This window comes from Rutidosis leptorrhynchoides, chromosome 4, assembly GCF_046630445.1.
Source record: "Rutidosis leptorrhynchoides isolate AG116_Rl617_1_P2 chromosome 4, CSIRO_AGI_Rlap_v1, whole genome shotgun sequence".
Lineage (NCBI taxonomy): Eukaryota > Viridiplantae > Streptophyta > Magnoliopsida > Asterales > Asteraceae > Rutidosis > Rutidosis leptorrhynchoides.
Genome location: NC_092336.1, coordinates 54138846 through 54210934, shown reverse-complemented (window position 1 = coordinate 54210934; position 72089 = coordinate 54138846). Strand labels below are relative to the sequence as shown.

At 35.0% G+C, this 72089-nt stretch overlaps 1 long non-coding RNA gene and 1 other non-coding gene across 3 annotated transcripts; both read left to right on the top strand.

The window, feature by feature from the left end:
- Positions 1-15151: 15151 nt before the first annotated feature.
- Positions 15152-17652, top strand: LOC139839381 (uncharacterized). 2 transcript variants are annotated; one of them, XR_011756938.1, is made up of 4 exons: positions 15152-15326; positions 15583-15620; positions 17219-17301; positions 17563-17652. It is a non-coding gene; the product is annotated as an uncharacterized lncRNA (long non-coding RNA). The 2 variants fall into 2 exon arrangements; XR_011756937.1 differs by lacking the exon at positions 17563-17652 and having other exon boundaries at positions 17219-17562.
- Positions 17653-47688: 30036 nt separating this feature from the next.
- LOC139845992 (small nucleolar RNA R71) lies at positions 47689-47795 on the top strand. Its single transcript, XR_011758741.1, has one exon. It is a non-coding gene; the product is annotated as a small nucleolar RNA R71 (small nucleolar RNA).
- Positions 47796-72089: the final 24294 nt, after the last annotated feature.

The following is a 72089-nucleotide window of genomic DNA, read 5'->3' as shown; positions in this document are numbered from 1 at the left end:
CTCAAAATCAAAATCAAAATCAAACAAACAATGTCTCATCCGAATGATTGGTCGTTGTATAACAACATTATAACGGGCACCGGTGAACCGACTACTCCGGGCTCATCATCTTCATCTCGACCTTCATCTCTTGGTTTTGCCAACTATACTACTAGCTCGTTTAATATGAGCGAACAACAACTTGAGCAACAAATCCAAAGATTACAGCAAATTCAAAAATTACAAGAGATTCAAAGAGAGCTCGGTCTTAGCCCGCAACAAATGTCACAACTTCAAGGTGAAACTCAACCACAAACTCAACCACAAACTCAACCCGAAGATGAGGCCGAACAACCTGGTGGCGTGAGGAGAAGAAAAAACCAACGAAAAGGAAAAGAAAAGGCACGTGAACCAATTCAAAAAAAAGTTTGGACATCGGCCGAAGAGGTTTGGTTGGCGAGATGTTGGCTTGATGCGTCCGAAAATCCGATCGTCGGAAACTCTCAAAAATATCAATCTTTGTGGCAAACTGTAATGAACAAATTCAACAATAACGAGCACGGATGGCATCGAAATGAAGATGCGTTATCAGGGAAATGGCGTTATGTAGACAGGGGGTGTAAAGCTTTTCAAGGTTATTATGAGGCGGAAAAACGCAATCCAACGCGTAGTGGGAAAACCGAACAGTGCTTTTACGAGGGTGCGGTAAAGGCGTATGGTGCAAACGAACAGAAGACGTGGGCGTTTAAAGAAGCTTGGGAATTTTTAAAGGACAAACCAAAGTGGCTTGTGCCTGCTGCGGTTGGTGGAACGGTTTATGGAGTTTTGCCTGATGAGGATGACGATAACGTGGTACAAACGATTGATATCGCGGATGATAACGTGAACGTGCTTTTAGGTGATGATCCGATTGAAAGGCCGATGGGAAGGAATCGAGCAAAGAAGGTGGCTAGGACTTCCGCATCTTCCGACGCAACGCAAAGCTCTCGTTCAACAAACTCTTCAAAGTTTGAAGAGTTATGTGAAAAAGTTAACGAGTATAGGTCCGAAGTTGCATAGAAAAAGCTTGAACAATTGGACGCAATCACCAAAGCGGAACGTATGAAAGCCGCACTCGAAGCCACAAAATTTCTGTCGAACATGGACATTAATAACATCGCGAACTCGAGAGAGAGAGAAAGCGTTGCATGAAGATGAAGAAGAACTTGCTCCAAGAGTATGGCGACTTGATTCAGTTGTCGGATGAAGACGACGAGTAGTAGTTTAAATTTTTAGGACTTTTAAAAAAAAAAATAAAGTAACTTTAGGTCGTCTTTTTCTTTATTGTAATTTTCTATTTTTAGGATTGTAATCGTATTTTTAATATTAATTTTAGTGTGTTTTATTAAATTAATTTGTTATTTATAATTACAAAATAATAATATAAACTAATTAAACAAAATAAATTAAATGCAAGTAAAATGAAAAAGAAATAAAAAATACCCCAACACCCCACTCAGCACGCCACCCATTACCCAGCAGTTTGGCATCACGCTCATCAAGCACCCCACCCCACACAGCAACACGCCCATCATCCCCTTCAGGGATAAAGATGGTCTAAGGGGGCGGTATCAAACATTTGAATTGTTAGTGTAATACTTGCAATGTGCAAGATAAAACTGAATGATTTAGTGCTGAATGATTCAGAATCTGAATGGTCCAGAGCCTCTGAATAAGATTGCCTCTGAATGAAAATAAGCTGTTTGATAATCATTTAGGTGCTGTTTGTTTTTTAAGATGTTTTTGTCTGAAGATCTGCGAGCCATGTCTGCAGAAAAGATGTGGTGTCTGAAGGTCTGTAAGCTGATCATTGAAGACTGTTTGTTTTTATGTCTACTAAATACAATGTGAAATTGTGAAATATGTAATTTTCAGTTTTTATCTAAAAAATATAAATATAATTTGTTAAATCAAAAAATAATAAGATAACTTTTAATAAAAAAATTACATTACATCTAACATCATTTATTCCGTATTATTTATATTGATACTTATTCATATTTAAATTTCATATTTTATATTTATAAATATAACTTAACATAAATATCAAGTCCAACTCATTAAGATCCCATCTTTCACTTTGTTTTTCTTTTCTTTCTGAACGGCACTCATCTTTTACTATCTACATTAGGTTTGACTATTGTTCTTCTTCCAATAATGTTCTCGCCTTTTAAATATCTTCATTTTGATACACACATCCATCACAACAGTCATAATTTATACATATTTCCACCATTTTTTAAAAGTGTACTAAGAATTAGGTGGGTGCTGGCGGAGATGGTACCGCCGGAGATGATGTCGCCGGAGATGGTGTCGCCGGAGATGGTGGTTAGGTGGCGATGGAGGCTGCTATGTGGGTGGAGAAGGGTGAGAAGAGAAAGGGATGCCAACAGAGAAATGTCTTCCAAACTCAGAAGCTATATATTATTGCTTCAAATTTGAAGATGTTTGAAGCTCTTATTTAGCTTATATCTTCCACAAAACAAACCGTCTTAACTAAGAATGTCTGTCCGCCTGCAGACATAAGACCTAATAAGGTCTTCACTGTAAAAAACAAACACCACCTTAGAATGAACGATATGAACTGGCTAAAACTACCTTATTAACGTGTGACATGAATAAATTCAATATACTTGTTAGTTAGGTGATCCGAATATGATTTGAGGAGAATATCATAGATAATTTAGACTCTTAATGGTTAAGAGAGTGTTTCATCTCTGAATGATTCAGAGCTGAATTCTGAACCATTCAGCACCATATGTCATTTAGAGGTCAGAAACATACGCACTGAATGCTGAATGGTTCAGCATTCAGTGCTGAACCATTCCATTAAGAGGCAAATAAACGCACCCTTACAGTTATAGTTAATGCTGTAGTTTTTACCTTTTTTTCCCATCGGAAAAACTTGAACTTACATTACTTCAACAAAATTGAAGCTCCAATCGAACGTACAACCAAAACGAAAACCAAGCTTAAAACAAGAGACGAACACAAATCAAGCTCGCACCGAACTAGAATATCTAGACAACATAAAGAATACACTAGAGATACAAACCCAAAAAATCAACAAAAAGACGGTGACCAATCAAACGAATGACGGGCGATTAGCAATCATCTTCTCTCGAACCTTACTAAGCATCCTTGATGAATTCACCGAATCCTTCCATCTAGACCCCTTGAACATGGCGTTGTTTTCTAGAGTTCTTCCCTTTAGTCAAATTAGAGGTGACCACACTGGATGAAGTATGGTGGTCATCACTATCGGACTCAGCCACCATACTATCCATCATAGACACAAAAGCGGTTATATTTTTATCCGAACACGAGGCACCATCACTTTTAACCAAATTCACGGATAACGACTCCAAGATATCACTAGGTTTATCAAATTTGGAAGCTACCGAGTCGAAACCAATCACAATGACCTTGGTACCACCTTCCTCCGTACCCGATATGGAAGGTGCCAAACCGTTAGAAGAAGAGGATGACCTCTTCACACTTAACGTTGACAACGTTATCCACATCCACAACCGGAGAACAAATTGGTAAGGAACCAATTAACATATCTTTAAGAGGTGAACCCGACCCCACAAGGTCGTTGGGAGAACACGACAAAGAAGAAGCATCAACAAGTTCGGACCCAAAAGCACGATTTTTACAGCAGCTAAGACAAAATTTAGCACAAGGGCAAACACGGTTGATGTGATGAACCAGATATATAATTTATATTAGGAAAAATACCGGTTATTAGAACTATTACACAACTACGGGCAGTGTACCCGATCGTGTAGTAGTATAGATAATGGTTTAGTCCGTGTATCGTTCCAAGGACAGTTGTATGAGTCAAACTATAATTAGAAACTATATTATGATTAACTAAGTAAATGAAACTAAAGGTACAAGATATTATGGTTTTGCCCTTTAACGATGGGCTAATCAAGACAAGTTCTAGTTTACAAGTAAAAGAAATGTTTTTGGTAATTTTGGTTTTAAACAATTGTAAATAAAGCAAATAAGATAGTTTGATTTAGATCAAAAAGACGAAATGTTCATCTAGATATTTTACCCTCGGTATTGGATGTAAGTTTTGATATTAAGGCCTGATTGAATGATTATGTGTGTAAGTTATCTAATAGGTTCACCAAGAGTTCTCTTTAGTAAACACGCAAACACAATTACAAGATCAAGGGTTCCCTTTTCACTATAGTTCTTGTATTTGTAATCGGATAACTTAACTAGTTCTAAGGCTTGAAACTTGACTTCTATGTTCATAGTTATCAATAATTGTACAAACGTTCGTTGCATACAATTCATCCCTATATCGTCTAATCAAATGAATCTAATTTACCCCCTTGGTCCGGTTTAGTAAACAATCAATCTAAGACAAGTTGATTGTAAATCAATATGATAAATCAACAAGAGTTCTCTTTATCAACAACATATTAATTAACTAGTTACAAATGATTTTTAACATCAATAAGCATATTCTTGAATCAAGCTTAAAACTATCACACAAAATACATTCAATCCATAAGATTACATCCAATACCTCAGTTATTAATATAGACAAACATTATAGAGTTTAGCCAACAATCATATTAACAAACAAAATATCAATCAATTGATAAGTAGAATTCATTGTTAAGAACAAGAAATCAACCTAATAGAGAATGAATCTTGAATGGAGAAGGTGTTGAATCTTGATTCTTGGGATGTTAGACCTCTTCAAAGAGCTTGAAGTTCTCCAAAATAGCTCCTAAAATTGTCTTCTAACTCTTCTGGTTCGTATCTGATCGTCTATGACAACTGGTCTCCTAATCATTCACTTTTAAAGTGGTTAAAGTGGGTCAAAAGTCAAAAGTAGGCTGAAACCTACTACTGGATGGCGTCCCAGATTCTGGACGGCGTCCAGTACTGAAGGGCTGGACGGCGTCCCATATACTGGACGGCGTCCAGTTGTAAAGGGCTGGACGGCGTCGCACTTCCTTGGACGGCGTCCAGTTGAACTGAAGTTCACTGTCTCATTTTTTCATAATCTCCCTTAATTTGGACGGAGTCCAACATATTTGATGCCTTTTTTTTTTATTTATCATTTTAGAGCGCTAATTTGACCCTAACTTGTATCGGGATCAACTATGATGATATCACAACTTATAGAACGGTCATAATTCACCTAAACTCTTTATAAACCACTTTCCGATACAATTTACATACCTTTGTATATTACTTGTAGAAACCGCCTTAACTATCCTTGATTCGAGAGCATTTATTATGATATTGCGATAGATATATATGATGAAATCGAGCAATATCAAACACCCCACACTTAAACCTTGCTTGTCCTTTAGCAAATCTTTCTTTCAAAGTAGAACAATATCGAACATACTAACACAATTTAAATTCCGCACATCACACAAATCACGCGAAGCACACGAAACACATACGTTTTTATGAAACGCAACTCACGCTATATGAAACACACGCTTTAAGTATAACACACCTTTATTGTTATCACACTCACGCTATATACACAATGAGAACACACGCACACATTTTTGGGAGATTAGAGCCAAGTATCCAAAAAATTTGATCCTACGGAAATCAGGGGACCTTATGAAAACGTTTTATGTTTTTGAAAATATAATGCTAGTTTTTACACTAGGCACGTTTTTCGATTTTGTCGGATTTTCTGAATTTTGAAAATTGAGTGTGGGTTTCCCGCTATTGGTCAAGCCAATGCCTCCCACAGTACCTAACATTGCTAGATGTTGGTAAGAAAATAATGTGCTTAGGAGGATACACATTACGTCCGAATATCATTGATAATTATGAGGTAATCATCTAATCCGTTAAATCAATCATATAAATTGAGGATCATCAGGCTTAAAAGCTGATTAATCTTTAAGGAGATTATCCGTCCGGGGATATGATAAATCACTAACATTTTGTGTATACATGGTGCCCCCCGTTTTACTAGTAAATCTCCCTCATTGAGACAAACTTTGACTACCAGTTTCCCTGCTTGACGTTGAGGCCTGGTAGATTTCCAGTCGATGTTAGTAATGACTTTTCAAGATTTTTCGTCACCCTACAACTAGTCTGGACTACATCTTCTGAATTAAATCAGCAAGTGTGTCATTCGGAAGACTTTACTTCCTTGAGGATGGAATGGATACATCCTATGGGTAATAATAAAGTGGTCGGACGCAACATTATCCTTGTTAGGAGAAACAACGAGGATCGTCCTGTTTAAGTTTTCGATCTGGCGCGAGATCCGGTTTCCGACCACGCTATGCAATCACCGCTCTCTCACGGTTTACACTCGTTTTGGTACAAGTGACCTACAAGTTAGCTTTACTAAACTAGTAGGATTTTCATCCAAATAATTGAATGATAGTGCAACTTCAAAGACTATTAATAATTTAAAACATAACTCAACATTTCTTTTTATAGTTTTTAGAACACAATGTATGTAACATGGTTTTTGGACAATTTTCGTTTCTAAGGCTACCTTAAAATTTTAAAATTTTAATCATAAACGCCTTAATTTTTGTAAAACGAATCCCGATAAATTTCTATTCTCCCACCCCACACTTGAAATCATGCAAGGCCCTCATTGCATGAAATCAGAAAAAGAATTAAATTTAGAGGGCAAAGTGATAGGGTGATTGTAGAAATTTTCAAATTTTTAACCTGTAAATCGTGGAACATGTTGACGGATGCCGCTGAACTTACTGCCAGCATAAGAGCATCGTCCACTCCGCGATTAGCATCAAACATACATCATAAAATGTTGCTGAACTTAATGCCAGTCTTTTGAAGTTCAATCACGCTGCACAAAATAACAAACCAAACAAATAATACTAAAAATAACGGTGTTTTTACAACCACAACCATTATCAAATTAGTTAATATTCCAAACCAAACATTGTTTTAATACACACCATAACAAATAAATAGATAGTCTCAAAGTAATGTAACAAAATGATAATAGGCACGCATGCCTTCAGTTGTTGTAAGGCCAAAAGTAATTTCCTGAACCATCTCTGCTTGGCCGTCCTTGCGGGTATTGTTGCTCAAACCTGTTCCTGGCATCCTGCAGCGCAGCGTTAGAATCATAAATTGGGTAATGAGGAGGTGGGTTTTGCGGATCAGTGTAGTATGTGGGTGTCAGACGTGTTGTCCCATAGTAATGATCGGGGTCGGAACAAAATAACTCAGTGTTATGGTTATTCCAATCAATACCATAACTGTTCCACCCCTGATCATGTACTTGAGCAATTTGGTGTTGCTCCATTCTCTGCTGACTCTCCCACATACGATCGTTATGAGTCCCCTGTTCATTCGGACTCAACCTCATGTTATTCACACTATTAACCAAATTATCCCAACTAGATTGGGACGGATTCCAAGGACCTTGATTATGAACATTAGTCTGAGCTTCTATTTCCGCTTCTTCTTTTGTTCTTGTTGAACATTTTCTCCACTACCACTTGCTCCACCTGCGACAAAAGGCACTAAACGCCTACTTCCGTCATACATAAGAATATCAGCGTTGACATAAGAAACTTTCTTTATAGCTCTCATGGCGTGATCACACTCCATCAATCGGCTGAAATCAATGTTAAAGTGACGAGCAATCCTCGTGATATAGTGGCCCCCAAGAAGCGGTTTATCTCTCTGTGTCTCAGTGGCGATGGCCAGAAAATAGTTTTCTATCAACCCCGGAATATCAGTATGGCAACCCCGTTTTATTTGATCCATTATCCATAGATCCATCGACTTAACCTTTTCGTTTCCCTCGACTCGCGCATTGAAAGTGCATGCGATAAGTCGATGAAGAAGTCTATCATCAGGGCTTGCAATTTCATTATACCGGTGTCTGCTTGATTTAAATGGCCTAGATGCATTCGGCCCACAAATTCTTTGCCAAAAAGCTAGCTCATTAAAGACAACTCTACCAGGGTAATCGGAACCTCTCAAGTAAGTTCCCAATTGGTTGTCGGTAAGCTCCTCGAAAATGCCCAACACTCTACATAACTCAAATCTGCTTATACCTCTATCTTCACCCCCTAACCGAAACGGAAGAAATTCATTCGACAAATGATCACGAACATTATTAAACTTTAAAGATGAGTAAAATTCCTTTAATAACACCGGATAATTTTTTTCGCGGATGCTAAAAACGTGCTCTCATGCGTAGGAAATGATCCTATCGTATGGAATGGCTAACAGACGAGAAACATGAAGGTGCATACCCGCCTCATCCAATGGAGCCCAAACAAAATACCACGTGACATTTATTGGCCTACTGTTTATCCTATTAAAGGTCTCTGCGTAATAGTCGTCGTTTCTAATTTGTCTCAACCAAACTTGTGGATCATTTCGATCATCCTCTTCTTCTTCGGAAGATGATGTATAATGTTGTTGTGGTGGTGGTGGATTGTTTCTTGTTGTTCTGCCTCTTTTTGGTTGTCCACCTCGGCTAGATTGTCCCCTAGAAGTCATGATTCAAGCTTGAATTTGAAGGAAGAAATCACGAAATTGAAAGAAGAAATTAGGGTTTTTAAGAGTTGGTTCGTTTGTAAGAGAGAAAAATAGAGAGGAGTGTGTTTTGTGGTTGAAAATTGGGTTAGATAAGGTATAAAACGCGTTTATTTTTTTCTGGGTCAGGCCGTCTGGACGGCGTCCAGAATTTGGACGGCGTCCAAATGTGAAGGACTGGACGGCGTCCCAATTTCTGGACGGCGTCCAGTTGTGAAGAAGAGGACGGCGTCCATTACATTCGGACGGCGTCCAAATGATCTGCAAACGGCTGATCAAATTTTCCGACACTTGCAAGTTTAAAATCCCATCGTATATCATTTTGCACAAAAAAAAAAATCGTACAAGTAATAAACACACAATTCAAAGTATTTACACTCGTGAACCTTTTTTAACGAGTCGTTCACCCAACTCGTCCCCATTTTGATTTAAACTTTTTTCTCAAAGTTGAGGCTAAGCTCGTCTTCGATTTCCAGGGGACCATCGACATAGTGTTTGACCCGGTGACCATTCACTTTAAAAATGTCGCCCTTCCAGTTCACAACCTCAATTGTACCATAAGGGTACACTCTTTTAACAACAAATGGTCCTGTCCATCGGGACTTAAGCTTTCCTGGCGAGAACTTAAAACGGGCATTGTAAACAAGGACACGATCTCCTTCCATGAATTCCTTTGGACTTTTCAATCGCTTATCGTGCCATTGTTTGGTCTTTTCCTTGTAAATTAGAGAGTTGTCATAGGCTTCACGCCTCAACTCGTCTAATTCATTTAGTTGGGTCAAACGTAACCGACCCGCCTCCTTGTAATCCAAATTACATGCCCTTAACGCCCAATGCGCTTTGTGTTCAATCTCCAAAGAGAGATGGCATGCTTTCCCGTATACCATCCAGAAAGGAGTTGTTCCAATAGGTGTTTTGTAAACCGTGCGAAAGGCCCACAATGCATCGTTTAGTTTAACAGACCACTCTTTTGGATTTGCACCAACGGTCTTTTCGAGTATGCCTTTTAGAGACCGATTGGTATTTTCCACCTGCTCACTTGTTTGCGGATGATATGATGTTGAAATTTTATGGATAACTCCATAACGTTTCAACACCGTTTCCATTTGCGCATTGCAAAAGTGGGTGCACCGATCACTAATAAGGGCTTTAGGTGTGCCAAATCTTGAGAAAAGTTCCATCAAAAAGGTAACTACAACTCGGCCATCATTTGTTGGGAGAGGTTTTGCCTCCGCCCATTTGGAAACATAGTCTATGGCAACAAGTATGTAGAGGTAAGAATGAGACTTTGGAAAGGGCCCCATAAAGTCAATTCCCCAAACATCGAACACCTCACATACTTGGATGCTTTATTGAGGCATTTCATCCCGTTTAGTGATTTGACCGGCCCGTTGGCATGCGTCACAAGCCTTACAAACAGTGTAGGCATCCTTGAATATTGTAGGCCAATAGAAACCGACCTCGTAAACTTTCCTCCCCTTGATTTGGGGACCAAAGTGTCCACCCGTTGGACCAAGGTGACAATCAAGCAGAATTTCGGTGCATTCCTTCCCCGAAACGCCTCTGCGAATAACTCCATCCACACATCGCCTAAATAGATAAGGGTCTTCCCAAAAATAGTATTTTAGGTCACTAAAGAATTTATTCCTTTTCTGATGTGACCAACCGGTTTCTAAGTACCCCCCCAACAATGTAATTGGCGAAATCAACATACCACGGGTCTTCCACCTTCTCTACTCGCATGAGGTATTCACCGGGAAAATCATCTTTAATACTCGATTCATGGAGTACTTCAAGATTGGGATTTTCAAGTCTAGAAAGATGGTCAGCCGCGAGATTTTCGGCACCTTTCTTGTCTCGGATCTCGATATCAAATTCTTGCAAGAGCAAGACCCATCTTAGCAATCGAGGTTTGGCATCCGGTTTAGAGAAAAGGTATTTCAATGTCGAATGATCTGTGAAGACAATTGTCTTTGACAGGACAAGATAAGATCAGAATTTGTCAAAAGAAAAGACGATAGCAAGGAGCTCCTTTTCTGTTGTTGTGTAGATTAATTGAGATCCTTGTAAATTCTTTCTTGCATAGTAAATGGGTTGAAAACGTTTTTCAACCCGTTGGCCCAAAACTGAACCAACTGCAAAATCCGATGCATCGCACATTAGCTCGAATGGTAGTGACCAATTTGGAGCTATAATTATTGGTGCGTTAACAAGTTTTTGTTTTAAGATGTTGAATGCCTTAGTGCATTCACTCGTAAAAACAAAGGGTGCATCTTTTTCGAGAAGTTTATTCAATGGCGTTGCAATTTTTGAAAAATCTTGAATGAATCGCCGGTAAAACCCGGCATGCCCGAGAAAACTTCTCACACCCTTCACATTTGAAGGAGGTGGAAGGTTGGCAATGACGTCAACCTTTGTTGGATCCACCTGAATACCAACACTTGAGATTTTGTGCCCCAAGACAATGCCTTCTTTAACCATAAAGTGGCATTTCTCCCAATTTAGCACTAAGTTTGATTTCTCACACCTAATTAGCATTTTCTACAAATTTAGAAGGCATGAATCGAAAGTGTCACCGAAGACTGAAAAGTCATCCATGAACACCTCCATGCAATCTTCAATCATATTGTGGAAAATAGCCATCATGCACCTTTGGAATGTTGCTGGTGCATTACATAGACCAAAGGGCATTCGACGGTATGAAAAGGTGCCATAGGGACACGTGAAGGTAGTCTTTTCTTGGTCTTCGGGGGAGATGGGAATTTGAAAGTACCCCGAAAAACCATCTAGAAAACAATAAAAGCTATTTCCTGCTAGTCTCTCTAACATTTGATCAATGAATGGTAGCGAAAAATGGTCTTTTCTAGTGGCATCGTTTAACTTACTATAATCAATACAAACTCGCCACCCCGTAACAGTTCGTGTAGTGATAAGCTCATCCTTATCATTTGTGGTAACAGTTATACCACCCTTTTTAGGAACACAATGGACCGGGCTTATCCACGGACTGTCTGAGATTGGGTAGATTAGACCTGCATCTAGCAATTTAATGATCTCCTTCTTGACAACATCTTGCATATGAGGATTTAGCCTCCTTTGACGTTGCACCACTGGTTTGGAATTTTCTTCCATTAAGATCTTGTGAGTGCAATAAGAAGGACTAATTCCTTTTATATCATGAATTTTCCATGCAATGGTCGGTTTGTGGGCCTGTAACAAGGAAACAAGGCGTTCTTTTTCATGTTTAGAAAGAAGTGAGGAAATAATTACCTGAAGCTTCGAATCCTCCTGAAGGTAAGCGTACTCAAAATGATCAGGGAGCAGCTTAAGCTCCAAAATTGGAGGTTCCTCAATTGAGGGCTTACTCCGGTACTCGCTATCCTTGTTCAGTTGTTCTAACTCTTCCTCAGTTGGTTCATACCCATTTGCCATCAATGTAGCCATCACATCCATTTCTTCTTCAGAAAATTCTTCATCTCCACTCGCCAAATCGTATGTACCTGTTTCATCCGATTCGGGAAATTCCTGCAAGAGCTCATAATGCGAATCTATGCTTTGCATAAAATAACAAGTATCATCTGAAGATTCAGGATATTTTAATGACTTGTCAATTGCAAAAGTCGCACTAGCTTCACCAATTCTAAGGGTCAACTGCTGATCATAAACATCAATGACGCATCTAGCAGTATTTAAAAATGGTCGACCCAAAATAATTGGTATTCTGTCATCAACTTCCTTGTCTAAAACCACAAAGTCTGCCGGAAAAATTAGATTTCCGGTCTTAACTAACAAGTTCTCTATTATTCCTCGAGGGAATTTTATAGAGCGATCAGCTAGTTGAATTTCGTGTGGTTTTGAGTTCCCCAGGGGCTAATTTAAGGTAAATCGAATAGGGCATCAAATTGATACTTGAAACAACCCGTCCATATTACTATAAACGCAGTACGTTACTCATTGGTCCCATAGCGAGATATTTGACCTCTATATGATACGTTTTAGAAAAATATTGCATTCGTTTCATAAAAAGCACACCATTATTATACATAATGCATGTTTTAAACAAGTGGGCGATTATTTAAGAAATAATCCCCATGATACATCGGTTACCCAATACTACACATATGACATAACTGTCGAATATAATACATGACAAAGGTTTTATTGAATGCAACACTTCATTTAAACAAAAGCATGAGACTCCATGCACAGCTTGCTCAGATAATGCAACAGCGGAAGACTTTCTTAAGGACCTGAGAATAAACATGCTTAAACAGTCAACACAAAGGTTGGTGAGATATATAGGTTTAGCATCGATATAAATATAGACCACAAGATTTCATAGTTATATATATATGTACACTCGCAAGTGTATAAAAGTATTCTATAAGTTGTTGAGCGCTTCGGTAACCATACTTAACCATAATTGTAGCATATTCCCTTTATTATGAAATCTCCCTACACTGTACCAAGTGTAGTAAAAACGAAGTACTATGCAACCATTTACGATACTAGAGCGACTAGCCCGGTTGGGGTTGTCAAACCCGATAGATCTATCAATAGGATTCGCGCTTACATGTTCTTACAACATGTAAATATTAGTTACCAAGCTATTAGGGAAGATATGCAAGGTGGTACAACTCAACGTAGAATATATTTTAAGTACTTGTGTCTATGGCGTAAAACATAAAATGCATGTATTCTCATCCCAAAATATTTGTAGAGTTTAAAAATGGGACTATATACTCACGGTAGTAAAAGTATATTAATAATAAGTTTTCAGCTTATTAAAAATATGGCCGTCGTCCTTGGATTCACGAACCTATAACAATAATAATGATTCAGATAATAATACGACATGTGAATAAAATAAAACAAGTTCATAGAATACTTATATATTAATTTTTAACATTTTTATGTTAGTAGTCCTTTGTTAGTAGTCCAAAATAGTCCGAAATGTCCAACAGTCCAATAATCGGTATATATATAATCTTAGATTTACCCCCACGACGTATTGTATACGTATTGTCTTTGCATCAACCCAGAGACGTATTGTATACGTATTGTCTTAGAATTTATCAAAACGTATTGTATACTTATTGTCTTAGGATTTATCAAAACGTATTGTATACTTATTGTCATGGAATGTACCAAAATTATTATATACATATACAATCTCAGAATTAACTAAGATTATAATATTTTGTTATACTAATGATAACATATCCAAATATATATAGGATATAGGAAAAGTTAGCAAGGATATGGTTAATATAGTTTTTACAATATAAATTTCGTCCATACAACGTTAATTTTAGCAGATTTTGTTTTGCTCGCCAAATATTCATTACAACTCCGTTTAAAGTGAATCAAATTGCTATGGATTCCTTAAGAAGTTAATTTTTCAAAAACAAATCGAAAAGTTCAGCCCATGTATTAATATTCAGAGTTTTACCCTCTTTTTGTGCCGGTGGACAGATTTGGAAGAATCCCGGCATCCACCCAATATATGATTTTTGATAAAATACTTTCACTTTGTCTAAAATCATGAAAAAAATACTGGAAGTCTTATTTACATATATTAACATATTTCCAAAGTCTTAGCCTCGAACTCAAAGTCTAAGATAGGTTTTTAATTCCCAACCCAAAACAGCCCGCTTTTTACCGAATGGAGATTAAACGATATATGTTAAGTTTCAAGGTGTTCTTCATATGTGCAAGTTATAAGTTCTTATATTAACTTAATATAACATCATAATACATATAAATAAGTGTTATTAGAGTTAAGTTAGAAAGATTAGATTAGTTCTTCAAACAAGTTTAGAATCAACTAAACTATGTTCTAGTTTTTTAAACTCTTATATAGATAGCTATAAACATATGAATTGAACAAGAGTTGAAGTAGAGTTTTTACCTCAAGTTTAGAATGTAAAGTTGCTGGAAAGAAGTAGTAGAACAAAACTTGAGAGAGTTCTTGCAAGTGTGTGTGAAAATTGGAAGTAAAATTTGGAAAATGAATATGTAAAAATGAGTTAGAAATGGTGCTTATTTATATGCTTGAAAATTTAGTTTTTAGTGAAAATATCTAAGATAAGTTAAAATGTATTAAGTCATGGATGACATATTAAATTGATTAGGTCATGGATGACGTAATACACAAATAATTGCAGATTTCTATTGGTATATACCAATAGTAAATACTTCTAGAAGCTGTGTATAATACGGGTAAAAATACCGTATGAATGCGAGTAGAATTCTTGAGGAAATTGAACGAAAATACGAGTATAGCTATCCTTTATATGTATCTCTCTTCTTATTAAAAGAAAAACTAAATTGTGAAATAATATTTTAATTTGAATCTTTAAATCAATTTCTAACCATTAGATCAAGATTAAACACACTAATCTATCCATTCATTCAAATCACGAAAACTAGTTACTAATAAATATTAGGAATGTTAATTGAAAGACCTATATACCCTTAAAACATATTAGTATTACACTATACATTAAAATGGTTCCATAGAATTCGGGCTGTGACACAATTGAAACGGAGGTGTTAAACAATCATTAATTATTATTCAAATCAATTTCAAACGATAATTAATTCAAACATTTAGGATCAATTCAAATTATTCAAATCAATCATCTATGCCAAACCTAATTTTGATTGCCCTTTCAAAATGATTGATCCATTTTTAGCTTCGTCGTCTTCTTATTTGGGAACATTCGATTCGTTATTTTGCGACTTTCGATTTCACGGTTGTGGTAATTATGTTGCTTTCTGAATTTTTAATTGGTTATTATGCTTTTCGATGTGTTTCTTTTTTGTTAAAATATCGCCGATTGTGCCTTAAAGCTGCATGTTTTTTTTTCCAGGATTTGGTAACGTTTTTGGCATGTTCATTGTCGTTTGTTTTGTTAGCTTAATTTAGTATCGATTGTTGTCTATGATTTTGGACATTAAAGTTCTTGGTTGTTCATAGTATCGACGATTTTTTGTTTCTTTTTTTTTTTGTTACAGGTTGTTACGCTTTTGTTTAAAGACGGTTGCCCATCCAGGTAAACGTTTCTTCTTAGTTATTTGTTAAGTTCTTAAGTTTAATGTTTTTTGGCTTTTCATATTTTTAAGGGCCGAATAGTCTGTATCTTTGGTTACGTGTCGTTGCAAATGTTAATGGATGTTGTTGTTGGCATTGGTAGTTGCGTTGTGAGTTACATGTTTAGAGTAAGTTTTATTTAGCGTTGGTTAATTGTTGTGCGACATGAGTGGTAGAAAGAGGTGCAGGAACTTTGAGGTTGGTGAGTTCTAATCCAGTGAAAAGTATCGATGGTTCTGGAGAGTATGTTTCCGGTTGTGCTTCACAAAGATAGTTTTTTTTTTTTTTCTTCTTTCTAATTCTAATTCTTTTTTTCCCATTTTCTAATTCCTTTTTTTCTAATTCTTTTTGGTTAGCATTGATAATTATAGTGTTGTTAATAAATAAGTTTGTTGCTGGGCGTGTGCTTCCTCGGATTATATCACAAATACAGATTGCAAGGCGTATTTTTTGTGAGATGATAGCAATTTGTGTCAGTTGCTTCATGGTATATTCTCTAATGTTGTATTTGAGGCTTCTTCTTCTTCTGGTTGTTTTGGGGATATACCACTTTCCTCTCTTAAAACCAGGTTTTTTCCCTTATGTGTCCTAATTATTTTAGTATTGGGAGTTTCATTCATTTAGGGTTGACGGAGTGATTGTTAAGCCGATCACAAAGACACGAAAAGGTAAAGCGGTTGTCGGGTAGATGTGACTGGTTTGTTGTTGAGTTGGTTGTTTTTAGAGTGTTTTTTTCCCTTATTTGTTTAGATAGTGTTAATTTGGACTTGTATTTGTTTGTGTTCCGGGTTCGTTTTGTGATCCAGTTGCTCAAGGCTCGGTTTTAGTTAGCTTTTGATTCTTGTTTAGTGTTAGGGTTCGTTTACTGCTTTCGAGCCTTGAGGTGGTTTTGGTTCTTTTGTTTCTGTGTTCGTCTTTTCATCTATTGATGAAAAGTCTTAATTTTAATGTTATCTATTTTTTGCCAAAAAAAAAAAAAAAAAAAAAAGAAAAAAAAGTCAGTTAATATATGTTACTGTTGTAAGTTAGTTTACTTTGCAGCTAATGTTGTTCATTATTGATATTGATGATGTTTGTTAGTGGTTGACAATGGGTTTAATCAGTTGGCTGGTCAAGATGGTTTGTGGTGTCATTTTAATAGATGGCAGAATCAGAAGTCATCAGGTTGTAAACTGATTAGCTAATTAGCAATATGCTCTCTCTTTATATTTTTGTTCCATTAATCATATACATGATACATATTTCACTAAATTGATTATTGCATTTTGCTATATTTGTGTAATTGAATTTCTTCACCCATAATTTTAATGTTCTTACTTATGTGATTTCAGTATAAGAGATTGTAAGAACTACCGACAACATTTTACAGCTAAATATCATAATCATTATAACTTTCATCATCATTTTATTCATATTGATTATTTAACTGAATAAAAATGACATATCGATTGAATCGTATTGTCCTTCGTAGGTGTTAGAGTTGGATCATAATGATTTGTATAGTTATGTTGTGGGGGTTTGAGAACAATGTGTTGGAAAATAATATAGTTTCAATTGCAGCGAAGCTTATTCAGCCAAATGGTTACCAAAGATGACGCATGAAATGGTTTTAGTAAACTATGAGAAGCCAAACTTTTGGATTTGTAAGTACTGTTTTGATGTAATCTTTTTACTAGCTGGAGGCGTCATTAGTTATTTTAAGTGTATGCTCATTTTCATGTAACACGCACATGAGTGGAAACTTTAACCCATTAATAAGAGATAAATGAGTTGATTTAGGCTATACTTTATCACTGATGAGTAAGTTGTATAAGTTATTTACAAAATGCTAAGAAGTGAGTCGGTTTAAAAGTTAGCCGTTATGTCACTTTCCATATTTACCTACCTTTGTTAATGAATTGAAGCCTGGTTCTATTACATCAAAGAGTGCCAACAGGGATTTCATATAATGCAGATGATGGAGTTGTTAATCGCAAAAGGTACTCAAAGTTGTGTGTAAACCAATATGGACTATGTTTTTCTGTATTTCAAATGTTATACTGATGTTACATGAAATTTAATTTAGTAATTTGATTGATTTATGTCGTGTAAAATGTTTTTTTTAACATTGTTGTTCATATAGTTGATCTATGGACTTTTTTTTAACATTGTTGTTTATGACTTATTTTACTTCGCTAATCTGTTTATAGCCCCCTAAGAATTTGACAAAAAATTATTTGATTGTTTGCTATAACAATCAAAAAGTAATTTATAAAAGCCTCATTTCTACTTTACTATAACATAAATTCTTTAAAGAATCCCGCGAATTCGCGGGTCTTTAACTAGTTGGTATATTATAAAGTGTATTTAATACTTGTAAGGATGTATTTACACTCGTAATACTTTATATGTAAATACATTTTAACATAAGTTAATTACGTCGTTTAAATAGTAACATATATATTGTTCAAAAACTCTTTAAATTAGTAGTATGAAAATATATATATATATATATATATATATATATATATATATATATATATATATATATATATATATATATATATATATATATAATACTTTGTTAATATACTTAATAAGATATTTAATTATCATATTTTCAAGTTTAATCTCTCTCTCTCTCTCTCTCTCTCTCTCTATATATATATATATATATATATATATATATATATATATATATATATATATATATATATATATATATATATAATTAATACAAGTTATGACGTTCGTGAATCGTAAGAATAAAATGGTGGTCAAACGTTTACATAAATTCCGTTTCAATTAATCAAGTCTTAACAAGTTTGATTGCTTAACATGTTGGAAACATTTAATTGTGTAAATATTAATCTCATATATATTAACGGAAAAATCCGGGTCGTTTTACACATAATTGTTCGTGAATCGTCAAGAGCAGTCGATGGGTAAATGAATACATGAACACAGTTCAAAGTTTTTTTGAGATTTCAACATTACAGACTTTGCTTATCGTGTCGAAAACATATAAAGATCAGGTTTAAATTTGGTCGGAAATTTTCGGGTTGTCACAGTACCTACCCGTTAAAGAAATTTCGTCCCGAAATTTGATTGGGATGGTCATGACTGACAATAAGTATGTTTTCATGACTCTTATGAGTTGGAAATTAGAGTTTTATTATCATTAAGTAATATGAATAAGACAATGTGTTTATGTGAAGAGTACGAGTGAAGCTACCACAAAAGAGTGAAATGAGTAGGTGTAGATTCGTCATATCTCTTGACGTAGATAGGATTGATTTCCAAGTTCACTAGATTTGGAGAAAATCTTCGTAATAAGATTTGATTATTCGGTAATCAAGGGAATTAGGATCCGCTTTAAATGCGATCATCTGTTTTGATTGCTCTGTCGGATATTTTACTATAAATTCACCCCCTTCGTTTCCTTACAACTCACACCTTCTATTCTTTCTCTCTCAACTCATACTTTAAAGTATTCGTCAATATGCTCCATCCGGTTCTAATCCTTGATATACTCCTAACTTTTATATCCGTCATTCTTCTTTTTTTATCTGCCGCCAGAAGAATCTATTCACTTCTACTATACTCTTGGTTTTATAGTGTTTTTAGTTCTCCCGTGTCTTTTCGTTGCAATACATATTGATATACACGGTTTGTAATTTATGTATTGTCGCCGGGCCTTATATCTTTCCTTATTTTTCGGAGTCCCTGCTCCGGTTTTTCCATAATCATTGACATCTACCGTTAATGGTCTTTTCTGTTTGCTGCGATTTATACCTCCATTCTATTTCGGAGCTTCATGCTTTTGTTTTCTTTTCGCAAGTAATGGTCCAGAATTCGTAGGTATGGAGTTTTGAATTATCATAATATACAAAGTAGAAAGGAAAGGTAGTAGCACGATTTGATTTGTCAAATTACCAGAATATCCGAAAAAGACCGAATCATCAAGAAAATATTTTCTTGATATTTTTTAGAGGTTAAATAGAATGCAAGAGTTGTGTAACATGGTACATGATGACGTTATGATATGTGAATCATCACATTCCATTTAGAAACTCAGCATGACTTACTGTGATATAATCACGTTGATCAAGTGTCATTATATTATACTAACTCATGCTTCAGTTCCCAACACTACTTCAAAAACATTCATATTTTAAACTCAAAGGTTTCAGAATTTAGAAACTAAAATAGTTTCTTTTATGACGTAAAACAGATAGCGCGAAGAGGTAAATGATTTCGGATAACAATAGTTATGAAGATATCTTCAGAAACATCAAAGATATTTATAATGAAAGATATGATGATATCTTAGAATATCTAAGATCAGAGGATGAGGAAGAATATTGTCCGCAAGAGTTGAGAGTAAGGAACAAGGTATTCGCTAAAGACTTCAGCAGACACTGAATCATTTGGATTCTTTGAAGGCATATTTAGTCTTTGTGATTTGTCCACAGCCTCCTTCATGGTTTACTCAATCCGTTTTCCAATTCCAAACCTTCTCTTTTTCGGAGCTTTGCCAACACACTATTCTTTATCATCAAACTTTTGACTGTTACGGTTGTCTACAGTTTCTGCTGCTTCATTCAGCTTTTTCAAAATTCAGGGTATTGATTCGTAGACTGGGCGCTTTTCAGAAATTCAGAATTGAAGATCAAAATTTCCAGGAGTTACACATTATATGTATACATATAATTGAAGTGAAAACGCTGCGAGATTCGAGATTGATGATTGATGATTCCCGGTAATTGGTATGGCAATTATTGTTACAGGATGTAGGTGAGTACATGATGGGGTTTCATGAATAATATAGATATTTTTCAGAGAGACTAAAGCCGAAGTTGCTGGTACATCTGCTGATAATATAGTGGAATATAAAAGGTGCTCCGGTAACGATAGCGAAAGGGCAACGTATATATTGAGGTTATAATACGGCTAATCCGACTGAAAATTCGAAGTTGACTTGCTGGAGCCGTGACAAAACTGGCTACTTTGAAAAGGAATTGCAAGGTTATTTTCGACAACAACAACGCTAATGGCTCACGAATTTGTGTTAAACCAGGAGTTTTCTAGATGCATGATTGTGGATAACTTGTGGTTGGATCATCATCTCGATTGTTTCTTAATTGAGGTGTTTTCAAGAATCATGAAGGGTTTGAATGTAGATTGCAATGAATTTTTGAATAACACAAAAATTGTTTTATGGGTTTAATGAATAGAAGTGATGTTTTAGCACAGTTTTGAAGTCAAAGTATAGCTTTGAAAGATGTGGAGATTTAAGAATGATCTTCCGCTGAGTCTTGACTTGGATTCTGATATGTCAAAATTAGAATATGAAATTGAATTTGGATGAGAACGGTTGTTTTGATTTCTATGAAAGAATGTATATCGTTGTGAAAGTAGTGAGTATAGTTGATGATTGCTGAATCAGATTCGAAGAATGCAATATATTAATTGTGAATTTATATATCTCTCGGGTATTGCCTACCCGTTAAAAGTTTCACAAGTAATATTTTGGTACAGGAGAATTTTTATTACAGTCTTTATGAAAATATATGTATATTTTCTTCAGATGTAATACAGATTTGATGAGTTAATATTAAATTAAGCTCATTTGATTTTCGGATGGAATTAGAAATGAATAATCTCGAAAACAATAGAGATTACATAATCTTCGCGGAGTATTTCACTAATGTAATCAATACTTTATTATTTATTCTTATTGACATTCCTTGGTGACGGATGTTGATGCTTGTGAATTCATGCGAACTTCATAAGATATGAATGATGTTTTCTAGAAAGCTTCAAGTATATCTAAGTGTAAAATCAAACATGTAATTGAATAATACACTTAGTTTATTCTGAAACGGAATTCATGGAGTCGAAACAGAGGTCGTAGTTAACGATGGTTAAGTTGTTAAGAAAGGATGTACATCATAGCATATTAGTAATATGAATTTAACCAAGTAGTATCTACCCTTATTTAATTCATACATAATAGCTTAGTACGGAAAGATATATTTTGATCTCAAAATTCATATATATATATATATATATATATATATATATATATATATATATATATATATATATATATATATATATACATATAATTTCTTCAGGAGGAATGAGTTAATACTTCATAACTCGTTGATACAATATACGCGTTGTTGATTTGTGATGATGTTGATGATTATGGAATTGGCGGAGCTCGTAGTGCTACAGGTTTTGCCGGTGTTGGTGATACTGATGGTGATGCTGGTGGTACTACCGGTGGTGCTTGTATAACAAGTCTATCTTGTAAACCATGCACCATTCTTGTTAGGGTTTCTACTCTTCCTTCTATCATTTTGGTCCACTCATCTGATTTATGGTTAAGGCTGGAATAGATAATCTCTAAGACTTTAGAGATTACATAATCTCCGCAGAATTTTTCTCCAATGAAGTTATGAATCAATACTTCATCGTTGATTTTTATTAGTACTCCTTGGTATCTATGGTGCGTATGACGTTGGTGCTCGAGGTACAGATTGTGACGTTGAGGTGTGGGATGCGGATGTTGTTGTTGATGGTGGTAATGGTACTGTTGATGTTGCTGATGGTGGTACTGTTGATGCTGGTGATGCTGCTGGTGTTTGTAACCTTTGCACCATATTCTCCAAAGTCACTATCCGAGTGCGAAGTTCGTTGACTTCTTCTATTACACCGGGATGATTGTCAGTTCGGACGAGCGGATGAATAAGATCTATAATGTGAGATAGTATATAATCGTAACGAGATACTCTGGAAATGAGAGAGAAAATGGTGTTTCAGACAGTTCGCCGGTAAGTGCTTCAGGTTCTTTGCCAAGAGGGAAATGTGGTGGATGGAAGGGATCACCTTCTTCTTATCTCCAATGATTAAATAGACTGCGAACCCATCCCCAATTCATCCAGAATAGATGATGGCTAATTGGTTGATCCATTCCAGTCACACTGGTTTCGGAGCTCGAGTGAAACTCCATATCGGAATCCGAGAGACTTGAACTAGTGGCGAGTTCCATTTTGTATGATTGAATAAAGGATTTTTCGATATGAAATGATTTCCGGCTATCGGATGGTATTCTAATTACATAGAATATCTATATATATATAGAACAAAAGATTTCGTAGATTACGGAGGAATTTACGGAATATGTCAGGCAAAGTTTACAGTAACAGATACGCTAAGATATGATTTAGCAGATATACTAAGATATGAATTTTGTCTATACACTATCTATGCAATAATTGCAGTAAGACACGTTAAGACTTAAGATGATAAACAGGTAATTTCCGACCAGAAATGATAAGCAAAACTTTTGACATGTAGACATGGCCGAAGTCCAGACTCACTAATGCATCCTAACAACTATCAGTTAGACACACTAATGCAAGACCTGGTTCGCTAAGACCACCGCTCTGATACCAATTGAAACAACCCGTCTATATTACTATAAACGCAGTACGTTACTCATTGGTCCCATAGCGAGGTATTTGGACTCTATATGATACGTTTTAGAAAGAATTTGCATTCGTTTCATAAAAAGCACACCATTATTATACATAATGCATGTTTTAAACAAGTGGGCGATTATTTAAGAAATAATCCCCATGATACATCGGTTACCCAATACTACACATGTAGTGACCCGAACTTTTCCATATTTATATATATTAATTGAGATTGATATTTACATGATTAAATGTTTCCAACATATTAAGCAATCAAACTTGTTAAGACTTGATTAATTGAAATATGTTTCATATAGACAATTGACCACCCAAGTTGACCGGTGATTCACGAACGTTAAAACTTGTAAAAACTATATGATGACATATATATGGATATATATATATATATATAGTTAACATGATATTATGATAAGTAAACATATCATTAAGTATATTAACAATGAACTACATATGTAAAAACAAGACTACTAACTTAATGATTTTTAAACGAGACATATATGTAACGATTATCGTTGTAAAGACATTTAATGTATATATATCATATTAAGAGATATTCATACATGATAATATCATGATAATATAATAATTTAAAATCTCATTTGATATTATAAACATTGGGTTAACAACATTTAACAAGATCGTTAACCTAAAGGTTTCAAAACAACACTTACATGTAACGACTAACGATGACTTAACGACTCAGTTAAAATGTATATACATGTAGTGTTTTAATATGTATTTATACACTTTTGAAAGACTTCAATACACTTATCAAAATACTTCTACTTAATAAAAATATTTACAATTACATCCTCGTTCAGTTTCATCAACAATTCTACTCGTATGCACCCGTATTCGTACTCGTACAATACACAGCTTTTAGATGTATGTACTATTGGTATATACACTCCTATGATTAGCTCTTATCAGCCCATGTGAGTCACCTAACACATGTGGGAACCATCATTTGGCAACTAGCATGAAATATCTCATAAAATTACAAAAATATGAGTAATCATTCATGACTTATTTACATGAAAACAAAATTACATATCCTTTATATCTAATCCATACACCAACGACCAAAAATACCTACAAACACTTTCATTCTTCAATTTTATTCATCTAATTGATCTCTCTCAAGTTCTATCTTCAAGTTCTAAGTGTTCTTCATATATTCTACAAGTTCTAGTTACATAAAATCAAGAATACTTTCAAGTTTGCTAGCTCACTTCCAATCTTGTAAGGTGATCATCCAACCTCAACAAATCTTTGTTTCTTACAGTAGGTTATCATTCTAATACAAGGTAATAATAATATTCAAACTTTGGTTCAATTTCTATAACTATAACAATCTTATTTCAAGTGATGATCTTACTTGAACTTGTTTTCGTGTCATGATTCTGCTTCAAGAACTTCGAGCCATCCAAGGATCCGTTGAAGCTAGATCCATTTTTTTCTTTTCCAGTAGGTTTATCCAAGGAACTTAAGGTAGTAATGATGTTCATAACATCATTCGATTCATACATATAAAGCTATCTTATTCGAAGGTTTAAATTTGTAATCACTAGAACATAGTTTAGTTAATTCTAAACTTGTTCACAAACAAAAGTTAATCCTTCTAACTTGACTTTTAAAATCAACTAAACACATGTTATATATCTATATGATATGCTAACTTAATGATTTAAAACCTGGAAACACGAAAAACACCGTAAAACCGGATTTACGCCGTCGTAGTAACACCGCGGGCTGTTTTGGGTTAGTTAATTAAAAACTATGATAAACTTTGATTTAAAAGTTGTTATTCTGAGAAAATGATTTTTATTATGAACATGAAACTATATCCAAAAATTATGGTTAAACTCAAAGTGGAAGTATGTTTTCTAAAATGGTCATCTAGACGTCGTTCTTTCAACTGAAATGACTACCTTTACAAAAACGACTTGTAACTTATTTTTCCGACTATAAACCTATACTTTTTCTGTTTAGATTCATAAAATAGAGTTCAATATGAAACCATAGCAATTTGATTCACTCAAAACGGATTTAAAATGAAGAAGTTATGGGTAAAACAAGATTGGATAATTTTTCTCATTTTAGCTACGTGAAAATTGGTAACAAATCTATTCCAACCATAACTTAATCAACTTGTATTGTATATTATGTAATCTTGAGATACCATAGACACGTATACAATGTTTCGACCTATCATGTCGACACATCTATATATATTTCGGAACAACCATAGACACTCTATATGTGAATGTTGGAGTTAGCTATACAGGGTTGAGGTTGATTCCAAAATATATATAGTTTGAGTTGTGATCAATACTGAGATACGTATACACTGGGTCGTGGATTGATTCAAGATAATATTTATCGATTTATTTCTGTACATCTAACTGTGGACAACTAGTTGTAGGTTACTAACGAGGACAGCTGACTTAATAAACTTAAAACATCAAAATATATTAAAAGTGTTGTAAATATATTTTGAACATACTTTGATATATATGTATATATTGTTATAGGTTCGTGAATCAACCAGTAGCCAAGTCTTACTTCCCGACGAAGTAAAAATCTGTGAAAGTGAGTTATAGTCCCACTTTTAAAATCTAATATTTTTGGGATGAGAATACATGCAGGTTTTATAAATGATTTACAAAATAGACACAAGTACGTGAAACTACATTCTATGGTTGAATTATCGAAATCGAATATGCCCCTTTTTATTAAGTCTGGTAATCTAAGAATTAGGGAACAGACACCCTAATTGACGCGAATCCTAAAGATAGATCTATTGGGCCTAACAAACCCCATCCAAAGTACCGGATGCTTTAGTACTTCGAAATTTATATCATATCCGAAGGGTGTCCCGGAGTGATGGGGGATATTCTTATATATGCATCTTGTTAATGTCGATTACCAGGTGTTCACCATATGAATGATTTTTATCTCTATGTATGGGATGTGTATTGAAATATGAAATCTTGTGGTCTATTATTATGATTTGATATATATAGGTTAAACCTATAACTCACCAACATTTTTGTTGACGTTTTAAGCATGTTTATTCTCAGGTGATTATTAAGAGCTTCCGCTGTCGCATAATTTAATAAGGACGAGATTTGGAGTCCATGCTTGTATGATATTGTGTAAAAACTGCATTCAAGAAACTTATTTTGTTGTAACATATTTGTATTGTAAACCATTATGTAATGGTCGTGTGTAAACAGGATATTTTAGATTATCATTATTTGATAATCTACGTAAAGCTTTTTAAACCTTTATTGATGAAATAAAGGTTATGGTTTGTTTTAAAATGAATGCAGTCTTTGAAAAACGTCTCATATAGAGGTCAAAACCTCGCAAAGAAATCAATTAATATGGAACGTTTTTAATCAATAAGAACGGGACATTTCAGTTGGTATCCGAGCGTTGGTCTTAGAGAACCAGAATTTTGCATTAGTGTGACTTATCGAGTTTGTTAGGATGCATTAGTAAGTATGGACTTCGACCGTGTTTACTTGAAAAATGATTGCTTAACAAATTTTGTTGGAAACTATATACTTTTAACATGTGAATATTATGTAATATATTAATCTCTTAACGCGTTTGATATTATGTGATAGATGTCTACCTCTAGAACAAGTCCCATTGACTCACCTAATAATAATGAAGAGTCAAATATAAATTGGAATGATTCGTGGACTGATTCACAAGTTCCCGAAGAGGAACCGGAAGAAGAGTCGGAACCGGAAGAAGAATCGGAACCGGAAGAAGAATCGGAACCGGATGAAGAAATAGAACCGGTAGGGGAAATAATAAAACAGTTAAGTAAAAGAAAATCCTCAACCAACCGACCAAGGTTAATTATGGTCAATGGTGTTTCCGCCAAGGAAGCAAAATATTGGGAGGATTACCAATTCTCCGATGAATCGGATTCCGACGAGAATTCCGATGATGTTATAGAAATTACCCCAACTGAATTTAAAAAGGCAAAAGAAAATAATAAGGGAAAGGGCATAAAAAAAGAGAAATCTAATTCCAACCCCGATGAACTTTATATGTATCGTCAACCCCCGAAGTCCTTAAGTTGTAACAATGACCCGGGAACCTCTAAACCACCAGGTTTTTCTAAACCAATGTGGAAAACGACGGCTCGTATTTGGGGAACATCATATATCCCTAAAAACTTGGCAAAACGAACCAAAACCGAAGAAGAAGAAACAAGCGAGTCGGAATAAGATAGTTGTATTCGTGTGGTGTAATATATGTAATATAGTGTGCTTATGCTTTATGATATATGTAAAAATTGCTTGTATTAATAAGTATTTTTTTTATGAATCTAACTCTTGTCTATTTTACAGTATAAAAACACAAAATGGATAGACAACCCAATATTTTAAGAGACCTACCCGGAGACATGATTGATGAAATCTTGTCTAGAGTCGGTCAGAATTCTTCGGCACAACTATTTAAGGCGAGATCAGTTTGTAAGACATTCGAAGAACGTTCCAAGAATGCCTTGGTTTACAAAAGGCTTTCGTTCGAAAGATGGGGGATATCACATTGGGAAATCCATAAGTTACGATGTGTTTACTTTGACGCATATATTGCGGGGAACCCAAATTTTATTTTACGTAATGGGTTAAGAAATTATTTTGACTCAATATATCAGAATATTGGACTTCGTAATTTAGAAAAAGCGGCTAACATGCAACATAAAGAAGCATGTTATGCTTACGGATTAGTAATGTTCGCTTCTCACCAAAGTGAGAACAAGAACATCGGGCTACAACTATTAAACAAAACGTTCCCACAAGTGACAGAGTCGGTAATTGGGGTAAGAAATGAGGTTTTTAGATTGTTACGGGACTGTTGGACATTACGTAACCCTCGTCCCTTTGACGACGTTACAACACGCTGTCTTATCAACGGCCATAACGGTTATGTTCCACAAGACCAAGGATGGGAAGTAATCCTAGTAAAACCAGAATGCATGACTTGTTTCTGGACGTATGAATTACGTGTCTTTATTGCCTTTGCTGAACGACTTGTGTACTAGCTAGAATTATCTTCACAACCATCTTGTATCAAATTTATTGTGTGCTATATTTCATGCTATATGTAAAATAAGCGGTATTGTAAGTTTGTAAAATATTGTGTAAAAGTTTGAACGCGAAATATTATTATAATCAGTTTTTCATATAGAATTGTAGTAGTTGAATTGTATATTAGCTACTAAGTATGAACTTAACGGGTAGGTACTACCCGAATTTAAACTTATAAAACGCTAATATGAAGAAAAAGCTTTTATTAATGAGTTCATATTATGCTACGAAATACTATTAACTACTCTTAATATTCTGTATGATTAACTTGTTCCATTTGACTATTTTGAAGGAAATGGCACCGACTACTCGACACACCGTGAATATGAATGAAGAGGAATTCCGTACTTTTCTAGCTTCAAACATAGCCGCAGTACATGCTGTGATACATACCAACAATAACCTTGGATCTAGCAGTACAGGAAATCGTGTAGGATGCACCTACAAAGAATTCACTGCCTGCAAACCTTTGGAATTTGATGGAACCGAAGGACCGATCGGATTGAAACGGTGGACCGAGAAGGTCGAATCGGTGTTTGCCATAAGTAAGTGTACTGAAGAGGACAAAGTGAAGTACGCTACGCATACCTTCACAGGTTCTGCGTTAACATGGTGGAATACCTATCTAGAGCAAGTGGGACAAGACGATGCGTACGCACTACCGTGGTCAGCATTTAAGCACTTGATGAACGAGAAGTACCGTCCCAGAACCGAGGTCAATAAGCTCAAGACAGAACTTAGAGGGTTACGAACCCAAGGATTTGATATTACCACGTACGAAAGACGATTCACAGAATTGTGCCTATTGTGTCCGGGAGCATTCGAAGCTGAGGAAGAGAAGATCGACGCGTTTGTGAAAGGATTACCGGAAAGAATCCAAGAAGATATAAGTTCACACGAGCCCGCCTCCATACAACAGGCATGTAGAATGGCTCACAAACTAGTGAACCAGATTGAAGAAAGAATTAAAGAACAGACTACTGAAGAGGCCAATGTGAAGCAAGTCAAAAGAAAGTGGGAGGAAAACGGTGATAAGAATCACCAATACAACAACAACAGCAATTACAACAATAATCGCAACAATTATCCCAACAATCGCAACATCAATCGCAACTACAACAAATGGCCCAACAACAACAACAACAACAACAATAACAGCAACTACAACAATCATCCCAACAACAATAATAACCGCAACAACAACAACAATCAGAAGCAGCTATGCCAAAGGTGTGAAAAGCATCACTCGGGGTTCTGCACCAAATTTTGCAACAAGTGTAAAAGAAATGGTCATAGCGCGGCGAAGTGTGAGGTCTACGGACCAGGGGTTAATAGAACGAAAGGAACAAATGGTGTCGGAACGAGTAATGGCAGAGCAAGTAGCGTCGGAGCAAGTTATGCCAATGTAGTTTGTTATAAATGTGGAAAACCGGGCCACATTATTAGAAATTGCCCGAACCAGGAGAACACGAATGGACAAGGCCGCGGAAGAGTTTTCAATATTAATGCGGCAGAGGCACAGGAAGACCCGGAGCTTGTTACGGGTACGTTTCTTATTGACAATAAATCTGCTTACGTTTTATTTGATTCGGGTGCGGATAGAAGCTATATGAGTAGAGATTTTTGTGCTAAATTAAGTTGTCCATTGATGCCTTTGGATAGTAAATTTTTACTCGAATTAGCAAATGGTAAATTAATTTCAGCAGATAATATATGTCGGAATCGAGAAATTAAACTGGTTAGCGAAACATTTAAGATTGATTTGTTACCAGTAGAGTTAGGGAGTTTTGATGTGATAATCGGTATGGACTGGTTGAAAGAAGTGAAAGCAGAGATCATTTGTTACAAAAATGCAATTCGCATTATACGAGAAAAAGGAAAACCCTTAATGGTGTACGGAGAAAAGGGCAACACGAAGCTACACCTTATTAGTAATTTGAAGGCACAAAAACTAATAAGAAAAGGTTGCTATGCTGTTCTAGCACACGTCGAGAATGTAGCGACCCGACAAAATTGTCATTTACGGTGCCGTCTACTTAGGTCCCTTTGCGTGGTCATAGTCTCTATATGAGACGCGTTTGACCAAAATCATGTCGCATTCATTTGAAATGTACAAAACTTGCAAAGTTTAGTTTACAAAACGGTTCGACAACAAGTTTAAGTTTACAAAAGTTATAAAGTGTAAATGAAATAACTTGCGACATAATTAGTTTAAAATCACGGTTTGCTATAAATAACAAAAGTATGTAAGCTTTAAGTTTGAATCAAAAAGCGCTATCCCTAGCGTATGCATGTATACTTGACTCCAAGCAAGTAATCAAAGTGCGCGGAAGCATAAATCAAGTAGCCAAGTATGAACCTGAGAAACATATAGAAAACTGTCAACGAAAAACGTTGGTGAAATCATAGATGTAGTAATAAACGTTATTTTTGAATCACAAGATTTAGTATTTCCATAAAATTGATCATCCAAAAGTTGCATTCGAAAAGTTTGTTCGCGAGCACCCAATTATCAAGACTTAACGTTTCCTTCCATAGAACCCCATCACAATAGTGTTAGAACATACACTGTTTCTCAAAAATATATTTCATCCGTAGACGGTAGCGAACCGTCCAAAATGAGGGTTTGTCAAACCCGTATGGCCACACAATATAAGTTCTCGCTTACACCCTGCAAGTGTAACTAATGATAATCGAATTGAGGATTTTTGTTCTAACTCGCTGTGGAATGTTTGTTTCATCGTACTTGTGTTTAAAGTATAAAAGTAAGTAGTACAAAATGTAACAAAGTATATGTTTCTCAACCCACAATTTAAAAGTATAAAAAGTTGTTGAAAAGGTGGGACTATGATCTCACCTCGAGTGCAAGAGTATAATAGTACTTCACAAGTAACGTATGCAAGAACGAATGCTAGTCTTGACCTAAACAAATAGGTTTGTATCAATATCGGTAAACACGGTCGGTCAAAGTGTTCAATTAGTCCTATGGCTCGTTACGACTCGATTAAGTAGCATGTGAATCACGTTGTCAAGTTTCATGCAAGAATCAAGTATAAAATAAGATTAGAACGATTGTATAAGTGTTTTGTTAAGTTTGACTAAAGGTCAAACTTGGTCAAAGTCAACGAAAAAGTCAACGGGGTCGGGTCGGGTCCCGAACTATTTTTCTGAGGTTTTTATTCATATATAAGCATGTTAGAACAAGTTACATGTGAATCGGAGGTGCGTAGCATAGCAAACATTTTTTGAAATTTGACAAAGTAGGTCAGAACCCAAACACGGCTATTGCCGCGCCGCGGCCAGAGGTGTCGCGCCGCGACATTAGGCGTGGCCTGGTACCTGGTCAGTTTCAAAAGTTCAAGTCTTGATCCAAAATTCAATTTAGCACAAAACGCAAACCGTAAACACTTAGAATACGCATCTTATATCATTGGAAAGCTCTTTTGACAAGGAATACAATTAACTACCTTTCACCAAGCAAAAACATCAATTACAATAACCGAAAACTCGTCAATTGATCAAGAAAGGTTTATTTTCAAAGTTTCAAGTTCGTAAAACGTATTTTATGATTCGGGAATCCAATTTACACATACGATATGCCGTTTCGAAGGTAATTAAGCATACATTGCATCTAAACACTTACTAACAACATTAACAAGCATTCAATGCATCAAAAGTTCATTTCAAAGTCTATCAAACCCTAACCAGAATTCACAAAAATCAATAATCATGTGTTTGAAGTTTTCTTAATCAACCTACGCATCAAAACGAAGCTAGTGATACTAGTAACACAATTAAAACATGAACTTTAACAATCAAACAACATTTAATCTTCCAAAATGCAAGATTAAGCAAACCCATTTCAAATGTTCAAACTAGTTACTCAAAACAATAAATCGAGCAAGTAAATCATATATTCATGCTAGAAACGAGCCATAGACACTAACTAACACCATTTCAAATCAAAAACACGAATTTAGAGAAATCTAGAGTTTTAGAAATGTTACCCAAACGAGATGAAGTTGGTATCAAATTGTAGAGGATGAAGAGAGGATTCCAAATACGTAATTTGTTTTGATGTTGGCCTCCTAGATCGAATTTAGATGATGAATGATTGAATTGGGTAAATGTGTGTGTGTTCTTGCTAGAGAGAAAGAGAGAGAGGTGAAGATGATTGAATGGTGGTGATTGGGGTGGACTAGTTGACCTAGTCAACTAGTTTGCCCCGTGTCAATTTTAGTCCCTCGAATTTAGAAGCGGGTGCGGGATTTTACCGAACGAATATTTTGAAAATGCTCGAGTAAACGAGTGATGTTATAATTAAATAACGGAAATATTATGAACGTTAGTCAACGAAAACTACGAATTTAGATAACGAAAGATATTATCTAAAAAAAAAAAAAGACGGTCGTTAAAATAATTTAACGGAAAAATGCGGGATGTTACATTACCTACACCTTAAAAGAAATTTCGTCCCGAAATTTAGTTGAAAGTAGTAGTCGTTGTTCCTTCATCGAGATCGTGCGTTGCCCATTCTACGGATAAGTGAAAGTACTTCATCGGGCATTTCAACGAACTTTGACAGTCGGGGTTTTACGTTGTTTCAGAGTTTGGTTTCATGATTCAAAATTTCAACCGGTTCTCCTAGGAAGGAAAGTTTGTCATCGATAGTAGGTTCATCGAAGAGGGTAACAAGTCCTGGTTTCGCAAGGCACGTCTTTAAGTTTGATACGTAGAATGTGGGATGTACGGAGACTCGAATGAGTTGAAAAATCTAAACGGCTAGTAACGGGTCCGAAACGCCCCAGGATTTTAAAAGGTTTTGTGTATCGCGGATTTAGCTTCCTACGTTTATCGAAACGGATTGCACCTTCCTAAGGTGCGAATTTTAACGTTACGCGGTTACCCACTTGGAATTCGAGAGGTCCACGTCTAACATCGGCATAGCTCTTTTGGCGACTACGGTCCGCCTTGAGCCTTTCTTGGATTTGAACGATCATAACGGTTATCTCATGAATGAGTCCGGGTCCGGTGGTTTCCATGTCAACTACTTCGGTTCAACAATTTAGAAAATGACAATTGTGGCTATATGAGTTCTCGAAAGGTGTGGCGTTAATACTCGAATGAAAATTATTGTAGTACTAGAATTCGACTAAAGGCAAATACTTTTCTCAAGTAAATTTGAAGTTGATAACGCAACTTCGTATTACGGCTTTCAAGGTTGAATTGTACATGTGCTTTGTTCGTCGGTTTGTGGATGATACGCGGTACTCATGTCTAAACGTGGTCCCGAGACTTTTGTAAGGCACTCCTCAATCTAGAAGTGAAACGAGGATCTCGATCCGAAACGAGGTACATTTCCTTAAGATAAATTTGAATAAGTTTGTTAGGACTTGAAAACTTTAGTTAGAACAAGTTTCTGTTTCTCAAGAATTTCGCGCCGCGTAAGATTTATCGGTTTTCGAAAACGTTTGTTAGGACTATTCACCCTCGTGGTGAATACTAGTATAACGTGAAGAGTCTCTCTCTCCATTGAGAGTTTAGAATAATGATTTCCTTAAACGGAAGTACGAGTGTAATGCGAGAGAAGTTTCCGCCTCGATGTGAGCATACCAAACAGTTTGTAGTTCGTCGATAAAACTATGCGAAAACGAGGTAGTATACACGTATAACATACGTCTGATGTTGAAAGAATTTGCCATTCATTCGGAAGCATAACTATGGTTCGACAATAATCGAAGATGTGTCCCGGGTATGGTTGTTATCAGTATTCTCGGGGTTTTCGGATATCCAATCAAGAAAGATGAAGTCATGTACATGGCACATGGTGGTGATTAGGTTGATCGAGTCCAACCACCATCACGTGTCATTAGAACTTTGGTATGACTTACCGTAATATAACCACGTTGATCGAGTGTCGTTATATTACGCTAACTCATACCTCCATTCCCACATCACTCCATAGATTCAAGTTCGTATAATCATAAAGTTTTAAAATGAACAAAGTGTAACGATGTCTCTAACGTGACTCGTATTGAATCGAAAGAATTAGTGCAACTCGGAAGGAGCGTTTCCCGAGGGAAGTGTATAAATGATTGTTCAAGTCAATGCGGTTCAAGTCAAACAATAATGTCCTTAGGCACGAAAAGAGTAACGAATTATGATAACGAGTAGTACGCAACCGTAGTGATAAGTAGTGACGACGATACTCACCTAGAGTAGTGATGGTAGTAACAAGAAGTGGTAGATAGTGAAGAACACTGGTGTGGCACCGATAGTAAGTTGAGACGGTGGCGAATAACAATCTGGGAGACAGAGTTCCCGAACAAGTGTGACTAACGAAGTCGTTGTCATCCTTTCGTGTATGAATCTTGAAATTAACGTGGTTTACCAGAAAGTGGCAGAATACCGATTCGTATGATGAAAGTTTGGTATCATTAAGAAGTTTGCCTAAGAATGATTTAAGTATAATGCACAAGTAGTCAAGTAAGTGCTATCTATAGCAAATGTATGTCAGAATGCAATGACTAACAATCCGGTTGTAGTCTAGATTCACTAATGCGTCCTAACGACTCTGTCAGACACACTAATACATATCCTAGTTCCCTACAACCAACGCTCTGATACCATCTGTAGCGACCCAACAAAATCGTCATTTACGGTGCCGTCTACTTAGGTCCCTTTGCGTGGTCATAGTCTCTATATGAGACGCGTTTGACCAAAATCATGTCGCATTCATTTGAAATGTACAAAACTTGCAAAGTTTAGTTTACAAAACGGTTCGACAACAAGTTTAAGTTTACAAAAGTTATAAAGTGTAAATGAAATAACTTGCGACATAATTAGTTTAAAATCACGGTTTGCTATAAATAGCAAAAGTATGTAAGCTTTAAGTTTGAATCCAAAAGCGTTATCCCTAGCGTATGCATGTATACTTGACTCCAAGCAAGTAATCAAAGTGCGCGGAAGCATAAATCAAGTAGCCAAGTATGAACCTGAGAAACATATAGAAAACTGTCAACGAAAAACGTTGGTGAAATCATAGATGTAGTAATAAACGTTATTTTTGAATCACAAGATTTAGTATTTCCATAAAATTGATCATCCAAAAGTTGCATTCCAAAAGTTTGTTCGCGAGCACCCAATTATCAAGACTTAACGTTTCCTTCCATAGAACCCCATCACAATAGTGTTAGAACATACACTGTTTCTCAAAAATATATTTCATCCGTAGACGGTAGCGAACCGTCCGAAATGAGGGTTTGTCAAACCCGTATGGCCACACAATATAAGTTCTCGCTTACACCCTGCAAGTGTAACTAATGATAATCGAATTGAGGATTTTTGTTCTAACTCGCTGTGGAATGTTTGTTTCATCGTACTTGTGTTCAAAGTATAAAAGTAAGTAGTACAAAATGTAACAAAGTATATGTTTCTCAACCCACAATTTAAAAGTATAAAAAGTTGTTGAAAAGGTGGGACTATGATCTCACCTCGAGTGCAAGAGTATAATAGTACTTCACAAGTAACGTATGCAAGAACGAATGCTAGTCTTGACCTAAACAAATAGGTTTGTATCAATATCGGTAAACACGGTCGGTCAAAGTGTTCAATTAGTCCTATGGCTCGTTACGACTCGATTAAGTAGCATGTGAATCACGTTGTCAAGTTTCATGCAAGAATCAAGTATAAAATAAGATTAGAACGATTGTATAAGTGTTTTGTTAAGTTTGACTAAAAGTCAAACTTGGTCAAAGTCAACGAAAAAGTCAACGGGGTCGGGTCGGGTCCCGAACTATTTTTCTGAGGTTTTTATTCATATATAAGCATGTTAGAAAAAGTTACATGTGAATCGGAGGTGCGTAGCATAGCAAACATTTTTCGAAATTTGACAAAGTAGGTCAGAACCCAAACACGGCTATTGCCGCGCCGCGGCCAGAGGTGTCGCGCCGCGACATTAGGCGTGGCCTGGTACCTGGTCAGTTTCAAAAGTTCAAGTCTTGATCCAAAATTCAATTTAGCACAAAACGCAAACCGTAAACACTTAGAATACGCATCTTATATCATTGGAAAGCTCTTTTGACAAGGAATACAATTAACTACCTTTCACCAAGCAAAAACATCAATTACAATAACCGAAAACTCGTCAATTGATCAAGAAAGGTTTATTTTCAAAGTTTCAAGTTCGTAAAACGTATTTTATGATTCGGGAATCCAATTTACACATACGGTATGCCGTTTCGAAGGTAATTAAGCATACATTGCATCTAAACACTTACTAACAACATTAACAAGCATTCAACGCATCAAAAGTTCATTTCAAAGTCTATCAAACCCTAACCAGAATTCACAAAAATCAATAATCATGTGTTTGAAGTTTTCTTAATCAACCTACGCATCAAAACGAAGCTAGTGATACTAGTAACACAATTAAAACATGAACTTTAACAATCAAACAACATTTAATCTTCCAAAATGCAAGATTAAGCAAACCCATTTCAAATGTTCAAACTAGTTACTCAAAACAACAAATCGAGCAAGTAAATCATATATTCATGCTAGAAACGAGCCATAGACACTAACTAACACCATTTCAAATCAAAAACACGAATTTAGAGAAATCTAGAGTTTTAGAAATGTTACCCAAATGAGATGAAGTTGGTATCAAATTGTAGAGGATGAAGAGAGGATTCCAAATACGTAATTTGTTTTGATGTTGGCCTCCTAGATCGAATTTAGATGATGAATGATTGAATTGGGTAAATGTGTGTGTGTTCTTGCTAGAGAGAAAGAGAGAGAGGTGGAGATGATTGAATGGTGGTGATTGGGGTGGACTAGTTGACCTAGTCAACTAGTTTGCCCCGTGTCAATTTTAGTCCCTCGAATTTAGAAGCGGGTGCGGGATTTTACCGAACGAATATTTTGAAAACGCTCGAGTAAACGAGTGATGTTATAATTAAATAACGGAAATATTATGAACGTTAGTCAACGGAAACTACGAATTTAGATAACGGAAGATATTATCTAAAAAAAAAAAGACGGTCGTTAAAATAATTTAACGGAAAAATGCGGGATGTTACAGAGAAAGTACAAACTGAAGAAGAGAGCATCAATGATGTTCCCATTGCAAAAGAATTTCCCGATGTATTTCCGAAAGAATTACCGGGATTACCCCCACATCGATCTGTTGAATTTCAAATAGATCTTGTACCAGGAGCTGCACCAATAGCTCGTGCTCCTTACAGACTCGCACCCAGTGAGATGAAAGAACTGCAAAGCCAATTACAAGAACTTTTAGAGCATGGTTTCATTCGACCAAGCACATCACCGTGGGGAGCTCCTGTTTTGTTTGTCAAGAAGAAAGATGGTACATTCAGGTTGTGTATCGACTACCGAGAGTTGAACAAACTTACCATCAAGAACCGTTACCCACTACCGAGAATCGACGACTTATTTGATCAACTATAAGGCTCGTCTGTTTATTCAAAGATTTACTTATGTTTCGGGTATCATCAAATGCGGGTGAAAGAAGATGATATTCCAAAGACTGCTTTCAGAACACGTTACGGTCATTACGAGTTTATGGTCGTGCCGTTTGGTTTAACTAATGCACCAGCTGTGTTCATGGACTTATGAACCGAGTGTGTGGACCATACCTTGACAAGTTTGTCATTGTTTTCATTGATGATATACTTATTTACTCAAAGAATGACCAAGAACACGGTGAACATTTGAGAAAGGTGTTAGAAGTATTGAGGAAGGAAGAATTGTACGCTAAGTTTTCAAAGTGTGCATTTTGGTTGGAAGAAGTTCAATTCCTCGGTCACATAGTGAACAAAGAAGGTATTAAGGTGGATCCGGCAAAGATAGAAACTGTTGAAAAGTGGGAAACCCCGAAAACTCCGAAACACATACGCCAGTTTTTAAGACTAGCTGGTTACTACAGAAGGTTCATCCAAGACTTTTCCAGAATAGCAAAACCCTTGACTGCATTAACGCATAAAGGGAAGAAATTTGAATGGAATGATGAACAAGAAAAGCGTTTCAGTTATTGAAGAAAAAGCTAACTACGGCACCTATATTGTCATTGCCTGAAGGGAATGATGATTTTGTGATTTATTGTGACGCATCAAAGCAAGGTCTCGGTTGTGTATTAATGCAACGAACGAAGGTGATTGCTTATGCGTCTAGACAATTGAAGATTCATGAACAAAATTATACGATGCATGATTTGGAATTAGGCGCGGTTGTTTTTGCATTAAAGACTTGGAGGCACTACTTATATGGGGTCAAAAGTATTATATATACCGACCACAAAAGTCTTCAACACATATTTAATCAGAAACAACTGAATATGAGGCAGCGTAGGTGGATTGAATTATTGAATGATTACGACTTCGAGATTCGTTACCACCCGGGGAAGGCAAATGTGGTAGCCGATGCCTTGAGCAGGAAGGACAGAGAACCCATTCGAGTAAAATCTATGAATATAATGATTCATAATAACCTTACTACTCAAATAAAGGAGGCGCAACAAGGAGTTTAAAAAGAGGGAAATTTAAAGGGTGAAATACCCAAAGGATCGGAGAAGCATCTTAATATTCGGGAAGACGGAACCCGGTATAGGGCTGAAAGGATTTGGGTACCAAAATTTGGAGATATGAGAGAAATGCTACTTAGAGAAGCTCATAAAACCAGATACTCAATACATCCTGGAATGGGGAAGATGTACAAGGATCTCAAGAAACATTTTTGGTGGCCGGGTATGAAAGCCGATGTTGCTAAATACGTAGGAGAATGTTTGACGTGTTCTAAGGTCAAAGCTAAGCATCAGAAATCATCAGGTCTACTTCAACAACCCGAAATCCCAGAATAGAAATGGGAAAACATTACCATGGATTTCATCACTAAATTGCCAAGGACTGCAAGTGGTTTTGATACTATTTGGGTAATAGTTGATCGTCTCACCAAATCAGCACACTTCCTGCCAATAAGAGAAGATGACAAGATGGAGAAGTTAGCACGACTGTATTTGAAGGAAGTCGTCTCCAGACATGGAATACCAATCTCTATTATCTCTGATAGAGATGGCAGATTTATTTCAAGATTCTGGCAGACATTACAGCAAGCATTAGGAACTCGTCTAGACATGAGTACTGCCTATCATCCACAAACTGATGGGCAGAGCGAAAGGACGATACAAACTCTTGAAGACATGCTACGAGCATGTGTTATTGATTTCAGAAACAGTTGGGATCGACATCTACCGTTAGCAGAATTTTCCTACAACAACAGCTACCATTCAAGCATTGAGATGGCGCCGTTTGAAGCACTTTATGGTAGAAAGTGCAGGTCTCCGATTTGTTGGAGTGAAGTGGGGGATAGACAGATTACGGGTCCAGAGATTATACAAGAAACTACCGAGAAGATCATCCAAATTCAACAACGGTTGAAAACCGCCCAAAGTCGACAAAAGAGCTACGCTGACATTAAAAGAAAAGATATAGAATTTGAAATTGGAGAGATGGTCATGCTTAAAGTTGCACCTTGGAAAGGCGTTGTTCGATTTGGTAAACGAGGGAAATTAAATCCAAGGTATATTGGACCATTCAAGATTATTGATCGTGTCGGACCAGTAGCTTACCGACTTGAGTTACCTCAACAACTCGCGGCTCTACATAACACTTTTCAGGTCTCGAATTTGAAGAAATGTTTTGCTAAAGAAGATCTCACTATTCCGTTAGATGAAATCCAAATCAACGAAAAACTTCAATTCATCGAAGAACCCGTCGAAATAATGGATCGTGAGGTTAAAAGACTTAAGCAAAACAAGATACCAATTGTTAAGGTTCGATGGAATGCTCGTAGAGGACCCGAGTTCACCTGGGAGCGTGAAGATCAGATGAAGAAGAAATACCCGCATCTATTTCCAGAAGATTCGTCAACACCTTCAACAGCTTAAAATTTCGGGACGAAATTTATTTAACGGGTAGGTACTGTAGTGACCCGAACTTTTCCATGTTTATATATATTAATTGAGATTGATATTTACATGATTAAATGTTTCCAACATATTAAGCAATCAAACTTGTTAAGACTTGATTAATTGAAATATGTTTCATATAGACAATTGACCACCCAAGTTGACCGGTGATTCACGAACGTTAAAACTTGTAAAAACTATATGATGACATATATATGGATATATATATATATATATATAGTTAACATGATACTATGATAAGTAAACATATCATTAAGTATATTAACAATGAACTACATATGTAAAAACAAGACTACTAACTTAATGATTTTTAAACGAGACATATATGTAACGATTATCGTTGTATAGACATTTAATGTATATATATCATATTAAGAGATATTCATACATGATAATATCATGATAATATAATAATTTAAAATCTCATTTGATATTATAAACATTGGGTTAACAACATTTAACAAGATCGTTAACCTAAAGGTTTCAAAACAACACTTACATGTAACGACTAACAATGACTTAACGACTCAGTTAAAATGTATATACATGTAGTGTTTTAATATGCATTTATACACTTTTGAAAGACTTCAATACACTTATCAAAATACTTCTACTTAACAAAAATATTTACAATTACATCCTCGTTCAGTTTCATCAACAATTCTACTCGTATGCACCCGTATTCGTACTTGTACAATACACAGCTTTTAGATGTATGTACTATTGGTATATACACTCTAATGATCAGCTCTTAGCAGCCCATGTGAGTCACCTAACACATGCAGGAACCATCATTTGGCAACTAGCATGAAATATCTCATAAAATTACAAAAATAAGAGTAATCATTCATGACTTATTTACATGAAAACAAAATTACATATCCTTTATATCTAATCCATACACCAACGACCAAAAACACCTACAAACACTTTCATTCTTCAATTTTCTTCATCTAATTGATCTCTCTCAAGTTCTATCTTCAAGTTCTAAGTGTTCTTCATATATTCTACAAGTTCTAGTTACATAAAATCAAGAATACTTTCAAGTTTGCTAGCTCACTTCCAATCTTGTAAGGTGATCATCCAACCTCAACAAATCTTTTTTTCTTACAGTAGGTTATCATTCTAATACAAGGTAATAATCATATTCAAACTTTGGTTCAATTTCTATAACTATAACAATCTTATTTCAAGTGATGATCTTACTTGAACTTGTTTTCGTGTCATGATTCTGCTTCAAGAACTTCGAGCCATCCAAGGATCCGTTGAAGCTAGATCCATTTTTATCTTTTCCAGTAGGTTTATCCAAGGAACTTAAGGTAGTAATTATGTTCATAACATCATTCGATTGATACATATAAAGCTATCTTATTCAAAGGTTTAAACTTGTAATCACTAGAACATAGTTTAGTTAATTCTAAACTTGTTCGCAAACAAAAGTTAATCCTTCTAACTTGACTTTTAAAATCAACTAAACACATGTTCTATATCTATATGATATGCTAAATTAATGATTAAAAACCTGGAAACACGAAAAACACCGTAAAACCGGATTTACGTCGTCGTAGTAACACCGCGGGCTGTTTTGGGTTAGTTAATTAAAAACTATGATAAACTTTGATTTAAAAGTTGTTATTCTGAGAAAATGATTTTTATTATGAACATGAAACTATATCCATAAATTATGGTTAAACTCAAAGTGGAAGTATGGTTTCTAAAATGGTTATCTAGACGTCGTTCTTTCGACTGAAATGACTACCTTTACAAAAACGACTTGTAACTTATTTTTCCGACTATAAACCTATAATTTTTCTGTTTAGATTCATAAAATAGAGTTCAATATGAAACCATAGGAATTTGATTCACTCAAAACGGATTTAAAATGAAGAAGTTATGGGTAAAACAAGATTGGATAATTTTTCTCATTTTAGCTACGTGAAAATTGGTAACAAATCTATTCCAACCATAACTTAATCAACTTGTATTGTATATTATGTAATCTTGAGATACCATAGACACGTATACAATGTTTTGACCTATCATGTTGACACATCTATATATATTTCGGAACAACCATAGACACTCTATATGTGAATGTTGGAGTTAGCTATACAGGGTTGAGGTTGATTCCAAAATATATATAGTTTGAGTTGTGATCAATACTGAGATACGTATACACTGGGTCGTGGATTGATTCAAGATAATATTTTTCGATTTATTTCTGTACATCTAACTGTGGACAACTAGTTGTAGGTTACTAACGAGGACAACTGACTTAATAAACTTAAAACATCAAAATATATTAAAAGTGTTGTAAATATATTTTGAACATACTTTGATATATATGTATATATTGTTATAGGTTCGTGAATCAACCAGTAGCCAAGTCTTACTTCCCGACGAAGTAAAAATCTGTGAAAGTGAGTTATAGTCCCACTTTTAAAATCTAATATTTTTGGGATGAGAATACATGCAGGTTTTATAAATGATTTACAAAATAGACACAAGTACGTGAAACTACATTCTATGGTTGAATTATCGAAATCGAATATGCTCCTTTTTATTAAGTCTGGTAATCTAAGAATTAGGGAACAGACACCCTAATTGACGCGAATCCTAAAGATAGATCTATTGGGCCTAACAAACCCCATCCAAAGTACCAGATGCTTTAGTACTTCGAAATTTATATCATATCCGAAGGGTGTCCCGGAGTGATGGGGATATTCTTATATATGCATCTTGTTAATGTCGGTTACCAGGTGTTCACCATATGAATGATTTTTATCTCTATGTATGGGATGTGTATTGAAATATGAAATCTTGTGGTCTATTATTATGATTTGATATATATAGGTTAAACCTATAACTCACCAACATTTTTGTTGACGTTTTAAGCATGTTTATTCTCAGGTGATTATTAAGAGCTTCCGCTGTCGCATACTTAAATAAGGACGAGATTTGGAGTCCAAGCTTGTATGATATTGTGTAAAAACTGCATTCAAGAAACTTATTTTGTTGTAACATATTTGTATTGTAAACCATTATGTAATGGTCGTGTGTAAACAGGATATTTTAGATTATCATTATTTGATAATCTACGTAAAGCTTTTTAAACCTTTATTGATGAAATAAAGGTTATGGTTTGTTTTAAAATGAATGTAGTCTTTGAAAAACGTCTCATATAGAGGTCAAAACCTCGCAACGAAATCAATTAATATGGAACGTTTTTAATCAATAAGAATGAGACATTTCAACACACATGACATAACTGTCAAATATAATACATGACAAAGATTTTATTGAATGCAACACTTCATTTAAACAAAAGCATGAGACTCTATGCACAGCTTGCTCAGATAATGCAACGGCGGAAGACTTTCTTAAGGACCTGAGAATAAACATGCTTAAACAGTCAACACAAAGGTTAGTGAGATATATAGGTTTAGCGTCGATATAAATATAGACCACAAGATTTCATAGTTATAAATATATGTACACTCGCAAGTGTATAAAAGTATTCTATAAGTTGTTGAGCGCTTCGGTAACCATACTTAACCATAAATGTAGCATATTCCCTTTATTATGAAATCTCCCTACACTGTACCAAGTGTAGTAAAAATGAAGTACTATGCAACCGTTTACGATACTAGAGCGACTAGCCCGGTTGGGGTTGTCAAACCCGATAGATCTATCAATAGGATTCGCGCTTACATGTTCTTACAACATGTAAATATTAGTTACCAAGCTATTAGGGAAGATATGCAAGGTGGTACAACTCAACGTAGAATATATTTTAAGTACTTGTGTCTATGGCGTAAAACATAAAATGCATGTATTCTCATCCCAAAATATTTGTAGAGTTTAAAAATGGGACTATATACTCACGGTAGTAAAAGTATATTAATAATAAGTTTTCAGCTTATTAAAAATATGGCCGTCGTCCTTGGATTGACGAACCTATAACAATAATAATGATTCAGATAATAATACGACATGTGAATAAAATAAAACAAGTTCATAGAATACTTATATATTAATTTTTAACATTTTTATGTTAGTAGTCCTTTGTTAGTAGTCCAAAATAGTCTGAAATGTCCAACAGTCCAATAATCGGTATATATATAATCTTAGATTTACCCCACGACGTATTGTATACATATTGTCTTTGCATCAACCCAGAGACTTATTGTATACGTATTGTCTTAGAATTTATCAAAACGTATTGTATACTTATTTTCTTAGGATTTATCAAAACGTATTGTATACTTATTGTCATGGAATGTACCAAAATTATTATATATATATATATATATATATATATATATATATATATATATATATATATATATATATATATATATATATATATATATATATATACAATCTCAGAATTAACTAAGATTATAATATTTTGTTATACTAATGATAACATATCCAAATATATATAGGATATAGGAAAAGTTAACAAGGATATGGTTAATATAGTTTTTACAATATAAATTTCGTCCATACAACGTTAATTTTAGCAGATTTTGTTTTGCTCGCCAAATATTCATTACAAATCCGTTTAAAGTAAATCAAATTGCTATGGATTCTTTAAGAAGTTAATTTTTCAAAAAAAAAAAAATGAAAAGTTCAGTCCATGTATTAATATTCAGAGTTTTACCCTCTTTTTACAGATTTGGAAGAATCCCGGCACCCACCCAATATATGATTTTTGATAAAATACTTCCACTTTGTCTAAAATCATGTAAAAAATACTGGAAGTCTTATTTACATATATTAACATATTTCCAAAGTCTTAGCCTCGAACTCAAAGTCTAAGATAGGTTTTTAATTCCCAACCCAAAACAGCCCGCTTTTTACCGAATGGAGATTAAACGATATATGTTAAGTTTCAAGGTGTTCTTCATATGTACTAGTTATAAGTTCTTATATTAACTTAATATAACATCATAATACATATAAATAAGTGTTATTAGAGTTAAGTTATAAAGATTAGATTAGTTCTTCAAACAAGTTTAGAATCAACTAAACTATGTTCTAGTTTATAAACTCTTATATAGATAGCTATAAACATATGAATTGAACAAGAGTTGAAGTAGAGTTTTTACCTCAAGTTTAGAATGTAAAGTTGCTGGAAAGAAGTAGTAGAACAAAACTTGAGAGAGTTCTTGCAAGTGTGTGTGAAAATTGGAAGTAAAATTTGGAAAATGAATATGTAAAAATGAGTTAGAAATGGTGCTTATTTATAGGCTTGAAAATTTGGTTTTTAGTGAAACATATAAGATAAGTTAAAATGTATTAAGTCATGGATGACATATTAAATTGATTAGGTCATGGATGACATAATACACAAATAATTGCAGATTTCTATTAGTATATACCAATAGTAAATACTTCTAGAAGCTGTGTATAATACGGGTAAAAATACCGTATGAATGCGAGTAGAATTCTTGAGGAAATTGAATGAAAATACGAGTATAGCTATCCTTTATATGTATTGGTATATTATAAAGTGTATTTAATACTTGTAAGGATGTATTTACACTTGTAATACTTTATATGTAAATACATTTTAACATAAGTTAATTACGTCGTTTAAATAGTAACATATATATTGTTCAAAAACTCTTTAAATTAGTAGTATAAAAATATATATATAATACTTTATTAATATACTTAATGAGATATTTAATTATCATATTTTCAAGTTAAATCTATATATATATACACATATATATATAATTAATACAAGTTATGACATTCGTGAATCGTAAGAATAAAAGTGTGGTCAAACGTTTACATAAATTCCGTTTCAATTAATCAAGTCTTAACAAGTTTGATTGCTTAACATGCTGGAAACATTTAATTGTGTAAATATTAATCTCATATATAAAAACGGAAAAATCCGGGTCGTTTTACACATAATTGTTCGTGAATCGTCAAGAGCAGTCGATGGGTAAATGAATACATGAACACAGTTCAAAGTGTTTTTGAGATTTCAACATTACAGACTTTGCTTATTGTGTCAGAAACATATAAAGATCAGGTTTAAATTTGGTCAGAAATTTCTGGGTTGTCACAGTACTAGCCCCCAAATCGGCTAATGCCCTCATACAATCAAGGTCACCCATTAGACATGGAATAGTGAAACAACCCGGATCTTGAAGCTTTTCGGGAAGGGTGTTGGACACCAGCGCTGAACATCTAGCATTTAAAGTGACTGATGAAACGCTTTCCATCTTCTTTCGGTTGGTGAGCATGTCCTTCAAGAATCGAGCATATTTAGGCATTCCTGCAATAACATCAATAAAAGGTAAATTTACGTTAACTTTCTTGATGAGCTCCATGAATCTTGACTTTTCTTCCTCGAGATTCTCCAATCTTTGTTTTCTTGGGAATGGGAGCGGTGGTTGATACGCTTTGACTCGGACCGTGTGTTTTTGACTTTCCATGTGTTCATTGTCAACACCTTCAACCCCATTTTCCGGCTCCTTTTCTTTCTCCGGTTCATTCACACTACTTTGTTTACTCTCTTTCGTTAATGGAACACGAAATTCAGAAACTTCTGGCATCCTTGGTGGATCATAGGTTACCCCACTTCGGGTAGTGATAGCCTTTGCTTGCTCGTTTTGGGGGTTAGATTGCGTGTTGCTTGGCAATTCTCCCGGTTTTCTTTCACTTAACAATTTAGCAAGATTACTCATTTGTTGTTCCAATACTTGAATGGAAGATTGTTGGTTTCTAAATTGCTGATCATTCTTCTCATTCGTTTGGCTTATATTGGTGACAAGTTTTGTTTGCGATGAAATTAACTTCTCCAACATATTCTCCACATTTGACTTTTTCTCTTCATGTTGGGGTTTTTGATAAAAACCCGGAGTTTGTTTTTGGAACCCACTACTTGACCCTTATTGGAAATTTGAATTTTGACCTTGAGGGTTGTAAGGGTTGTTGAAGTTTCGGTTGAATTGGGCTCTTCCTTGAAATTAGTTGTTATTCCTTTGGCTTATGAAAGCCACTTCTTCTTTCTGAGCCATTGTCAAACCTGCATCACAATCTTTTCCTAAATGGAGACCACCATAGTATTCACAACCTACCTTCATACTATGAATTTCCTTGGTGATCTTTTCCATGTTTCGAGCAACACCGTCTATTTTCACACTTAGTGAACTAAGGTCATCATAAGCACCAGCGCTTTGAACTTGAGAATGACGAGTAATTGGTCTTTCTTGATGCCACTCATGAGAATGACGAGTAATTGGTCTCCAACATTTTCACACTTATTTCTCGATTATCTCATAAGCTTCTTGCTCGGTTTTGTCCATGAGTGAACCTCCAGTCGCTTGATCAATAGAAATTCGAGTTGCAACATCACAACCCTTGTAAAAGATTTGAACTTTTTGGAAGGTATCTAAACCATGGTTTGGACAACCTCTTAGCATTTTGAAAAATCGATTCCATGCTTCATATAAGGTTTCCATCGGCTTTTGACATAATTGGGTAATTTCTTGTTGGAGTCTCGCGGACTTAGAAGCTGGAAAATATTTCTTAAGTAATTTTTCCAACATACCATCCAAGTTTCTATAGTAGCGTCGGGTAATGAATCTAACCAACTCCGTACTTCCCTGTGGAGTGTCCGTGGGAAAAGTATTAAAAATACATTTTGGTCGGTGTCCGCTTGAAGCTTGAATAGAACACATATCTCTTGAAAAAGACGAATATGTTCATTAGCATCTTCATTCGGACCTCCACCAAATTGACATCTATTGTTAATCATTTGGAGAATAGGTCCTTTTATTTCAAATTTCACCTCACCAGGTGGCTGAGTAATTGCACTTCCTTGTCCAGTTCGGGTTGCCTTCATCTTGGCCGCCATTGATTGTCTTGGTACCACCGGTCTTTGTGCCTCTCCTTCCATTTCAAAATTTGGAGGATGAACGGGTTCACCAAATTCAGAATATCGAGGCTTGGTTGTTCTTGATGATTCTGAATCAAAAGTTTCCTGCTTTGATGAAGACTCAAAAATTTCAAGTACTTCTTTTGGTATCATACCAAGCTTTCTGTCCGGTTCTGTAAGTGGTGTAAGTAGCGGAGAATCTGAATTTCGGGTATGTGGCATATGCAACCTAAAATCTGTCAAACACACAACTAACAAAACTATTAAACGCACCGATTCTATAAGTTTATAAATCAAAAAACTATTTAAAAGAATTAAGAAACTACTTAATCACAAATTAGTTAATAATTCTAATTTGACACAAAACTGTCCCCGGCAGCGGCGCCAAAAACTTGATGTGATGAACCAGGTATATAATTTATATTATGAAAAATACCGGTTATTAGAACTATTACACAACTACGGGCAGTGTACCCGATCGTGTAGTAGTATAGATAATGGTTTAGTCCGTGTATCGTTCCAAGGACAGTTGTATGAGTCAAACTATAATTAGAAACTATATTATGATTAACTAAGTAAATGAAACTAAAGGTACAAGATATTATGGTTTTGCCCTTTAACTATGGGCTAATCAAGACAAGTTCTAGTTTACAAGTAAAAGAAATGTTTTTGGTAATTTTGGTTTTAAACAATTATAAATAAAGCAAATAAGATAGTTTGATTTAGATCAAAAAGACGAAATGTTCATCTAGATATTTTACCCTCGGTATTTGATGTAAGTTTTGATATTAAGGCCTTATTGAATGATTATGTGCGTAAGTTATCTAATAGGTTCACCAAGAGTTCTCTTTAGTAAACACGCAAACACAATTACAAGATCAAGGGTTCCATTTTCACTATAGTTCTTGTATTTGTAATCGGATAACTTAACTAGTTCTAAGGCTTGAAACTTGACTTCTATGTTCATAGTTATCAATAATTGTACAAACGTTCGTTGCATACAATTCATCCCTATATCGTCTAATCAAATGAATCTAATTTACCCCCTTGGTCTGGTTTAGTAAACAATCAATCTAAGACAAGTTGATTGTAAATCAATATGATAAATCAACAAGAGTTCTCTTTATCAACAACATATTAATTAACTAGTTACAAATGATTTTTAACATCAATAAGCATGTTCTTGAATCAAGCTTAAAACTATTACACAAAATACATTCAATCCATAAGATTACATCCAATACCTCAGTTATTAATCTAGACAAACATTATAGAGTTTAGCCAACAATCATATTAACAAACAAAATAACAATCAATTGATAAGTAGAATTCATTGTTAAGAACAAGAAATCAACCTAATAGAGAATGAATCTTGAATGGAGAAGGTGTTGAATCTTGATTCTTGGGATGTTAGACCTCTTCAAAGAGCTTGGAGTTCTCCAAAATAACTCCTAAAATTGTCTTCTAACTCTTCTGGTTCGTATCTGATCGTCTATGACAACTGATCTCCCAATCATTCACTTTTAAAGTGGTTAAAGTGGGTCAAAAGTCAAAAGTAGGCTGAAACCTACTACTGGACGGCGTCCCAGATTCTGGACGACGTCCCATATACTGGACGGCGTCCAGTTGTAAAGGGCTGGACGGCGTCCCACTTCCTTGGACGGCGTCTAGTTGAACTGAAGTTCACTGTCTCATTTTTTCATAATCTCCCTTAATTTGGACGGAGTTCCAATCATTTTGGACGGAGTCCAACATATCTGAAGCCTTTTTTTTTATTTTTTTTTTTATCATTTTAAAGCGCTAATTTGACCCTAACTTGTATCGGGATCAACTATGATGATATCACAACTTATAGAACGGTCATAATTCACCAAAACTCTTTATAAACCACTTTTCGATACAATTTACATACCTTTGTGTATTACTTGTAGAAATCGCCTTAACTATCCTTGATTCGAAAGCATTTATTATGATATTGCGATAGATATATATGATGAAATCGAGCAATATCAACGGTTATCGTCCGAAACCGCTTTACCTTCATTTGACAAACAAACAAACTCGATCTTATGATCCAAAGTAAACCTACAAGCCCTAGAACATCTCTTCTCACATTCTTTACCTTTGCACGGAAACACCGCGTACTTGACAGATTGTGATTCCAAGCCATTATCAAATAGTTGGTCCTCTAATGGAACCAAAGGTTCTGTCACATTATTATCAGTAACCAAACCATTTTCAAGATGATCAACAATTTGGACCAAAATTTCCGATTCACAAACAGTATCTGGAGTTTCCACAAGTATAGCAGAGTTCGATACAGGCCCATTAACCGCACTCGTCGTTTGATTTGAGATGATCAATCTCCCTAAAATAAAAGACTAAGAAGGGACTTTGGAATAATTCAATTTTTCATTCATAATTCTATCAAATACCATACCATATATATTTATAGTAACAAATGCAAGACACGTATTAAACGTATAGAAGGTAAACATGAATAACTACTACTGCTTCAACTAGCCTAATATTTATTAAGGATTATAAAATGCATGTCTATCATGTGTGTGTGCACAAAACATGGGGTAACCAAGTAACCAACTGAATAACATCAAACGTGTTGCACATTTTATTTGTCACCATACGGACCCTCCACTGTCCACCTCGACCCCCTACTCCCACCTACTAACGGTAGATTAAATTGAATATTTTCATTTTAAAAAATTATAATAAAATAAACTGTTAAAACTAAAAATATGTTATATACTTTCACTTTTGTTTTATTATAGGTTATATATCTCAAAAAATATTCATAAACTTTCAAAGTGTGTATCTAAGTAAACAAAACGTTACAAGATATAAAATGTACCGGTTAAAATAGTTATTGACACTTTTTATTTTTTTTAAAACACTTTTTATTTTTATTTTTAAAGATGACATGGATATAATTTAAACAAAATTACACACAATAACAACAATGGGTATTAGAAGTGACACATGATTCCGATTCATGTGGTCGTTCTCTGCTATGTAACTCATGTTATTTTTTGTTAATATTTCATATATAATTGTGAGTGGCAGAGTGAGGATTTGAGGTCATTAGTGACTACACGCAACAATAGTCCACAGATTTATTAAATCATTAAAAAAAAAAAAAAAAACTCTCACATTCAACACGATAATCACACGACTATATACATGCTGGCATGAATCCCCAACTTCTTTAGATTAAAAGAAATTTTCACATACCGCTAAATCATATGCCCTTTGATTTATTGAAATCAATTGATAGTGAATAACTATCTCCAATTAGCTGAGTGGGTTACCAACATTCTGGTTGTTCAAGAGGTCTCGAGTTCAAGTCTCACTTGTAGATTTTATAATGCAATTTGCCTTGCAGTTGGTTATGGAGTCCTCTGAGTTTCTTGAGAATAGTGGGTTACGCCTATATTTAACAAGGTTCTCTCGGGGGTTTTCCTCGGGTGCAATATTCTAGGATTTCCTCCTAACGGGTGTAAAAAGTGAGCATGAGATGTGACTTTCTGGATATGATCGGATGGGTGATTAATGGCCTCCATAAGTGATCTTAATACCGCCTTTAAAAAAATAATAGTGAATAAATAAATATTTATACATTTAGTTACAAAAATTCATTAGAATTGTCTGGCTAAGAGTGGTAGAGCACCCCCTAACCGCCATATTGGATTTGCCATTGTATGTGCTTGTATTACAAATGAAATTTTTTTTTTTCTTCCCGAAGATATTGTTTATCTTACGCCCATCTAAAATGTGTATCTATAGTGGTGGACTTGTGGATATTCCCGGGGTCTCAGCTGTTCAGTGAGCCCAATTGTCTTAGGCCCAGTCTGTTTTATTAGCTTGATGAACCGAAATTATAAAGATTATATATGAACTTCTCGATTGATAAATCCTTTCTAGCGTTGATTAATTGATTGATCTAATTTTGCGAGTTTTTTGCACGTGTTTACTGAATTAAATGTATCCCTAATCTAATATATGTTTCTATTATCATTTTGTTTTCGGGACGAAATCCTTCAATAATCGTTAACAATAAGTTTGCTTGCTTGCATGACAGGAGTATGACTTTATATATTTATTTTTATATTTTAGTTTAAATTTGTGTACAAATTATATTTTTGATATTCTATTTTATTGATTAAAAAAGTTTGTATAAAAATATTATATTATATCGATATTTGATATGATATTTTATTATATATTATATATCATATTGATATTGATATTGGTATAATAGTTACAATAAATTCATATTTACTTTATTTACCTCACTTAAAAGTTAAAAAAATATGCCCCTATTAAAAAGCAAATTACATTATTATTATATCGATAAATAGTTGTATTATATAGAAAATGTACAATTGCATAAGCATAAGGTATAAGTGATTTAAGCATGGTGAGGAACTATGCATACCCCTTTATCTAAAGGGGAATAGCTCTGAAATGTAATGTAGCATAAAATATCAAAAAAATAATAATTCACATTTACATTTGCTCAAAAATGACTATATAAATTTGATTTGTAAAAGGTCTCTGACAGAAAAAAATATTGCAATTAAAGCCAGCTTGATTTTGAAAAAAGGGGAGTGATATGTACAAAACCAATTTTTACACATACACAACCAAATATGTTTTACATTGTTGTACAGTACAACATTATAAAGCATGTTTGGTTATGTATGTGTAAACAATGGTTGTGTACATATCATCACCCTTGAAAAAGATTCATCTCTTCGACTCTACTAATCTTTTTTTTTTTTTTTTTTTGCTTATGCATAAAGGTCACAATGTATTTTGATGTAACTTTTGGCTTGTTAGGCCTTTGTAATTATCCGCTACCACCTTGCTATTTGGTTTTGATATTTAATTAATACGTGTAGTAGTTCTGAAAAAAATCATGTGTACACTATCAAACATGTTTTTAAGTGTCATAATGTATAATATTATAAAGGAATTTGCTAACTAATGCTCTTAAGGCATGAGATAAGGGTCCTTGATTTTCTCTAGGATTCTATTCCTGACAATAATACCACATTAAAAGGGCTATATGTTTTTTACTCTTCCGATTTACCCTCTAATTTTCTAAATTACGTACATCTCTTTTGTTTACATATTCGTTTTCATTTTTTAATACACTGTTATGTAAAATTCCATAGTTAGTATAAAGAAAATTTTAATTAGTTAAATGATTAAATGTTGATTGTACATTTCTATTATTGATGATCGATGATGATGTCTAGAGCTAGAGAAATTAACAATTAATCTGTGTGATTTTAGTAAATATTCAAACAATCCTCGTGATTTCTAGAGCTAGAACCATAAAAATTAGTAAAGATGAAGCAGTAAGCAATTGTTTAGAAATTAATCCACGTTGATTGTACAACTTGCCTTTAAAAAGAATTCAAATAATCATTTTAAACTAGTGAAGTGACTCATGGAACCACGAGTTTCTTTAAACAAAACAGTTTAGTGATATGTTTTAGGTATTAAGTGAACGTAAATGCTAAAATCATTTAGTTTAATGACCGGTGGAACCACATAGTTAGACTAAAAAACTCGTCAGCTGAACATTTTATCAAACACATAAAATGCATATTAAACAATCCACATCCAATCATAAGAGATAATATTGATTGTCATTTTATTTTAAAAGTCTAAATTAATTTATAAATTTAGAATTGGTTTCCTTCTTTCTAGCTGTTATACCTTTTTGTACTCAATTTAAAATAATTAATTAAAATAATTCAAAATTATTTAATTTTAATAATTAAAATTATTATTAATAAGATTTAATAATAATAATTAATTAATAAGATTTAATTTTAATTTAAAATTATTTAGATTAATGATATCACCTACCATGCTTAGATTTTTTTATTTTTATTTTTAATTTCTTCTTAACAAAGAAATTATTCTAATAATGACATTATCATTATAGGATTTTAATATTAACTATAGATAGATATGTAAATGAAGTAAAATTTGAGGTATCATCCTAACAATAAAATAGTAAAAATGGTAATATGTTTTGTCTAGTTCTACGTACAATATGAGATGCAAAAAAAGAAAAGAAAAATTTTCGTTCTATGTTATTTGAATCATTCATTAAGGACTCTTATCTCATGCCTTTAGGGCATTAGTTAGCAATTTTCTATTATAAAATATATTAATAGCGTACAGTTAAAAATTACGGAGTAATTTTTTTTGTATTTTATATTAATTTGTTTTTGTTCGCAGAGGAAACTGCCCTAACAATAACTATATTGGATCTCCACTAGCGACACTACAAAAAAAGTGGTCATTTGTAACGCTCTTTTAGTGACGACTTATTATTTTGTCACTAATAATGCTATTTATATACCATTAATAAATGAGTTAAAGCCATAAATAGGTCATATACCTTCAGTTTTGTCCCAATGCAGGTTATATACTCTTAAAAGTTGTATCGATGTACACAAATTTAACAAGTTACCTGCTGAACCGGTAAAGTTAATTATTTAACATTTTTTTTTTTTGCATTTTATATGGCTACAATCAGGTCATATACTTTCAGTTTTGTTCTGATGTAGGTTATATACTTTCAGTTTTGTTCCAATGTAGGCTATTTGTCCCGATGTATCACCAACGTCATTTTCACGTAGGATGTCATATCATCATTTAGTTGTTTATCCGGTTAATAAGTTTTGTTCGTTCATATTAGTACCTTTTATGAAAGTATATAGCCTACATTGATATTTTTTTGGGGTATATACATTGGGATAAAAATGAAAGTATATGGCCTATTTATGACTTTAACCCTTAATAAATTGGTCACTATACGATATTAGTGATCAAAAAAATGGTCACTATAGTGGCCAATTTTAGTATGTTGGTCTCTAGTAATATTTTGTAACGGATCTATAGTGACGAGACAAATGTAGTGTTATTAATTAAAACTCATTTTTCTTGTAGTGCGAGTAAAATTCCTGCCTTCTTGGGTGACGAGTTTTCGTTTCTAGCTCTCCATTTATAATTCGTATTGCAATTTGTTTAACATATTAGAGGAGGTAGGTAACCTATATACGTAGTATCAAAGTTAAATTCATGTTTACATAATGTACTATGTACCATCATCGTGTTAAATCATATATCACCTCGACCTCCAACAGCATGTTAAATTTCAAATAGTCCCTCATATTGTACTTTCCTTTACTTATTTATTCAGCTTTACTTTATGCAAATTGTGTATGTATGTTTGTGTCAGGGTAATCAAAGATTCCTCGTCCTAATAGTAATAATACGGGAGGATTTGTAATATCAAAAGTCAGTGGCTTACTGCCTTTCATGTTTTCTGTACCTTATCTCTATTGATTGGTTTGAACATTACAACTACATAAAAAAAAAGAAAAAAAAGAAAAAAAAGAAAAATCACCCTGTAGTTACCAATAAGACCACCCGAGCCAGGGATATTAATGTCCGCAATGAGCCTACGTTGCCGGAGAATGATGCTCAAAGTGCTCCTTATGGCGTGCTTTTGGCCAGGGGCGACTAGGTTGTAACCCGTGAGGTCACGGGATATCATTAGTTTAAAATTTTGATGTAGAAATTACTCTAAAAATTGTATAGGACACCACTAAATTTAACTGCATGACTCTATATATATTACGAATTTGTATTTTTTTTATTTAAATTGCATAGGATACCACAAAATTTAACTATTCGGACCAAATATATTTCTTCTATTTGTAGTTTTTTAAAGTTAAATAACCACTAAAATATGAAACAACCCAACCCGTATTCTATACGATAATTTTTTTTTATAAATAATACACATTTACGCGCCAATTAAATATGTAAACCATTCCACACGTTTCATTAAAACATACAGCAAGTTTAGTGTTTACAAAAGGCACGAAGGCCATTAATAAAGGTGATACAAGTTTGACCTATCCAAAAACGATAGTTTTAATCCAAACAACACATCGAGCATGGTTTGGGGTTAAACTACCCAAAACGCTAGGCCAACTTCAAAAGCTCCAACTAAACATCATTAAAGGACACCTAGTGCCCAACAACCCCTTTTCCCTTATCCGCACCTGCATCTAAAAAGATAAACAACGAGAGGGGTAAGCTAATGTTTAGTGAATGCAATAATTATACATGTTCATATATAACCTACTTATTTGCAAACACTTACACAACACCGCATACAAGCTAGCAATACGACAACCATGCAAACGTCATGCATAAACTACTATCCACAATTCATAAGAAGCTAGCAACACCAATAGCATATAGTTCAATATTGAATATGCTAATACCAAATTCACACAACCATGGTTCACCAATAGAAAAAGGAATGGTACTCGAATTTTCCATCGGTGTTCATAACAACCGTTAGTGTACAACACATATATCACTAACCCTTGGACAACACATATCCGTTCATAAGATCGTTAGTGTACAACACATATATCACTAAATTGGACAATACATATTCATTCGTAAAACGTTAGCGTACAACACATATAACACTAACTTGGACAACACATATCCATTCGTAAAACGTTAGCGTACAACACATATAACACTAACTTGGACAACACATATCCAATCATACAAATAAACACATTATATACGTACATGTATACTTATTCCACTCACCTTGACACAAGGATGATGATTGTGCACTTCCGAACTTCAAAGCAATGTACCTAATTCATTAAGTACACATTCAATTACACAACTAGTGGAATTAACCACAATGCTTACACTTGAGCATTTAATGACCCACTTTGCATTAAATGACTCAACTACACCACAACCGCCCATAAATGGCCAAGACTCATATTAAATCACTTAAGCTAATGAATTCAAGTCTACAACTTCAACTAGCACAAACTTAGGGCATTTCATACCCATTTCACCCAATTAGGTCAACTAGTACTCATTTGACCTATTTTAACACTTACTCTTTCAAACTTAGTCAAACATGACCCATTTACAATTCTTTCAACCTTTAACAAGTGTTTTAATGCTTAACAACACAATCTAATACTTACAACCCCAAACCATAAGACCAAACCCTAGGTTATGGCCATTAGGGTTCATTTTCATAAATCTAACCCAAAACCCACCCATTTAACCTTCAATTGGGTCACACAAGCTCCATATGAGCCAAACCCTAGCTCAAACTTAAATAAACTCAAAACATAGAGTTAGAACTTACCGAGACTATCAAAGTGTAGCTAGAGACGCGAGGAACAACTTTAACACTTGGGTTCGGGTAAGATTCGGTCTTCTTCACCAAAATGAGCTTTCTCACTCTTAACACCTCACTCTCTCTCTAAACTTTAATTTAATTAAATGGAAAAGTCATAAATGGAGAGGGGATAAGGTTGAACCAGCCTTGAAGTCTCAAAAACCGGCCATATGTGAAAAGACCTAAACACCCATAAAAGATTCCATTTAAAATTTACAAAAAAGTAAAACAACGACCTTTGTCGCGTTTCGCGACACCCTGTCGCGTTTCGCGGCAACCAAATGCGACATACATGTTTCAAATGCGATAACCTTGACAGAACTGGGATTCTGAAACTGTCGCGTCCCAGACAGATTTGTCGCGTATCGCGACACACCAGAATGCGATGAAAGACCTCCAGACGCGACAGAAGGCCTGATCAAACCATTTTCAACATTTTCAATATTTAAACTATACACTATCGATCATAGGTACAATATTAAACGTACACGGAGTTAAATACGCACCTTAAATCATATTTAGGGAAAACGGGATGTTACAACTCTCCCCCACTTGAATCGGAGCACGTCCTCGTGATCCGTACCAAAACTAGAAGTTTAGCACTTCTCTCTCGAACATTTCCGTTTCCAACGCAGAGTCACATATGTAGTAGATCACGCATCCGAATTCTCGCCTCGTACCCTAACGCATCATATGACAACAACCGTACTTATTCTTCCATTTAAACAAAATTTCCACCACTCACTCGGGAGTATACCGTGAAAACTTCACAACATTTTTCCAATGGCCTTATTATTCTATCATTTTCAACGCTATTGGGTAGTCAACCCACGAAACAAAACAACCACAACAGTTTGCTCCTACGCCGAGTATCCCAACTCGTGCCATACACTTCACAATCGTCCTAAAAGTAGCACAATTCACCAACAATCATCGTCGTTACACCTTTCAATCGTGGAATATTCGGGAATCATCCCGACGCTTTTCGAAAATCTCTCGTATCCCTCTTTCGGGAACTTCGCCATTCTAACTCACTTCGCTAACTACCTTCGCAATTCATTTCAAAGTCAAACTTGGGACTTTTTCGAAGACCACCAAAGCTTTCCTTTCCTAAATAAGCGACACCCGCTAGTCACTATCCACTTAGGCCGCATAGCTAGCCTATTTATCTTTCAACTCAACACTAAGGAGGCGCGTGAAACACCAAAGCTTACACCTTTCTATTTTCGTCCTAACCATTAAACTGGTTACCTACATACATATAGATAGTTAACCACCATGACTCTACTCGCACACGAACGTGATTAACGGAAATGCCTCTCGAACGGCATACCGCGTACACCCCAAAATCATAAAAGAAAAGAGTGGCCGTCAAGAGCGTACAACACTCGCCACACAATCACAAAACCGCCATCGAAATCGAACCTCCAATTAACATTAACTCTAAGATTATCCCATTTAACCATTTCACACTTGCACGCATTCTAGAACATGCAATGCACACAATATCCGAAATCTACTACAATAGTTTAGTATACACGGAATCATCACGCGTTTTTTTTTCAACACCTCTCACCAAAATTTCATACCGAGACATCGTCTCTATCGTATACCCTAACAAGCACAAAGCTATAGTAACCATGTCCCCAACATGAAGTCAACAAACCAACCGATGAAGACCGACAAAGTGAATCCTTACGGGTAACACTTACCACCTAACATTCCTCTTAGTGCGCATACACGGCTAATACGCAACTACCGCATGTATTTAATCAAAACACGGCTATTGTACCACTAGTCACACAACATGGTCCTCATGACCGAACCACCGACGTATACAACTAGTAGTTCTTAATACTAACAATAAGGTTATTCAATACAAAACTCAAGGTGTACAGAAACAGCTATTGCAACACTACCAACAATATGTGAGCATAACGCGGCTACCGCATTATTATTACCAACGTGTGAGTGAAAACCGGCTATCACTCACAACCATGTGCACAAAACAGCTATGTGCACAATTCCTACGGGCAATTAAAATCATAAATATACAAGTAACGGTTCTTTCCGGGAACCTCTTACCATCAATCACAACCAAGGGTGGTTAACGAAGAGCTAATCCTTCCGGTTATCACTCATCACCTATCACAAGTCAAACGTGGTCAACAGAGAGATAACCCCAAATAAACACATACATGTAATTACGTCGTAGTACACAAAATGGTTATTGTGTAACTACTACCCAAAATATACGACAATGAGGCATCGTACCCTTTCTCAAGGTCCCATTACGCTTCCTCGGTAGGAATATAAATCCTTAATGAAGTCGACACAATTTCTTTGATATAACATTACCAACTTCCTCGTGTGGTAGTACAAACTCCCCAACTTAGAACTTCGTTCTTCACTCAAATCGTCAAGATTACAAAGTCAAACGGTTTCGCCATTTACCTTCGTACACGACCATACTTGGCGTCGGTCCCTCATCCCGAATTCTCAAGAGCTCAATTCGATAATAATAAAAACTAACATCTACCGTTACCCGTTTGCGCTACTAAAGCGATGACACAATGTCCACATAACACGTATCTTTTTAAAACGAAATTACCGCTACCCGCAAGGTAGACTCTTCCAACTAACAAATTCCTTCTACCCGTTATCACCACAAAATCATCTGGCAGACGATACACACATGCTCTCAAGGGTTTCACCCACCCTACGAACCTCATGGCTCACCCACTTCACTATAAAAGCGAACAAGCGCTCACAACCTAACACCAAAGTCTGTTCTCATGGCTTAGTAGAATCATTTACCCCATCACTAAGAAATACTTGGTTGCACCAAGTCTTATGCCCTCGTCCGTCAATATAAACGTCATCATAGGGTGTTTCCATTAGGAATGTCACCCATATCAATATTACGTATTACCGCCATGCATTCGTCCCCAGGGCGCATTTCCACGAGTCAACGACTCAAGCGCTACCCCGGTGTACTATCATCAAATCCACCAACAAACCGACTCTTCACTTGAGACTAATTAGATCTCAAAACAAATTTTAACCCTCTATTACATTCACGAATCCATCGGCACACAATAAACAACAATAAGGCATATTTGTACCAAAGACGAAAATACCTGAAACAGCATCGTTGGACCCTCGCGCTTCACTGATCATCAGATAGTCACGCTCTAACCTCCTAACCCGATCGACAAATGATTCAGAACACTCCGACCTTTAGTGTCCCTTCTTTTGGCTAATAAAGCACTTGATCGTGCTTAAAGGTACACTCGTACAATCCCGTGCCAAATGACCTCGTCCTCCACACCTAAAGCACGTAGGCCCATAACCTCCCTTACTCCTCTTCTTCACTTTTTCAACACCTTCAGGCGTACTTCTCGCCCTTTTTCTAGGATCACCTCTTGATTCGAACTTTCTCTTACCCAAAGAGTGATCAGCAAATTTTGGAGCATGAGATTCAATCCCCATAGTTGCTCCTTTGTCACCGTCACCTTGAGGTTTAGGAAACCTGTTTTCTAACTCTTCCTTCACGACCTTAGGCACTTGGTCTCGGACCATCTCGGTCACTATTCCCTCGAACGACTCTTGGAGAACTTGTTTAACCTTGACGGCGAAAATCGAAATATAGCGTTCGAACTCGGCCTCAATCCTTAACGTTAACTCATCCTTCCCTTCACGAATAGGCCCATCTGTTCTGTATCCATCTTCCGTCTTCATTCTAAGGAATGCAAAAACGATCAAACCAAGAACGCATATAGACTCACTCGCACCACAACGTCCCATCTTGCTCGACAATCATCGTACATCACTCGTTTGGCACGATTTTCACCCGTAACAATGGTAGCTAGTCATTGCTATGCCAGCACGTCGCATTAACTCGTTAGTACAACGTCTATCTCGCTTGATGATTTCAACTACTACACAAATCAATTAGTGCAAGGTTAGATCACATAAGCCTAAGCACTAACAATTCCCGATCCGACCCGAAGTGCTACAAGTCCCGCATAAAAGTGCACACACAATAAAGTCTAAGTCTAGGCACCTATCTCAAGTCGCCTAAATCCCTTAGACCATGCTCTGATACCACTTGAAACAACCCAACCCGTATTTCATACGATAATTTTTTTTTTAAATAATACACATTTACGCGCCAATTAAATATGTAAACCATTCCACACGTTTCATTAAAACATACAACAAGTTTAGTGTTTACAAAAGGCACGAAGGCCGTTAATAAAGGTGATACAAGTTTGACCTATCCAAAAACGATAGTTTTAATCTAAACAACACATCGAGCATGGTTTGGGGCTAAACTACCCAAAAAGCTAGGCCAACTTCAAAAGCTCCAACTAAACATCATCAAAGGACACCTAGTGCCCAACAACCCCTTTTCCCTTATCCGTACCTGCATCTAAAAAGATAAACAACGAGAGGGGTAAGCTAATGCTTAGTGAATGCAATAATTATAAATGTTCATATATAACCTACTTAGTTGCAAACACTTACACAACACCGCATACAAGATAGCAATACGACAACCATGCAAACATCATGCATAAACTACTATCCACAATTCATAAGAAGCTAGCAACACCAATAGCATATAGTTCAATATTGAATATGCTAATACCAAATTCACACAACCATGGTTAACCAATAGAAAAAGGAATGGTACTCGAATTTCCCATCGGTGTTCATAACAACCGTTAGTGTACAACACATATATCACTAACCCTTGGACAACACATATCCGTTCATAAGATCGTTAGTGTACAACACATATATCACTAAATTGGACAATACATATCCATTCGTAAAACGTTAGCGTACAACACATATAACACTAACTTGGACAACACATATCCATTCATAAAACATTAGCGTACAACACATATAACACTAACTTGGACAACACATATCCAATCATACAAATAAACACATTATATAGGTACATGTATACTTATTCCACTCACCTTGACACAAGGATGATGATTGTGCACTTCCGAACTTCAAAGCAATGTACCTAATTCATTAAGTACACATTCAATTACACAACTAGTGGAATTAACCACAATGCTTACACTTGAGCATTTAATGACCCACTTTGCATTAAATGACTCAACTACACCACAACCGCCCATAAATGGCCAAGACTCATATTAAATCACTTAAGCTAATGAATTCAAGTCTACAACTTCAACTAGCACAAACTTAGGGCATTTCAAACCCATTTCACCCAATTAGGTCAACTAGTACTCATTTGACCTATTTTAACACTTACTCTTTCAAACTTAGTCAAACATGACCCATTTACAATTCTTCAACCTTTAACAAGTGTTTTAATGCTTAACAACACAATCTAATACTTACAACCCCAAACCATAAGACCAAACCCTAGGTTATGGCCATTAGGGTTCATTTTCATAAATCTAAACTAAAACCCACCCATTTAACCTTCAATTGGGTCACACAAGCTCCATATGAGCTAAACCCTAGCTCAAATTTAAATAAACTCAAAACATAGAGTTAGAACTTACCGAGACTATCAAAGTGTAGCTAGAGACGCGAGGAACAACTTTAACACTTGGGTTCAGGCAAGATTCGGTCTTCTTCTTCACCAAAATGAGCTTTCTCACTCTTAACACCTCACTCTCTCTCTAAACTTTAATTTAATTAAATGGAAAAGTCATAAATGGAGAGGGGATAAGGTTGAACCAGCCTTGAAGTCTCAAAAACCGGCCATATGTGAAAAGACCTAAACACCCCTAAAAGATTCCATTTAAAATGGATAAAAAAGTAAAACAGCGACCTTTGTCGCGTTTCGCGACACCCTGTCGCGTTTCGCGGTAACCAAAAGCGACAGACATGTTTCAAATGCGATAACCTTGACAGAACTGGGATTCTAAAACTGTCGCGTCCCAGACAGATTTGTCGCGTATCGCGACACACCATAACGCGATGAAAGACCTCCAGACGCGACAGAAGGCCTGATCAAACCATTTTCAACATTTTCAATATTTAAACTACACACTATCGATCATAGGTACAATATTAAACGTACACGGAGTTAAATACGCACCTTAAATCATATTTATGGAAAACGAGATGTTACAAAATAGCATTTAAATATAATTAATACTGAAAAAAAATTCAGGACCCCATTGAATTTCGATGCTGGAATCGCCACTTCTTTTAGCAATGCTTGTGGAGTGTCGGGTACGAACAGAAAAATACACTCAAATTAATTTTTGACAACTCATTTTTATGTTACTCTGTTTTATTTTATCTTTTTCACACAACTTTTAATCAAATTTTAACAAAACAGGCAAACCTTTGTACAACATGACTTTCCACAACCTACTCTATAAGGACCATAACTAGTGGGGTGGCCCGTCATGGCTCCCAATCTACTCCATTATGCCCAAGACGGTTGTGTTTGTATTGGTGGCCAAGAAGCAACAACTAATTTTTTGTACTCTTCATGTTCTAGTTTATTTGTTCGTTAGATAAAAAGAACCGACAGTTTAAAAACGTCTTTTTATTTTATACTATACTTTTTGTTTATTGTGAAATTTTACCCCTTATTTTGTACGGAGAAATATATAAAGCGGTGTGATCACTATATATATATATATATATATATATATATATATATATATATATATTTTGAAATAATGATAATAATGATACAAAATAAAATAGAAAATTATTTTGCAATTTTTAGTATTAAGGAGTAAGGACTACTAGTTCATTGACCCGTGAACTCATGGGTTAACGTATAAATCTACATTATAATATTAGTGTCAATGACCCGTTATATATGATTATCAGTTGGTCTAACGATTTCACATTCATATAAACAATTGTTAAAATAGTTACCGATCTAATCCATTATTGACTCATTAATTAATAATATAGGATAACATAAAATAGCATCATATGTAAGTATTAATACTCAATACTTTCAAAAAGATGAATATTGAAACCGTTTTAATACAAAACAATTGAATAGATTAAAAGTACGTATAGATCATAAAAGGTTTGATTTTAGCTCAAGTTGAATTCTTGAACGCAAATAAATCAATGAGAAAAGAAGGCGTGTAAGCAAACTTAAGAATTAATTCAAATGATAAGGATGTGAGAATATAATAATAATAACAAAAAAGTGAAAGCATTAAATTTAAAAAATGACGTTTTTCATTTATATATTAATTTTTAAATATTACATCATCAAACCCTCTTTTATAACCCTAGGAAGCACATGGTATAACTCATTGAAACACATAATGACATAAGCTCCAACTTCCTTTTATTATATAGTATAGATGTTTAATAACTAATTTTATGCAAAAATTGATAGCACTTTGAGTTGTTGAAAGAAGTTGTATTTATGAGTTGAGTAGTTGTAAGAACCAGTTTTTCCCTGTTATGTTGGACGCCGTCCAACAAGGTGGGACGCCGTCCCAGATTGAAGGGCTGGACGCCGTCCAGAATTCTGGACGCCGTCCAGAATGCCTAGCGAGCCTGCTTTTGTGCTTTTAGATATTTTAAGTGGGTAATTTGGTAAATTCACATGGGGGCCAAATTTAAGGCCTTAGATCAGTTGGTGGAGCTTCATTTACTCCACTTACAACCACCAAACTTCATCCACTTCAATTCTAGAGAGAGAGTGTGTTTCAATTCTGGTGGAGCTTAAGGACGAGTTACATTCCTTGAGGCAAGGGTCGATGGATTTGAACACTCTCAAATCCTTGTTTTTGTCCAAGACCCAATTTTTCCCAGAGTACGTCGGCAATGATAAAATGTTGAAGGAAGACTTCTATCGAATTTTAAATGACAACTATCAAGAGAAGATTAGTGTAACAGTGGTAAAGACTTTTGATGAGTTGTTTGATATGGCCAAAGGCTTCGAGGCGCTCGTGTTAAGGAAGAGTGGCTTTACTTTTGGAAAGATAAAGAATGAAGGTTCGAGCCATTCGAACTTTTCAAACAAAAAGAACAAGAAGGGTTCCGGTAATGTTAGTAGTGGGAAGAAGGGTGCTTCCGGGGATTTTTCTTATTCGTGTTACAATTGTGGACAAAAGGGTCACATGGCTCGTGAATGTCCGAGTTTATCCTCCGCAAACAAAATCACTTGTTTTAATTGTGGTAAAGAAGGGCACAAGAGGCCGGAATGTCCCGACTTGCATAATGATAATGTTAAGAGGTTGGAGAAGGCGGCGGGTACGGCTAGGGGTCGCAATTATTTGATGACCAATGAAGAAGACAAGCAATCTAACGAAGTTGTCTCAGGTACTTTTATGGTTAACTCTAATCCGGCAAGGATCCTATTTGATAGCGGTGCAAATTTGTCGTTTGTGTCTCCAAAATTTGTACCTAAACTTAATAGACCGTTAGTTAAGTTAAGTCGTCTGGTAGAAGTCGAAATAGCGGACGACAAGACGGTGCTAGTGGTTGATGTGTGTAAAAATTGTGATGTCGTTTTTGGTGCCGAAAACTTTAAGATTGATCTTATCCCGATGACTTTGGGTGATTTTGATATCGTGGTTGGTATGGATTGGCTCGATCGTAATAGAGCCGATATTGCATGCCATAAAAAATATATTCGAGTGAAGACCCCGAGTGGGGGAGAGTTAATTATTCACGGTGATAAATGAATAAGACTTGTGCCGGTATGCACTTTTGTACGGGCACGTCATTTTCTTGTTAGTGGTGGCATGGCTTTTCTTGCCCATGTTGTTGATACTCGTGATGAGCCACCACCCATTCGTGAAATTCTGGTGGTTAGTGAATTTGAAGACGTTTTTCCGGACGAATTACCGGGTGTTCTGGCGGAAAGACAAGTTGAATTTCGCATTGTGTTGGTTCCGGGGGCTACCCCCATTGCTAAAAATCCTTATCGTTTAGTGCCAATGGAAATGCAAGAGTTGTTAAATCAAACCCAAGAGCTACTTGAAAAGGGTTTTATTCGATCGAGTGCAACGTATTTCTCTAAAATCAACCTACGATCCGGCTATCACCAAATGCGGGTCCGTGAGGAAGATATTGAGAAAACGGCTTTTCGAATGCGTTATGGGCATTATGAGTTTGTAGTTATGCCTTTTGGTCTTACGAATGCACCGGCGGCATTCATGGATCTTATGAACCTAGTGTGCCAACCTATGTTGGACAAGTCAGTAATTGTGTTCATTGACGACATACTTGTCTATTCGAAGAGTATGAAAGAACATGAACTTCATTTGCGCTGTGTGTTAAAGATGTTGCGGAAGGAGAAGTTGTATGCTAAATTCTCCAAATGTGAATTTTGGCTAAGGGAAGTTCAATTCCTTGGCCATATTGTGAACGAAAATGGTATTCAAGTAGATCCGGGGAAGATAGAGACGGTGAAGAGTTGGAGACGACCGAGAAATCCGAAGTTTTCTCGGATTGGCCAGTTATTATCGTCGGTTTATCCAAGACTTTTCTAAGATCGCTTCTTCATTGACGAAATTGACGAGGAAGAACGCGAGGTTTATTTGGGAGAACGAGCAAGAAATTGCTTTTCAATTGCTAAAAGAGAAATTGTGTCAAGCTCCGGTGTTAGTGTTGCCAGAAGGTGTGGAAGACATGACGGTGTATTATGATACCTCTCTAAATGGGCTCGGATGTATTCTAATGCAAAGAGGTAAAGTCATTGCTTACGCCTCTCGACAATTAAAGTAGCACGAAACTAGATATCCGACTCATGATCTTGAGTTTGTAGTGACCCGAACTTTTCCGAACCTTTCTATGATAATATGTTTAATGAAAACTATATTTACATGATTAAATGTTTCCAACATGTTAAGCAATCAAACTTGTTAAGACTTGGTTAATTGAAACGGAAATTTTGTAAACGTCTGATTACCCAGTTTGACCAATGATTCACGAACGCTATAAGTTGTATATGACATGATGATACATAAATGAATAAATATATATGTTTAACATGATATAATGATCATCAAGTATCTCATTAAAAATAGTAACAATAAGTTATATACTTAAAAAGGAGACTATTGACGTATGAAACTCGAAACTATACATATAACGATTATCGTTATAACCACGTCTTACTAAATATATATGAAGCATATTAATACATTGTTATATTATATATAACATGATAATATGATAATTAAATATATCATTAAGTGTATTAACAATGAACTACATAAGTAAAAACAAGACTACTAACTTAAGGATTTCGAAACGAGACATATATGTAACGATTATCGTTGTAACGACATTTAAATGTATATATCATATTAAGATATATTAATATATCATAATATCATGATAATATAATAATTTAAAATCTCATTTGATATTATAAACTTTGGGTTAACAACATTTAACAAGATCGTTAACCTAAAGGTCTCAAAACAACACTTACATGTAACGACTAACGATGACTTAACGACTCAGTTAAAATGTATATACATGTAGTGTTTTAATATGTATTCATACACTTTTGAAAGACTTCAAGACACTTATCAAAATACTTCTACTTAACAAAAATGCTTACAATTACATCCTCGTTCAGTTTCATCAACAATTCTACTCGTATGCACCCGTATTCGTACTCGTACAATACATAACTTTTAGATGTATGTACTATTTGTATATACACTCCAATGATCAGCTCTTAGAAGCCCATGTGAGTTACCTAACACATGTGGGAACCATCATTTGGCAACTAGCATGAAATATCTCATAAAATTACAAAAATATGAGTAATCATTCATGACTTATTTACATGAAAACAAAATTACATATCTTTTATATCTAATCCATACACCAACGACCAAAAACACCTACAAACACTTTAATTCTTCAATTTTCTTCATCTAATTGATCTCTCTCAAGTTCTAACTTCAAGTTCTAAGTGTATAAATTCTACAAGTTCTAGTTACATAAAATCAAGAATACTTTCAAGTTTGCTAGCTCACTTCCAATCTTGTAAGGTGATCATCCAACCTCAAGAAATCTTTGTTTCTTACAGTAGGTTATCATTCTAATACAAGGTAATAATCATATTCAAACTTTGGTTCAATTTCTATAACTATAACAATCTTATTTCAAGTGATGATCTTACTTGAACTTGTTTTCGTGTCATGATTCTGCTTCAAGAACTTCGAGCCATCCAAGGATCCGTTGAAGCTAGATCCATTTTTCTCTTTTCCAGTAGGTTTATCCAAGGAACTTAAGGTAGTAATGATGTTCATAACATCATTCGATTCATACATAAAAAGCTATCATATTCGAAGTGGTAAACCAGTAATCACTAGAATATAGTTTAGTTAATTCTAAACTTGTTCACAAATAAAGTTAATCCTTCTAACTACACTTTTAAAATCAAATATACACATGATCTATATCTATATGATATGCTAACTTAATGATTTAAAACCCGGAAACACGATAAACACCATAAAACCGGATTTACGCCGTCGTAGTTACAACCGGGGGCTGTTTTGGTTTGGATAATTAAAAACTATGAAAATCTTTGATTTAAAAGCTATACTTCTGAGAAAATGATTTTTCTTATGAACATGAAACCATATCCAAAAATCATGGTTAAACTCAAAGTGAAAGTATGTTTTTCAAAACAGTCATCAAGATGTCGTTCTTTCGACGGAAATGACTACCTCTTTCAAAAACGATTTGTAACTTGTATTTCCGACTATAAACCTATACCTTTTCTGTTTAGTTTCATAAAGTCAAGTTCAATACGAAACCGTGGCCGCTTAAATCACTCAAAACGGATTAGAAACGAAGAAATGGCGAGCAAAATAAAATTTGGTAAAAACTACTCATTTTAGCTACGTGAAAATTGGTAACAAATCTATTCCAACCATAACTTAATCAACTTATATTGTATATTATGTAATCATGAGATACCATAGACACGTATACAATGTTTTGACCTATCATGTCGACACATCTATATATATTTCGGAACAACCATAGACACTCTATATGTGAATGTTGGAGTTAGCAATACAGGGTTGAGGTTGATTCCAAAATATATATTGTTTGAGTTGTGATCAATACTGAGATATGTATACACTGGGTCGTGGATTGATTCAAGATAATATATATCGATTTATTTCTGTACATCTAACTGTGGACAACTAGTTGTAGGTTACTAACGAGGACAGCTGACTTAATAAACTTAAAACATCAAAATGTATTAAAAGTGTTGTAAATATATTTTGAACATACTTTGATATATATGTACATATTTGTTATAGGTTCATGAATCGACCAGTGGCCAAGTCTTACTTCCTGACGAAGTAAAAAATCTGTGAAAGTGAGTTATAGTCCCACTTTTAAAATCTAATATTTTTGGGATGAGAATACATGCAGGTTTTATAAATGATTTACAAAATAGACACAAGTACGTGAAACTACATTCTATTGTTGAATTATCAAAATCGAATATGCCCCTTTTTATTAAGTCTGGTAATCTAAGAATTAGGGAACAGACACCCTAATTGACGCGAATCCTAAAGATAGATCTATTAGGCCTAACAAACCCCATCCAAAGTACCGGATGCTTTAGTACTTTGAAATTTATATCATATCCGAAGGGTGTCCCGGAATGATGGGGATATTCTTATATATGCATCTTGTTAATGTCGGTTACCAGGTGTTCACCATATGAGTGATTTTTATCTCTATGTATGGGATGTATATTGAAATATGAAATCTTGTGGTCTATTGTTACGATTTGATATATATAGGTTAAACCTATAACTCACTAACATTTTTGTTGACGTTTAAAGCATATTTATTCTCAGGTGAATATTAAGAGCTTCCGCTGTTGCATACTAAAATAAGGACAAGATTTCGAGTCCATGTTTGTATGATATTATGTAAAAACTGCATTCAACAAAACATATGTCGATGTAATATATTTCTATTGTAAACCATTATGTAATGGTCGTGTGTAAACAGTATATTTTAGATTATCATTATTTGATAATCTACGTAATGCTTTTGAAACCTTTATTGATAAAATAAAGGTTATGGTTGTTTTAAAAATGAATGCAGTCTTTGAAAAACATCTCATATAGAGGTCAAAACCTCGCAACGAAATCAATTAATATGGAACGTTTATAATCAATATGAACGGGACATTTCAGTTGGTATCCGAGCGTTGGTCTTAGAGAACCAGAATTTTGCATTAATGTGTCTTATCGAGTTTGTTAGGATGCATTAGTGAGTCTGGACTTCGACCGTGTTTACTTGAAAAATGATTGCTTAACAAATTTTGTTGAAAACTATATTTTTTAACATGTGAATATTATGTGATATATTAATCTCTTAACGTGTTTGATATTATGTGATAGATGTCTACCTCTAGAACAAGTCCCATTAACTCACCTAATAATAATGAAGAGTCAAATGTAAATTGGAATGATTCGTGGACTGATTCACAAGTTCCCGAAGAGGAACCGGAAGAAGAGTCGGAACCGGAAGAAGAATTGGAACCGGAAGAAGAATCGGAACCGGAAGAAGAAATAGAACCAGTGGGGGAAATAATAAAATGGTTAAGTAGAAGAAAATCCTCAACCAACCGACCATAGTTAATTATGGTCAATGGTGTTTCCGCCAAGGAAGCAAAGTATTGGGAGGATTACCAATTCTCCGATGAATCGGATCCCGACAAGGATTCCGATGATCTTATAGAAATTACCCTAACACAATTTAATAAGTCAAAAGAGAACAATAAGAGAAAGGGCATAAAAATAGAGAAATTTGATTCCAAACCCGATGAACTTTATATGTATCGTCAACACCCGTATTTCTTAAGTTGTGACAATAACCCGGGAACCTCTAAACCACCAGGTTTTTCTAAACCAATGTAGAAAACGACGGCTCGTATTAGGGGAACATCATATATCCCTAGAAACTTGGCAAAACGAACCAAAACCGAAGAAGAAGAAACGAGCGAGTCGGAATAAGATAGTTGTATTTGTGTGGTATAATATATGTAATATAGTGTGCTTATGCTTTATGATATAATATAAAAATTGCTTGTATTAATAAGTATTTTTTTTATGAATCTAACTCTTGTCTATTTTACAGTATAAAAACACAAAATGGATAGACAACACAATATTTTAAGAGACCTACCCGGAGACATGATTGATGAAATCTTGTCTAGAGTCGGTCAGAATTCCTCGACACAACTATTTAAGGCGAGATCAGTTTGTAAGACATTCGAAGAATGTTACAAGAATGCCTTGGTTTATAAAAGGCTTTCGTTCGAAAGATGGGGGATATCACATTGGGAAATCCATAAGTTACGATGTGTTTACTTTGACGCATATATTGCGGGGAACCCAAATGCTATTTTACGCAACGGGTTAAGAAATTATTTTGACTCAATATATCCAAATATAGGACTTCGTGATTTAGAAAAAGCGGCTAACATGCAACATAAAGAAGCATGTTATGCTTACGGGTTAGTAATGTTCGCTTCTCACCAAAGTGAGAACAAGAACATCGGGCTACAACTATTAAACAAAACGTTCTCACAAGTGACGGAGTCGGTAATTGGGGTAAGAAATGAGGTTTTTAGAT